At 37.7% G+C, this 71892-nt stretch overlaps 5 protein-coding genes across 7 annotated transcripts; 1 reads left to right on the top strand and 4 right to left on the bottom strand.

The window, feature by feature from the left end:
• Positions 1-9899: 9899 nt before the first annotated feature.
• On the bottom strand, positions 9900-15071 carry LOC113636371 (adhesion G protein-coupled receptor E1-like). The gene is made up of 7 exons (XM_027136451.2): positions 14902-15071; positions 14659-14817; positions 12815-13015; positions 11669-11901; positions 11375-11441; positions 11006-11278; positions 9900-10862 (listed from the first exon to the last, which is right to left on the bottom strand). Exons 1-7 carry the CDS (start codon positions 14989-14991, stop codon positions 10755-10757), a joined length of 1131 nt encoding a protein of 376 aa, XP_026992252.2. The 5' UTR covers positions 14992-15071; the 3' UTR covers positions 9900-10754.
• Positions 15072-15802: 731 nt separating this feature from the next.
• LOC113636406 (adhesion G protein-coupled receptor E3-like) lies at positions 15803-18195 on the bottom strand. Of its 2 annotated transcripts, XM_047803628.1 has the most exons (4): positions 18099-18195; positions 17666-17847; positions 16560-16718; positions 15803-16164 (listed from the first exon to the last, which is right to left on the bottom strand). In XM_047803628.1, exons 1-4 carry the CDS (start codon positions 18136-18138, stop codon positions 16012-16014), a joined length of 534 nt encoding a protein of 177 aa, XP_047659584.1. In that variant the 5' UTR covers positions 18139-18195; the 3' UTR covers positions 15803-16011. The 2 variants fall into 2 exon arrangements, with proteins under 2 accessions (XP_047659584.1, XP_047659585.1); XM_047803629.1 differs by lacking the exon at positions 15803-16164 and having other exon boundaries at positions 16286-16718.
• Positions 18196-18347: 152 nt separating this feature from the next.
• LOC125139448 (adhesion G protein-coupled receptor E4-like) lies at positions 18348-22306 on the bottom strand. Its single transcript, XM_047803630.1, has 4 exons — positions 21458-22306; positions 19886-20058; positions 19634-19786; positions 18348-18688 (listed from the first exon to the last, which is right to left on the bottom strand). The coding sequence occupies exons 2-4, from the start codon at positions 20048-20050 to the stop codon at positions 18521-18523; spliced, it is 486 nt and encodes a 161-aa protein (XP_047659586.1). The 5' UTR covers positions 20051-20058; positions 21458-22306; the 3' UTR covers positions 18348-18520.
• Positions 22307-25486: 3180 nt separating this feature from the next.
• Positions 25487-34244, bottom strand: LOC113636351 (adhesion G protein-coupled receptor E3-like). 2 transcript variants are annotated; one of them, XM_027136396.2, is made up of 16 exons: positions 34044-34244; positions 33882-33935; positions 33232-33522; positions 32734-32844; positions 32582-32607; positions 31774-31848; positions 31497-31674; positions 31276-31389; positions 29058-29239; positions 28684-28839; positions 28234-28461; positions 27256-27491; positions 27097-27157; positions 26637-26728; positions 26316-26478; positions 25487-26097 (listed from the first exon to the last, which is right to left on the bottom strand). In XM_027136396.2, exons 1-16 carry the CDS (start codon positions 34060-34062, stop codon positions 25993-25995), a joined length of 2091 nt encoding a protein of 696 aa, XP_026992197.2. In that variant the 5' UTR covers positions 34063-34244; the 3' UTR covers positions 25487-25992. The 2 variants fall into 2 exon arrangements, with proteins under 2 accessions (XP_026992197.2, XP_047659485.1); XM_047803529.1 differs by lacking the exon at positions 33882-33935.
• A 2214-nt stretch (positions 34245-36458) lies between these two features.
• On the top strand, positions 36459-59920 carry LOC113636359 (B-cell receptor CD22-like). The gene is made up of 11 exons (XM_047803532.1): positions 36459-36626; positions 49626-49694; positions 49823-50164; positions 56248-56499; positions 57258-57515; positions 57602-57859; positions 57946-58194; positions 58301-58385; positions 58470-58515; positions 58630-58743; positions 58995-59920. Exons 2-11 carry the CDS (start codon positions 49637-49639, stop codon positions 59043-59045), a joined length of 1713 nt encoding a protein of 570 aa, XP_047659488.1. The 5' UTR covers positions 36459-36626; positions 49626-49636; the 3' UTR covers positions 59046-59920.
• Positions 59921-71892: the final 11972 nt, after the last annotated feature.

A 71892-nucleotide genomic window follows, 5' to 3' on the forward strand; every position in this document is an offset into this window, starting at 1 on the left:
GTTACAGTTTTTAAGATATACTTGAGTCCAGTCCACAGACAAAAAAAATAATGGTAGCATGGCTAACAACATGGCTAGCAACCTCAAAGATGAATTCAAGATAACACAGGGACCACAAGTGAGTGTAACAGACCCACAGCCTGGAACGTCATTTATACCATGAAATTTCACTTGGGGTCTAAGGGGTATATAAGGGGTCTTGGTTATATATTTATTTATTTTTTTAATTTGTAGTTATATTTGCCTATGGAGCTGCACTTCAGTAAAAGGGAAATATGTTTTCGTTCTCTTCAAAATATTCTTAACTATGACACAAAATATAAACCTCCTCATATTGTGGATTGTGTCCCAAACCAATTGTTTATATTTAATAAGAATTACTACTGCACCTTGGTACGTTTCTAAAATCCCAGAGAGACTGATATCCAGAGATGCATTGCTTGTGATGAGTGTGAGGTTTTCGCCAGAGCTGACATTAGGTCCAATATTTACTTGAACTTCTGGAAAGATATAAAAAAGCCAACTGTGTTCTAACTTTATTCTTTAGCATATATAGTCTATCAAATTGCATTTAACTTAATCTCAAATATCTTGTAACAAGCAGCTTCCATACCTAAATATTGGAGAGAAATGCTTGCGTTCTTTTGTATGAGTCTTTGCACAAGCTTTCCACTGACTTCCAATACACTGTTTCCAAAGGATATTAAATCATTTTTTTCCATAACAACATCTTTCACACGTGCCATAAGGTTTCTTATTATGTTTATATAACGTTCTACAAGCTGTCCAAAGGCCAAAGAGATTTTCATGAGTACATATCAGAAAATATTTAACATTTAAAAAAAAAAAAAAAAAAAAAAAAAAAAAATTTTATTATTAGAAAACCATAAAAGATCTTTTACCTCCAGTTCCAAGCCTTGAGCAGTAAAGTACTTAATGTGTTCCAGGAAATTTTTTGCACACTGTGCTGTGAAATTTCCCTAGATAAATACATATATATCACAAATAGTTAATGTAATGTATATCTGTATATTCATTTACACACTTCACTACACCAGAACCAACAATAATGCAAATAGCTGTCTTAAAAATTAGAATCTTGAAGGATCACCAAAATACCTTATTTGCCCAATTCCACCAAAAATGACCAAGTTGCTGGGAGATGACATGGACCAAATATTTTGTTATCTATCCCAATATTTACTCATGGGTGTAAGATAACACAGTAAATATCAACAAGGTATTCATTACATTAAATACCAAAATTATATTAGATACCAACTACTATGAAGAGAAACAGGATGAGCTGAAAAGGATCAGGTATTTTTCATCAGTTTTTTTTGAAAGCCAGCTAATTACAATCTGAGAAATACTAAAGTGATAACCAAAAAAGAGAAGGAAAATAACATGTTCTGTTTTATCTAAATTTATAAAGTCCAACTAATAAAGCTTGTTTCTTTATTAATATTTCATTATTATGAATCATTTTCAGTGGAACTGTCACAATGATATTTTATTTATTATTCTTTAACCACTAATGTTATTAATGTCATATTAGACCATGTGTTAAACAATGAAAAATCCTTTAAATTGATACTCAATCTGAATTTTAATTGGTAAAATGCTATAATTTTATTTATCATATACTGAATTGAAACTTTCCCAAATTAATTCCTGATTAGCTTTAGCTTGACCTTTTTTTATCCTTAAAAAGTTCCCATTCATGAGGTTTATCCCAGTCAGTTGGGAAGATACTAATCTGCTTAATGTTGTGTATTGAGGGTTTCTTACCTTGCAGGATATAGTCAATGAATATAGAGCCAGAGCTCCCGAACAAGAGCTACAAGAACACACAGTGTGTGTGCTGTCGGTGTATGTGATAGTACAGAGATTAATTCCCCCCTTGTACCAATCCATCTGTGCACAGAGAAGAATGTCCTCAAGGTCTGGTTCCTTGCCCTGGTCAATGACAAAAAAAGGAAACTTGCTCATTAAAATTGAGGAACTCAATAACTTAAAAATAAAAATAAAAATCCAAAAATCAAATGGCTTACATTGATGTGCTTGAGGGTGAAGTTTGGTTTGGTGAGATACAAGTTAATACGGCCACATAGTGATGTCATCACAGGGGAAATGGTGGTTATATTTGTGTTATTAAATGTATAATAGATATTAGGGTCCAGGATGTCTGCAATGTTGGTGTAGCTCATGAGGGCCACAGAAAGTGATTCTGAAGTTACAATGAAACAGAACATACTTTTAATCTAATACAATGGGATTTTATTACTCACTTATTATGTCATTCATTTTTTTCGACTCTGGAAAAGGAACAGTTGTTTATAGCTGCTTGAATGTAAGTGATAACAGGAACAATTTCAATTTGTTGTTCCACAACAACTTGTCTGGCATAAAATCAATATTGTAATTGTTGGCTAATACTGTTATAAAAATATGTGTAGTAGAAGAGGAATAAAGCAATTCTTGGTGTGTGTTTATAGTAAAATAATCAACTTGATTTCAACTTTACATCACATGTTAATTTGCTATAACAATTCTACATGATTGGCCAGAAACATGTACCATTGTAGTGCTTTGAAATGCCAATGAGATCGATATCCAGAGAAGCATGGCTTGTGGTTACTAGTGGAGTTTCGATAAAGTTGGCAAAAGGTCCAACCATGAAAACTTGAACCTCTGGAAAAATAAACATCAACAGCTTCCTTAATTGCATCTTAAGTAAAAAACATATGGAAAATGTGCCAAAAAAAATTAACTAGATGTGTTAAGAATCTTTAATATTAATTATAAGATGTGTAAGTTTCATATATTTTCCAAAAGTATTGGAACAGCAATACTATTGTACAGAGCCCGCACCTTGGCTAAAAAGACTACATCTCTGTTATGCTAATTTCAGCATACAGACCACTGGTCAGACTCTAAACTGGCTCTGAGGCAGGTGAAAACCTGGCCAGCAAAAGACACCTCTGCTCTTCATTACTGCTTTGAGTGCACTGACTGGAACATCTTCAGGGAACCTGCAACCAACGGCGACTCCGTCAACTTGGAGGAGGACATGTCATCACTGGACAGCTACATCAGCAAGTGCATTAATGACATGACCGTTTCCAAGACCATCACTACACGCTCCAACCAGAAGTTGTGGATGACTGCTAACGTGTGCTGCAAGTCTAGAGACCTAGACTTCAGAGCAGGGGACACGGCAGCCCTAAGAACTGCAAGGGCCTCCAAGAACTCCAGAGCCATCAGAGGCAAAGCATGCACATGCCCAGACAATCCACAGCCACCTGCCTGTGATAGTGATGCCTTCCTCCCAGATGCACTGAACAACTTCTAGGCTTGGTTTGAGGTGCAGAACAACATAACAGCAAGGAAAAACATCCCTCCCCCAAATGATCAGGTACATCTTTCTATCCACTGCTGATGTGAGGAGAACACTATGCAGAGTTAACCCACAGAAGGTTGCTGGACCAGACAACATCTCAGGGAGGGTGCTCAGGGTGCTTCACTGACATCTTTAGCATTTCTCTGAGCATTGCTGTTCTCCTACATGCCTCAAGACAACCACTATTGTCCCAGTGTCAACGAAGTCTACAGTGTCCTGACACAATGACTATTGTCCCATTGCACTCACACCCATTGTAATGAAGTGCTTCAATACCCTCCACTGAAACAAACAACAACTGAAAGATGCTGCACAACACTCCTGGAAAAGCATCAGAAACAGTTTTCTGATATCAGTGGGACACCAGCACAAAGCAGTTGTTTGTAAGCAACCAAACATTAGGTGTTATTCACCTTAATTTACGTTAAGGCTGTTCCTGTACACCTAAAACATGGTTTAGGTTTTTAACACACCTACATGTAAATATCAGAAAATGAAAGTCTGTCCCAATACTTTTGGAGGGGACTGGAGGTGTAGTGTTATTGTTCACTAGTAGGCTCCATACCTAAAGTTTGGAGAGAGATGTTGGTGAAATCGTAGGTATCTGTTCTCTTTATCAGTTTAGACACTATTTTCCCATTTAAATACAGTAATAAAATGGGATCAAAATCTTTCACCGGTCCTGTTCTAACACGTTCTGTAAGGTTCATTGTTGTGATCAGATTCATTTTCACAATCTACAAAGAAACAAAGAGGATTGTGTAAATGCATATTCAAAGACTATCCTGTCCAAAAAAACCCCAAAACATTTGAATAAAAACAGGATGAAATATCTCACCTCTGGTGATAATTGATTTATGTAATATATGTAATCCAACATACGAGACAAGAAACCCACTTCACAGTATCCTGGAGGACTGACCTTCATAATATGAACATTATTACTCTTACTTCACACTTCCACACCAGTTTAAAACAAAATTTTTAAAACTAATTTCTTTTAAACAAATAATTATTTATATTGTTGAGATTTTTCATATCTACTGTACTAATAATGTAAGTTAAATATACATTTTACAAATGTCCAGGTGTCTTACCATGCATGGGTCAGTCTCACTGATGAGAGCAATTCTGATAGGAGAATTATGTGAGATTCTACAGTAACATGAGCAGACAGTGTGTGTGTTGTTGGTCATTGTGATGTAACACGTCGGCCAGTAGCTTAGCTCCCAGTCCATACAGGTCAGAATGGCCTTGGGGTCTAACTCCTAACAAACAGAGAGAAAAGAAAAATCCATTCTGTAAATGTATTAATATGATTATATACTCTACAGTAATTCAAATCGATAGATAAATAAAAACTATGAACATACTCTGGTGTGTTTTAGGGTGAAGTCGGTATGGAGTAACATTGAACCGTTGTTATGGGGATTTGAGAGCTGGACAACAGCAGACATCAGAGTTTTTGTTGAGTCGAAATATGTGTCAAAGAAACTAGGTTTAAAAATGTCGGTCATGTTGTTGTAGATCATAAAGGCTAAAGCTGGATAAAAAATAAAATAAATTAAAAAGTATCATAAAAGCTACCAATTGCTTACATACAGTGTGTATGAACTACAGACAGGTGAATAGGAATCATATGAAGAAGGAAAGGCTTTATCATACAGCATGAATTCTATTGTGCAAAAAGACTTCACTTCCACTTTATGTTTGTGATGATGTAGCGTCTGGTACAGATCATTTTAGATTTCATGTCCCAGGCACCCTAAGTTTCAACATCTACTCCTCAATTAACCGATGAGCAACCGAGTTTTACACACACCTGGCTCCAGAATGACTGGAGCCTACACAAAGAACAGATAACCCCATGCGGCTTCTCAGTTTGAACTCATAGGGGCCCTCAACTAGAATACACACACACACACACACACACACACACACACACACACACACACACACACACACACACACACACACACAACACAATGAGACATTCCTTTTACTAATAAAACCCGAAGATAAGGTACTCTAAGGTTCTCATTCTTATAACCCTTTTTGTAATGTGTTCTGCTTTTAAGGCTTGCCTGACCTAAAATTATTTGCTCCTTAATTTCCTGACAAGGGTGTATTTTATTCATGTGTCAGAAAACAACATTGTATTTTAAAATCAGTTATACTCTAATTACTGATCATGGCATGTTAATGTATACCAGTTCTAATGCTGTATGCCCCTTTAAGGTCTGATGTCAGAATGTATACGAAGCTATCATTTTCTTTTTATTTCCCTAATGAAATTGCATTTTATGTTTCATTTTTGTTTCTTTGCCTTTATAAGAACACAATAGCGTATTAACATCAGTTACCCTTTGATTACTGATCTGTGTATGTAATGTACCGCTGCCTTCATACCATCATTACCCTTCATGTTTAGTATCCAAATGACCACAAAATTATCGGTTATTAGTTTTTCAAACAATGGTGTATTTTATTTGAGCACGAAAGGCGCCATACCGTCTTAATACACCTTGGATAAAACTTTAAAGTCATCTAAGAGTTTGATAGCTAAACCACGCCCACAGACACCTGAAACAAAGGGAGTTTTTCCCTCCAAAATCTTGGCGTAGTATTGGCCATCTCCCCAAAGATGGGTGAAGTTCGTGACCTTTAAATTGTCACAAACACCACTAATCCATGGTCAGACTTTCGGAACAACTTGGAGACGATTCCATCTTCCTTCAAAGAAGTTCCAGCAAGCTTCACTTCCAAGAACGACAACTATTCTGATCTTCAGGAGAACTTGGAAGAACGTCTGACCCCATCCTAACTGACCTTTCAGAGATTTCTCTGTTGCATCCGGACTCTTGTGCAGTAAGCCAATGCAAGTAACCGTTTCCTTTACCAACCAATTTAGATGCATAATTTTAAGTAGGAATCTTTCATTGAATCATAAGGTGAATTTAAGTTTCTGTGACGATTTCCCAGGTAGGGTGTGATTAATTTTGAAGTTTACGCTTGCCATTCCTTTCCTTCCTTTCTCTAATTTCTTCTTTCCAGTTTCTTCCTCCCTTTCCCCAATTTTAATTTCTTTTTTTTAAATTTTATTTTCATTTTCGTTTTCCCTATTTCTTTTGTTTGTTTGTGCAGTTAGTTTTATGTTGTGTTTGTCTCATTCATTAAATGCCATATTTTTGTGCCAAATAAGTGATTAGTGATAAGTCTCTGAGTATCGCTCACAAATTAAGGTACCTGCAACATCTGGTCTGAACTACATGCTCTATTAAGTTAATTTAATTTAAATTATGGTATAAAGTAAAAGGGAAGCAAATCTTTCTTGGCCAAGAAGATACCGCGTTCAAAGAATTAATAAAGGTTACATGGCCTATTCGCCGGACGAACAGACCAAATAAGTGTAACGTTAATTCCATTACTGTTAATTTCAACTTAGGTTAAAATATTTAGAAGTCACTATAACACATTATAGTTACTTATAAATATTTACCTTGCTTCGCGAGCCAAAATCGCTACAATGATATACACTGTATTGTACATCTATTGTGAGAAATTGCTTTGAATATTTGGGAGATCTAAAAGTTTAAACCCTTATGTGTTCATTATAAAGTCACCAATCCTAAACCCATGTCACTGATACTATACCAATGTTGCTCTCTTTTATCCATCTGAAATCGATATTTAGAGAGGCGTTGCTTGTGATGAGTGCAGAAAATTTAGTCCAGTTGGTAAGTGAAAAATTGAGAACTTGAACATCTGTAAAGATTCATAAATAAATAAAAAGTATTTTATTGTGTGATTATCTTTAGTGCCAAACTTATTCTTTAGTGTATATGGCAGCTGACTGATTTATATTTGATATTGTCTAAAAGCAGATTTCTTACCTAAGTTTTGGACAGAGAAGATGTCTGTCTCATTCACAAGAGTGGACACCAGTTTCTCAGTTACATTCAGTAGATCATTTGCAAACCTTCTGAGAGTAGTTTGGTCCGGACCGTCGGTTGTAACACATGTTGTAAGATTCATTATTGTCTTCAAATACATTTTCACCTTCTACAAAACAACCAGAGATGCTCTAAAGTTTCCACATTCAAATGGTAATCCTGTCACTTAATGTGTTTATATTCACAATAAAGAAATCAGAGCACTAAATACATCTCACCTCCTTAGATAATGTAAAATTAGGCATCTGGGTTTGGTTCCAGATCTCCAGTGTTTTTGAGTCAGGCTACAGCAAGAAATTAAGATTTCAGATTCATTTCTCCTTCTGCCTTTTAATTCTTAGCTTTTTTTATCTGAACATTTAACATAAACTTGTAATTGGGTGGAATATGAAGGAATTAATGAATCAATCAAATGCTAAATATAAAATACAACAACATATGAAGGAATTGGACAATAAGTGTTTTAAAGGCTGCAGCTTATTTCTTCAGTCATACTTACATGGCATTTTTCAAGCAATGCCAATTCATCACCTAAAAAAAAAGGGTGAATTACTTAAGAATTAGAATCCACCCATGTACAGTCCGAGGGCAGATAAATAAGGCCATTTGTTTATTATATGTATACATCTAACAGCAGCAGTCTGTAGCAGCATTTAAAAATGGTGTAATGTAGAAAACTATGAATTATAACTTTCCTTTTTGACGATTCTTTTTTCTCAAGAAATATGAAAATAGATAAGAATAAAATGAAAATGCTTACATTTGTTTCTTTAGAAGAGTTATGACTAATTATTATTAACTTACTGGAAAGTGAAGAGTCACATGTTGTAAATAGTAACAGAACAGTGATACCTGGAGGAGAGACACAGGGATGAGTTTATTACTGATGGCCTTTACACACAAACCTTTACAGCATAAAGTGTACATTCTAAATTCGGTTCACGTAAGTTCACCTGATTATCAATAGCACACATTATTATAGACACCCGCAGCACCTGAGCTATTTATTCAGCTCTGTTCCTCAGCTGATACAACAAGACTTTGTTTCATGTTTGCTCTTTCTGATTTTGACCCAAGTTCACGATTATATCTTGTCCTCCATATACCTGTTTGAACCTCACCTGACCCACTGTGTGACTTTAGATTCTGTGATTAAAATTGTGTTCTTGATTGCTTTAAATAAAATCATCCACTGTAACTGTCGCTGTCTCTACTAGCTGACAGTAAGATAAGCTGTAAATTACAGGAATCCAGTGAAGAACCAAGCAAAGTAATAATAATAATAATAATAATAATAATAATAATAATAATAATAATAATAATAATCTAAACTATTGACATTGAACTGATCTGTATGTAAATAAAAACTCTTTCCTTCCTGTTACTGTATAATAGAAAGTGTGTGTACTTAGTGACGGAAAAACACAATGATGACTCTTTAAAATTTTCAAATCATTTTTTAACCTTCTAGTTGCTCTGTGATAAAGAAATAAACTTAACCTCCCATCAGTCTATCAGTAAAATACTCACCACTCCACAGAAGTATCATGCTGTAATGTTTGTTTGTTAAATCTTCACTCGTAGTCCAGGGGAATATTGCTGCAGAATAGAGTGAGTGAGTGAAGGTCCAAATAAAATGGGATCATTATTTTTGTCAGCATATCTGTAAATCTGTAAATCATTTGCATTGGGCATCTAAAATGTGATACTTCATTGTCAGAGTGGCAGCGAAGCAGCTTTTGCATATATACAGTTCTCTGAGTTCCAAAGAAGAGGAATGGTAAAGGCATGGATAATGGAAGAAGTGATGAACTCCTGGGAACTCACAGAGATATAATTCTACAGATTAAACGTGTTTTATGGTCCACAGTGTGAGGATATGTGTGTATTTACAAAAAAATCCAAAAAGCTCTAGCTTGGGATTTTGATCAATTTTGACATGTAAATGTTTGTTTTTTTTTTTTTTTTCAGCAGAAATGAGCTGCTAATCTGCATCTATATTTTGCTGAATGACGTGTGTTCTGATCGATGATGGAATTAAACAGGAAGAGAATTTAAATAGCTGGTGTATAAACAAAGTAAATATCTGTGTTCTTATTAAACAAACAAGAAATAAGCAATGCACAATCATGGCAATTATTATTATTATTACTATACTGTAGAAACATCCTGAGTCTGAAAGTTTGAGGTTCTGAGTGAGGGAATGTGTGCACCAGTAAGGACGACTGATCAGATCAATCATCGGACTGGACAGTGACAATAAAATGGAACGTTAACAGGTTTAGATGTGTATCTGGTTAATGACTGAATCTTTTAGCATGTTGATTTACATTTTGGGTAAATAATTCAGGATCTATCTGTGTGATCAGATGTCAACAACTGCCCCCTACCCAACCCTAGTTCCCCTCCATGGAGCAGCTCCATGTGTACAGGGCTGGTGTACTTTCATTCTGAGGTTCATAGATCAGAAGATAGACAGCTCTACAGTTTTTCACACTAATTACTGAAGTATAATTTTATTTTATTAAGGTGTTACAGGAATAGGGAATGAAATACAGGATACATTCATGCATTAAATGGCAAACAAAACAAGTAACTTAAATCTAAATAATTTTTTTTATGGTTATTCATACAATAAATACATGTCTACATATTTAATAATATATCAGGTTGATAGACAGACTTTAAGGACAATAGACCTTTAACCACTGAAAAGAAAAAAAAACAAAGGTTTTTTAAACATCTGTAAAACATCCCGTTACATGAAAAAGCCATTAGAATTAAAATCTATATTTTATGTATATATTCCACAGTGCTGTAGAATATTGCAAATTACAGCTTTATATTAATGCACTCATGTTAATCTGTTGTGGTTTCTATAGTAACATCTCATTCAAAGGGTCTCGTACACCAGACAGTCCACATAATTACATTAAACATTGTGTGTCATCTGTCACATGCTGAAGTTTCTGTAAGTAGATCATTATTATTTTTATTAATTCTTTAACAGTTGAACATGAGTCTAATCTGGAGATTAGTTATGAGTTTTAGTTCTCCTGCGACTTCTCAGGTTGTCCACTGACACTCGCGGAATTCCGTATCACGTTTCCGGGTTGTTGGAATAGCAAAAGGAAGACAGAAAATTTCTTAACATCTTTCTGACCTGGAAGTGGATTAAAGAAGTGAAAATAGTCCAATAAACAAAAACACATAAAAAAGAAATTTTACTCTACAGCAGGTCACATTCTGTTTTAAGGCTTCGTCTCCTTATAAATGTTATTTCATTGTACTAGTTTAGTTCAGACAGGCAAAGAGACATGGAGTCATTCAGACAAGTGGCTCTCTGTTGAGTGCTGACGCAACAGAAAATAAATGGAGTCACTATTACTCAGCCCTTATTAGTTGTCCTGTAAATCTTCTGCTTGTCCCCTGACACTCCTAGAGGTTTCTACTGGATTGTTGGAGAAGCACAAAACACACATAACATTCCTGTACTTCTGCCTGACCTGGAAATGGATGAAGAGAGACCAAAGTGTTTAAATTTGTGGCATCCTACAATGTAGGGTATCAAATGTAAAAAATTTGGAGGCTATAAACACACATTAGATAAAGAGTCATGTAAAGTAACAGGTTTAAGGCGAGGGCTGACCTCTTGGTTGAAGAGACAGTGGATGAGGAAGATGAAGGTACCCTGCTGGGAGTTGAGGAACCGGAAGGCGTGATATAAAGCTCCGTTCTTGCTGGGAATGTACAGGAATATCAAGTAGCAAACAAGAATGATAAACTGAGTCAGGCTCCTGAGCATCAGGCATATGATCAGGTTCTTCTCAGCAGAGGAACTCAGGTGCAAAATTTCATTCTTCAACTTCTTAAGAGTGAAGATCATGATGATAACAGTACTGAGGCAGGGGACCAGATTTAACTGAACAGGGAAAAGGAAATAGAGGCCACATGTAAAGAAAGATAGCAACTCATCTACATCAGACATTTGATAGTAGTTCTAATAAAAATGACTTACTGTAAAAGTGAAAACAACAGGAGCAGCAAAAATAAAGATCAGTTTTTCATCATCCACAAACCAGCATCTAGACAAAGAACAATACATTTGTTATTATTTAAATCATTTACATGGAGAAAAACTAATACAAGTGAACCAAATAGAACGAGTGCCTTTCTATAAATCTGTGATTTGCAGTTGTTCTGCTATTATTTCTGCTGTTCCAGAAAATGAGTCAACTTTTACTGACCAATCATAAGCTTGGTTTGAACTGTGCTGTACATCAGCTGTGTGATAAACTGAATTCAGACTCACTCTTCATCGATGTAACCCTTAGGAAAGCGAACACCAGACATGCCCAGTACTCCCAGTGGAATAAGATATCCAATCACAGTTAACCATTTCCAGCTAAACACTTGCTCTGAGATTGATGTGATATTAGAAAGGTTCTTCATAAAGTTGTAGAGCAGCACAGCTTCAATGAACATCCACACAAACACAGACATTAAAAAATACCAATGGAATCCAGCCAGGACTGCACGCAGTTTCTAGAGAGAGAGAGAGAGAGAGAGAGAGAGAGAGAGAGAGAGAGAGAGAGAGAGAGAGAGTGAGTGAGAGTGTGTGTGTGTGAGAGAGAGAGAGAGAGAGAGAGAGAGAGAGAGAGAGAGAGAGAGAGAGAGAGACAGACTTTTGACTTTTTCAACACTATCATTAAAATTCATGGCGACTTAATAAATAAATAAATAAATAAATAAATAAATAAATAAATAAATAAATAAATAAATAAATAAATAAATAAATAAAGGTGTTAAGATGGTTTCTACATTGCTTAAAATATGGGTGATTAGTTGAACTCTGGGGAAAAGTTCAGTTCCTCCACAGAGCACAAAGCATTTTCCCAACACCACACACATTTAAAACCATCAACATTGTTCCTACTTTTGTAAAAATTAAAATCAGAGAGAGAGAGAGAGACAGAGAGAGAGAGAGACAGAGAGAGGGACAGAGAGAGAGAGAGAGACAGACAGAGAGAGAGAGAGAGAGAGACAGACAGACAGAGAGAGAGTGAGACAGAGAGAGAGAGAGAGAGAGAGAGAGAGAGAGAGAGACACAGAAAGACAGAGAGAGAGAGAGAGAGAGAGAGAGAGAGAGAGAGAGAGAGAGAGAGAGAGAGAGAGAGAGAGAGAGAGATCATAACGGTCAGGGGATGCAAGGAACAAAACATTTTGTGTGTGCACTATTATAAGAAATAATTAATGACAGTCATGTGAAATTGTGAATGTGAAAGTGTTAATTGCAGCTCTATTCCCAAATGTCTTTTTTTTTTAGAATGTACCACTCTGTGTGTTTTATCCTTTTATAGTTACATTTATCATTTGTGAAACAAGGAAAGTCTTCTTATATTTTAACTTTAAATTTCCAGTCTTAGTTTTTCTTTCTCCTGAAAAAAAAAAAACTCACCAGAGATTGAATGTTGGCCAGGAAAAGAGTTTTGATCAGACTGAGAAAGTGAAACAGCAGAAGGTTTATGCATAGGTTTATCAGGGCTGCATTGGTCACTGGGTTCCGGGAATAAAGGGATAATGTCACTATAGACAAGCTCAGAAATACGAGTCCCACTATTATAGCCACTGCAATCAGCGTGTTTATGACACGATCACTCTGAAAATAAATAGACCAGTTAGCACCAGTCACACTGTTGACACTATGCCTATTCACACATACACACACACACACACACACACACACACACACACACACACACACGTATTATATAGTATTTGAACAATGGTGCATATATCCACTATAAATTTACATGTAATGTCTTTGATTTTGTGCTTAAAATGTTAAGATGTTTAAAATGCAAACTTAATATTTAAATTTATTCTGACTTTATTTTATTTTATATATACTGTTAGTTTTATATATATATATATATATATATATATATATATATATATATATATATATATATATATATATATATATATATAGAGAGAGAGAGAGAGAGAGAGAGAGAGAGAGAGAGAGAGAGAGACTCCAAAAGACCTCTGAACTTATGCTGCAAATCCCATTGATTTCTGAATTCAATTTCATGAACGAGTGAACTTGGTTTGCAGCAATGTTTAGGTAGGTGTTACGTGTCAAAGTAACATTCACATGAATGGCAGTACCAAAGGACTCGACTACTTCTCATATGCATCCTTGTGCCATCTCTACTTCAGGCAAGTTATGAACATACACCCAGAAATCCATGATGTAAATGTGAATAAATCATCCAGACACTTTACATTTACAGCATTTAGCAGACTTATCCACTTATCTCACTTTTATACAACTAAGCAATTGAGGGTTAAGGGCCTTGCTCAGGGGCCCAGCAGTGGCAGCTTGGTGGATGTAGGAACCAAACTCACAACATTCTGATTGGTAGCCCAACACCTTAACCACTAGGCTACCACATCCCACCTTCTTCCTCATGACAAGAAGACACCAGTGAAGCCAGTAGGCAGAGAGATGACAATGTGCTCAAAGCCAGAGGGTAAAGAAGAAGAACTACCTTTGGTGAAGCCAGGATACAGAGAGACCATGATGGTGGTAAAGCCAAGAGGTGAGAGACGAAGCTGGGGGATGTTGCAGCCTAGTGGCTAAGGTTTTGGATTATTGATTTTAAGTTTGCAAATCTCACATCCACCAAGGAACACATGGAACACATTAATTTGGAACACATGGTACACAATTTTTAACAATAGAAATATTTCCAAATTAAGCCCGAATTTGACCCAATGGTTGTCTTCTGCTGTTGTAGCTCATGTGCCTTAAGGCTCATTTTGAAGCCTGTAATGAGGGAATACACCCCGGATTGTATGCCAGTCAGTCATAGGACACTAATCGTTGTATACCTCAACGATTTTTTAACTGTAACAGTGTTATTCTTGGTTATTTTTTTTCTGATCTACATTCACTTTCCATTCAGTGCTTATCTTTTATCTCTACTCCTGTTTGTGGTTTCCACAGACAGAATATCAAGATACTAAATGGAGATCTAACCAGTATGGAGGTGGATAGTAGCTCAGAGTTAAAAAAAAATCTCTGATCTACCAAAATATCATGGGTTGTAAAAACCTCACTGAATTGGTTATAGAAACTAAGTTTGAGCTTCTCCATGTAACGGTAAAAAATACAAAGCTGTAACCTAAAATACATTTGATCTGATTTTCTGATATTTTTTTCCTGCATTTTCAAAACATGATATTTCTTTCATGGTTAATGTGTGGTTTAGTGTGTATGTGTAAAAGATCTCTTACACTGCATGGGTCGGTCTGCAGGATGAGAGCAACCGTAGCCATGTGATCACATGAGCACTCTGTGTGAGTGATGTTAAACTTTATGATGCTACAACCATCATTAAGCCATGTGTCCTTCTTCCAGTACACACAGGAGAGAATGTCTTTAGGCTGGAACTCCTAGCCAGTGGGTAAAAAGGTTAAACATACTAAAAATGATCATTATAAAACTCATGAGACAATGGATCAAGACAAATAACTTACGTAAAAATGATTGAAGGTGATTTTGAGTGGGTTGGTGAGGGTTGTGTTGTTAGTTTGGGGAAGAGAAGCAGACACCACAGTGGACATCATGGTCTTATTTGTTTTTATAATTGTCTTAAAGAAAGTAGGTCTCAGGGTTTTTTCCCAATTGGTGTAAGTTATGAGGGACACAGCAGCTGATCCTAAAGTTATAATAATGTTGAAGTTAAAATAAAAAAATGAAGATAAATACAGAAATTAATATTAAAGGATCACATTTATTACATAATTCTTAATAACATCGAAATCCTCTGTACAATCTTTTAAATCGATGCCTTCACTTATTTTCTTTCTTTATTTTTTTGTACAGAAAACAAAAGACTGTTACAGTTTTACCCCTTACTCCTTGCTGTTATTTGCCCTTACCCTTTGATTGTATCAGCTACTGATCTGAGAAATAATGCTTTTGCTTTGCAAAAAAAGAGATTCAGGTTCATAAAACCAGACATTTAAAAAAGTGAAAGTGAAACTAAATTCATTTTAATTATGATTATATTCAAATATTAATTAGTTAATTATAAAATGAAAGATAATACCACACCATTGTTGTTTGTTGAAATTTCAGCAAAATTGATATCCACAGAAGCATATGGTGTACAGAGTTGAAGAATTTCACTTGAGGAAATATTAGTTGCAACCACGATGGTAACGTCTAGAAGGATAGAAAGTCGGGGTAGATTTAGCTGTCATCAAATGGGAATATATTCAAAGCAAAATAAATAAATAAATAAATAAATAAATAAATAAATAAATAAATAAATAAATAAATAAATAAATTTAAAAATCTATCAAATAAAATAAATTGTCTGGTAGTTTATATTATGAAAAAAACTTTGTTAAAAAAGAGCTTTTGTACCTAAATCTTGGAGAGACAAGCTGATGGAAGGATTTGTTTTTCTCACCAGTGTAGACACCAGTTGCTCAGTTACATTCAATACAGCATCTCCATAGGATGCAAAAAAAAATTGATCAAAATCACTGTCTGTCATACGAGTCGTGAGATTCATTACGACGTTCAAATATTTTTTCACCATCTGTCCGACGGGTGGAGAGACATCCATGAATCCATATCTAAATTAAATTACCATGTGCTCCAAAAAGGGCCCGATATTTATAATCAAGGAAATAACAGCAAACATCTCTTACCTCTTGTGGTAATTCTGGATGAATTTCAAAAGGAATTTGATGCAGGAACCCCAGTGTGCATGATCTTGACAAATAATTCTAGATAAAAAAGTTTTTTTCTAATGCTATTAGAATCTAGAAAGAGCTTGCAATATTAAATCCTGAAAGTTCTTTACAATAAGAATTCAGAAACAAGTGTTTGTCATCCACACAGCACTCTTCCATCCTCAATCCTCACTCCTTCTCATGTTAATAAAGTTCTCTCTGGAGACTAAAATGCACCTATTAAAAGCCCCATGCTCCAACACATACAAACAATCACATACAGCACATTACACACTGAACTCTACTGTATGCCTAAATAATGCTGTAGGTAGTAACAGGTTCAAGGTTGCAAATACAGCTCATCTGATCTCTTCAATGTTCCTCATACTGCTGCTAATATTTCTATCCTGTTCATGTACTATTGCAATGTTCGGAGACAGTTGTCTTACCTCGCATGGATCAGACTGCACGATGATAGCAAAGGTCCCTAAGCGATTACATCTGCACACAGTGTGACTGCTATTGGTCTCTGTGATACTACAGCCTTCTGAAACCCATCTGTTTTCCTCCCAGTATACACAGGAGAGAATATGGTCAGGTGCCACCTCCTTTGCAACAGTCAAAGAAGAAAAAATAAACCATGGCAAAAGTTATTCATTCATTTGTTAATCTTTTAATCTAGCACTTTATAATAGTCAGGTTGTGATCCAGGGAACACACGGTGCCAAGCAGAAATACACCCTGCTTATTATATAATAGCTAATCCAACTCCCCCAAGATTTTGAACAGTGGGAGGAAACAAATCTGGAAGGAGAGAAGGTATGAAATACTGCACAGTTTGGGTTTGAAGCATGGGACAGGAATCTGTGGGCCTTTTTACACCTGGTCACTTCATGTGTCGTCTCTGATCTGATAGCTATCTGATTTGTTAAAACTGTTCCGTTTACTGTACATTAGGCCACATAAATGCATCTTGGCGAATCGGATATCGATCCGATCTTTCTATTGAAATGGAACACGCTTCGGTGTATGCCGTTTTCAGAATGCAATCAAAAAGAAGACGAAAAAACTTGTTACAATGGTTATGCTACAAAAAACAACCCTGCGTTTCGTCCATGTTATTTGTTTCTGGCCCGATACACAACTCGCGAGTCACCTGCGAGTGACGTAGTTCCGTTTGGGAGGAGTATAGCACTGACGTATGTGGCTCGAACAACCACATTCATTTACACCTGTCCAGTTTCATCTGAAATGCGTCCCAGACCACCTCCTGAAGGGGTTTGAGCCATCAGATTTATATCAGTCTCGAAAACGTTTCGGAGGGCATTTAGACCTGGTCTTTTTACCATCGGTTAGCTATCGGATCACAGAAAACGCATGAAATGACCAGGTGGAAAAAGCCCCTGAGAGACACCACCAGTGTGTGCTGTGCCACCTGGTTAGGGCATTATGTAAAATATATTCAAATATATATACATATATATATAGCCATTATTTAAAATATATTTTAAACATACAACAAAATAACAACACTTTTAAAGTACAAATAACTGACTCTGATGTGCTTCAGGGTGAAGTTGACAGGTTCAGGTGTGTTGGTGTCATTGGATTTGGGAAGTGTTGCTGACACCACCATGGATATAATGGTTTTCTTTGTGTCTGTAAATGTTTTGGTGAAGGTATGTTCTAATAAGTTTGCCATGCCAGTGTAGCTCATGAAGGCCACAGCAACTTGTCCTGTAGGTACAATGACACTGAAGTTTGGATTATATTAGAACGGCATTACAATTTTTATAGTCACTTTTTATAAATCTGCTTGCTGAAACCTTCTTGAAATAAATATTTTAGTGAGATAAAAAAAAAAAAAAACAAATAAACAAACACAGAAACAAAAAAAAAAAAAAAATCAACTGACAGGAATCAACTGACAGATCTGGAGAATCAGAGATATGCATATGATATTAAGCATTTAAAGTTCATTACGATACCTTTGTCTTTATTAAAATTTGCAATTAGATTGATATCCATAGAGGCATGACTTGTATTGAGACGGAGGTTTGTCGAGAAGTTTTCCGGTTCAACTGCGATAACCTGAAGCTCTGGAAAGATAGATGTCAACATAGAGCAATGTTCAGAAATGATAGAAATCAAAATTAAGTTTCATGTACCGTAAGTGTACACTGTAGGATATAGGTGTAGTGTTCGAAAATGTACAAACTGGTTTTTATACCTAAAGTGTGGAGAGAGATGCTGATGGTTTTGTTTTTTTTCACCAAGGCTGACGCCAATTTCTGAGTAACGTCCATTAAAATATTCCCGTAGGAATTGTTGGTTTTCATCTCATTAGAAGTAAGATTCATTATTATGGTCAAATACTTTTGTACATTCTAGCAGACAAACAGAAAGACTCTCATGTGCATGAGATGCATAAGATGAGCACACTGTCCATAAATACATTTTTGTTTACAATATGAAACTTACTGCACCAAACTCGTCTCACCTCCTGTGATAAGTCTTGAGGAATGTTATACTTAATTTGCTGCAGGAACTCCATTGCACACTGTACTGTCAAATTAGACTAAAGAGAAAAAGTGTTATTGTGTAGTAATTAAATATAAAATGTAAAGGTTTTCTGAATGTTTAACATATTTTAATGTAGCTTTACAACAATGAAGCATTAAATAATTCTTAGTACTTTACCCCAGAAGTTATTTGCTAGTAAAGTGTCCATGTATTGGCATGTTATCATTTGATATAATATGTCATAGCCAGAACACTATAATAAGTGAAAAAAGTGAAAGTGATGTGACATACGGCTAAGTACGGTGACCCATACTCAGAATTCGTTCTCTGCATTTAACCCATCCAAAGTGAACACACACACAGCAGTGAACACACACACAGCAGTGAACACACACCCGGAGCAGTGGGCAGCAATTTATGCTGTGGCGCCCGGGGAGCAGTTGGGGGGTTCGGTGCCTTGCTCAAGAGCACCTCAGTCATGGTATTGCCGGCCTGAGACTCGAACCCACAACCTTACGGTTAGGAGTCAAACTCTCTAACCATTAGGCCACGACTTGATAGTAGAATACTACACCAATTTACTAGTCATAGTAGTGATTATTTATAAAAATAAAAAAAAACTATTTGAAATAAAGTAAAAATAAACACATCTACACATAGATGCATCCAATACAGCAACCGGGACTATGGGTTAATCTGCTGACCCTGAAGCTGTAAAGCCAAAATGAGCCAGCCATTAAGTGTACAGTATATTCTACTTACCCATAGATATATGCCATATATATATTGGAAATCATGGCCTAATGGTTAGAGAGTTTGACTCCTAACCGTAAGGTTGTGGGTTCGAGTCTCGGGCCGGCAATACCACGACTCAGGTGTCCTGAGGTGTTCACTGCTGTGTGTGCACTTTGGATGTGTTAAATGCAAAGAACGAATTCCGAGTATGGGTCACCATACTTAGCTGTATGTCACTTTCACTATATACACACACAGCTCTTACCTTGCATGGGTCAGTCTGACTGATGACAGCTAAAGTCGTCACACTTTGACACGAGCACACGGTGTGAGTGTTGTTCGTTTGTATGATCGAACACATATCCCATGTGTTTGTCTTCCAGTTCATACAAGAAAGGATGGCCTGAGGGTCTAAATCCTAACCAAATGAGGGGAAAAAAAGATATTGTTAAAAACGACAGTTTAAAGCAAATATTTATTATTGTTTGTTCAAAGGGATTTTTCATGATGTAGTAACCATGATGTGTTCGAGGGTGAAGATGACTGGCTTGGTGAGGTATGTGTTGGTGGTTTGTTGAAGTATTGCTGACACCACATTGGATATCACTGTGGTTGTAGTTGCTCTGTTCAGTGTGTTGAAAAAGCTCTGTTGAAGGATGTCTGACATGTTGGTGTAGCTCATGAAGGATGCTGAAATTTGAAAAACATAGATTGTCTTAAATTCTACAGTAAGCTATGACATTTCATGACAAAATATACCATAATATATGGTTTAATTATCATCAGAGATCTAAAGCAACCATATGCTGGGTTAGAAAAAAATAAGAACTATATTACAACTTTTGAGTGACATTTTTCATTTTGCTGAATAGATACTTGGATACTGCCATTTTATTATTATTATTATTATTATTATTATTATTATTATTATTATTATTATTATTATTAGTAGTAGTAGTAGTAGTAGTAGTAGTAGTAGTAGTAGTAGTAGTAGTAGTAGTAGTAATGGCAGTATTGAGATTGCAGAAAAATGGAAATGTATATCATACAATGACAATATTATTTCTATTTTGCAGATTCTGGATATATTTTTTATGCAGTGTGAGCCCTGTTTGTGAATAGTGGGAGGAAACCAGGAGAAGCAATGTGTGATTCCAGGAATGTCCAAATGTCAGTTAACTGTCTGTTACTGATACACTAATCATATCCGGATATTAAAACATGCTCCTGATGGAGTGCAAATGTTGGTGGAAATATATGAGAAGCTGAAATTCTCATACTGTATATTCCTCCTTTCCATTTTTAATGTCCAAAGGTCCATTTTTAATGTCCAATTTTCCAAAGACAAACGTTAACGACACTGTAATCAGCGTAGATTTATGAAGATACTTTGAAACAGGTCCTTCGGAACTGCCTTAATCATGAGACTGAAGAAGCTATGGAACCGTGTGTGCCAGCTTTGCTGAGTCCATGTACAGTAAGCACCAGTACATACAATGCAAGCATATTTCCAGAGCATGTAACCGTCAGATCCTTTTAGATGATCGTTATTAAGAAGACAAAGAAGTCAAAGAAAACAACAATACTTCTATGAATGGCTATGCAACAATCAAGGCTAATGGAGGTGCAAATAAGGTGCCGGAACACTGGCAACCAGAAGAAGAGTCTTTGCCCACACTACAGCTGGTTTGGATTTGTTTGCTCTTGGTTCTGCAGACAAATCCTTCAAGATCATTTAAGCTGCCCATGGAGAATGACCGTTAATATCCAGTCACTACAAGTTCTACCAGTCGGACGCAAGACAATCGGTTTAATATTCCATCTGGAAAAATGGTCCGTGTTTGTCATGAGTCTGAATTGAATATGGTGCTTCAACCACAACCTCATGATGTTTGGCTCTGGCTCCTACCCTGCAGTACCTTTGTGATTGGGGTTGACCCCATGTGGGGCTTTTACATGTGACTTAAATCAGGTTGTATCCTAAACTAAAGTTTTTTCAAACTTTGAACTACAAAACTACAAAAATCTGAGTTGAATTTATCTTTAGTTGAATGCAACTTTAGAAGAGAAAAAAGCAACTGTACTGTACCAGCTTTAGATGTTGAAAGTCCAGTGAGATCAATAAGCACAGATGCAGTGTTTGTGTTGAGTTGCAAGATGTTGTTGCTGTTGACGTTACGCCTGAGTCTGAGTACTTGAACCTCTAGAGAGATATAGATATAGATCTGGGTCAGCTGTCTTTAAAACCTATATTGATAAAAAATAAATATTCACTTCCTCCCCTAATCTTGTGCATTTATTTTGGTATTTAGTTCAGCCTAATAAACATATTTATGTCATTGTACAGACACACAAAACACCACAGAATATGATTTATGGCCAATATAATACAAATAATGAAATCATTAATGTAATGGAGAAACACTTAAAGCAACCTGGAACTATAATATACGGTTAGGTAAAATAAAAAACAACTAAAAAGGGCACAGTGAATTAATGAGAGCACAAAAATCAGATCTTGCTGATTGGTTGATTTGGCCATATGCTAAAATAGTCCTTAATATGCAATACACATGCAGAAATGTAAAGGAATGATCCTCATCTAGGTGATGTGGCTTCAATGAAGATCATCTAGATGGCATTGTACTGTATATTGGTACATGATGGGAAATGCACCAGGTTTTTTCAGTATTCAGAGATTTGAGTTGAACCTCTGCACAGTGTGTACACAGTATGGGGTTGTCAGGAACTACTGGGACATTTCCCTGGCAGACCACCAGAGAGGGTGCTAACAAGTGTTTTGCTACAGCTTGTTTATACGTAATGAGGTTATGAGGTTATGTGTTTACCCACGTGTTGTGTCATGTCCCTCCTGTTGTTCTGTTTCCCACCTTGTCATCTGTTTCCCATTAGTCCTAATGTGTTGTCCTATTTATACCTGTCCTTTTGTGCCTGTCTTTGTCCAGTGTATGTTCATTTTCTGGTTTGGTTTTTATGCACTTTGTTACTGTTATTCATGTTGTGTTGTATTATTACACATGTTTTGTCTGTTTCATGTCATGTCTAAGTTACATCATGTTGTTAATAAAAGCAGGTACGTACTCTTTTACCCTGCACTTGGGTCTGATTTACAGCATTGTGGGTGGTTGAATTCTGTGGAAGTTCTGGGTTCAATCCCCACCTTCGGTGGCGCCTTCCAACCGTCATTTTTTATTTTTTTTGTGAATTGACAACTGAAATGCCTTTGTGGTGTTCTGAATACCTTATTTTTATTGTGTACCTATATTTTGGACAGATAATCTGATGGTCGTGAAGTTCTGAAGGGAATTCTCCATCAGCATAGACACCAATTCCTCGTTTTTGTTCAATATTTCCATTCCAAACAGTGCTAGATCATTTGGGTCGGGAGCATTTTGTTTCATACAAGCCGTAAGATTCATGATCTGCTTTAAATAGTTTTCCACATCCTACTCAAAATGTAAAGAGATTAATTACACATTAATTCCATACAAATACAACGACAATCCTGTTCATCAAAGCATTTAGAGTTGCACTTAGGAAATGTCTCACAGATTCAAATTCTATAGGTGTGATGTACTGAATAGTCAGTTTTCTGAATGCATCCATTGCATCATCCTAAATATAACAAAATAAGAATACATTAATTATGCAAAAAGTGGAAACTCATTTTAGTGACCCGTGTAAATATTATACATTCTTCTTATTGCTTTGTTTAATGCTAAAATTAATTAATGCTAAAATAAAACACAATCTCAAAGACTCGGTTAATTAAACTAAACACCACAGTCAGTGTATCTTCATGACCCATTCACACATACCGGACATGTTTCAGGAAATGGCTCTGTGATAGAAAGGAAGGAAAAAAAAACATTTTTACAGAATTATAATCCTGCAAACATTCTCCAAAGTCCTTCTAACAGTCAGACTATCACAGGTATACACCACATGAAGCAGGGAAACCACAGAACTCCATCTAATGCTCTCCTGAATCCTGTAGGCATCTAATAATAACAACCTTCAGTCCAGTTTACTGTAAAATGATTCCACTATGCAATAATATTTAACATATGGAAAAAAAAACAAAAAAAAACAAACAATGGAAACCATCAGTTTATTGTTTGACTTATTACACAGTTGTGTTGGTGCTGTTGCTTACTGAATTGTGAATTAGCAACAGTAATAAATGAGTTCAGGATCAGCGCAATGACAACTGTGGAGAGAAGAATCATAGGGATTTCATCAATTCACCAAAAAGAACTAATTTACTGACAAGTTTAAAATATTTTCTATAACACAGACGATTCTCTTTAATTGTTTTAGAAGATTAGATTGATTTATATTAAATAAGTCCACAATCCAATGGAGATATCGTTCCAGTCATTAGGGGAAAAAACAAGGAGGAATTCAATGAAACATTTCAAACCTTCTTTCAATCAAATGAGGAAAAGATCTCTAACACTCTTAAACTCTGGATTTTATTAGTGCCACTGTTTAATAGATTAATCACTAAAATTAAACTGAATACTGTGTCTGTGTTACACTACACTGTATGTCCCCTGCACTCAACACCACTACAACTACAACACCATCGTTCAACAACTATAAGACTCAGAAACCTGAATAGAAACAGTTCCTTTGCCAACCAGCCAGCGCTAATAATAATAATAATAATAATAATAATAATAATTGTCATCTCATTGTCATCATCATAATCTTCCTCCTCCTCCTCATCATCATCATCATCATCATCATCATCATCATCATCATCATCATCATCATATTTCCTTCACTAAACTAAAAACACACTTTTTGTACTATACATTTTTGTCTACAGGTGAAAAACAAAAAACTCATCAAACAGATTTTCTTATGAAATGTCCTGAATGGTTAAGATATATAACTCCCATTGCTAACACACGCACACACACACACACACACACACACACACACACACACACACACACACACACACACACACACACTTCTGTTTGTTAGTTATTTACTCACTTTTCAGTAAGAGAGTCATATTTGGGTTTAGTTGAAGTGTCCTTGTTCGTCCTATAGAGCGAGTTCTGTCATTAAAATTAAACTGGATGGTAAATACATGTTTGTTCCCATATCATCAAATCAGAATCATTTGCATTCGGTGCATAAAGTGTGACACGCATTGTTAGTGCTGCAAATATATTGTAAAAGGTTTTGCATGTTACGCTCCAGTTGGAACAATAACAGAAATAGTACAATGAACAAGAACAAGAATTTCATAAATATGGAGAGATAAAAGCAAAATAAACAAATGACAATCTGTTTCCTTTTCTATTGAACTAACCCGAAAGTTTACATGGAATATTTAGAAAGAAATCGAACCACATGGTACAGATGACTATCAGAGTGAATATGATATCTCACTGTATATGAGGAAGTCAGTAACAAACAATGATATGATAATAGCACATAGAGCTCTTATAATGTAATATAATATAATATAATATAATATACAATATCACTGAATGTTCAAGTAAAGTGTATTTGTTTGAATCTGCTATAAAAAAAAAAGCTCTAAAACTTTATTGTTAAAAATGTAATTCATTGCAGTTTTTTGAACAACATAATAGACACATACTGTATGTGGCATCTCTGGGGTTACAACAGTATCTTATTAATTAATTAAGTAATTATTTTTTAAATTTATTTATCATATTCTAATAACTCTGAAGGAAGTTGTTTTTAATATTTTTGAACTTTTTTTTAATTCACCGCCATCTCCTGTGTTCACACTGAAATCACAACATCATCATCATCAACAACAGCAACAACAACAACAACAACAACAAAGAACAGCAGAAGTTTAAATGTTACATTCATTGTTTTTATCTATTTATGGCATAAAGTATTACTAAAAAATTTCAGATAATTAATGATACTACTTTGCAAATTATTATTAAACATTCATTTAATGCAAATTTATGAAACTTCTTTATGAGTATTCTTCTTCTTCTCCTCCTCCTCCTCCTCCTTCTTCTTCTTCTTCTTCTTCTTCTTCTTCTTCTTCTTCTTCTTCTTCTTCGTATTATTATTATTATTAATACAGATTCAATTCATGAGACAAGAAGCATTTTTATTGTCATTTCTGCCCTATGCAGTGAATAGTGTACAGGAATAAACTGAGCAGAAAAATTACATTTTTCATATAAGTAAGTATTTAAAAATGATGACATGAAAATCTTTTAAACAAACTGCAGACTACTGAAATTTGGTCAGGATAAAGTCAACAACACAACAACACAGTTAGGATTTTAGTGTTCTGAGTTTCTTTATACTTCACGTGAATGTTTCTGCACTTCACTATGACATAGAGAAAATATTGTATTGAGTTTGCAAGTTATTTCGTATATAATCATGTGTTTTGTAGATTAATAACATGTTAACAACACTAACGGGTGGCTGGCTCTAGCTGTGAAACTCTAAGTTTTATACACAACCAGCTGGTAACTTTCAGCCATCCTATTAAAAATATGTCATATTTGTCTTCCTGAAATAATCCTCAGTCATGTGACATACTATGAAATTGTCCTTAAAAAAGACATTAATGTTGTTTTTATATTAATTTGAGTGTATATGTGAAGCTCTGGTCTGGTCTTCTGCCATGGACTTGTACTTGGAGCAGTGGCGTATGTCATCCCACCACTTCCTGTACTGCCGCCTGATCTAAAATCAAGTAAAACAGTGATTTGTGATTTCCTGAAATGTTTTCATTTTTTTTTTTTTTATGATGTTATCAGATATAAGTGCATATATAATGTGGTTATCCACATTATCCTCACTGTGTGTTTTTGTAATTCTATGCTAAACAAAAAAACAAGCAAACACAAAATGTAAGAAAAAATAAGTGTAATGTTTAAGTTCATGGAATCTTGAAATCTCACCTCTTGGTTGAGGACACAATGAACGATAAAAATAAAGGTTCCCTGCTGTGAATTTAAGCAGATGAAGGCTATGTGTATCGTTTGGTCTTTCATACTGAAGAAACCTAAAACCCAGGGACAGCCAAGAATGACAAACTGGAGCAGGGTTTTTAACACAAGAGTCCTACAGAGAGAGAGAGAGAGAGAGAGAGAGAGAGAGAGAGAGAGAGAGAGAGAGAGAGAGAGAGAGAGAGAGAGAGAGAGAGAGAGAGAGAGAGTATTTATGAATATCATATAATATCAGATAATCTTGTAATGATTCAGGAGTGTGATGTGTGTTACCGGGTGTGCTTTAGTTTGGAAACAGAACTATCCAGCTTTAACAAAGCGCGCCGGAGAATTACGAAGATCGCACAAGACAGGAGAAAGTTGATCTGTGAGTCAAGAGTATAATTTAATGTACAGTACATAACACTGTGACTAAGCAAAGATGTACATTTTAATTCCAAATTCAGATATTTAGAACACGATCCACAAATATATAGTGTTTATACTGTTGGTTAGTGTCATGTGATTCCGCTTTCAATGTGTTTCATGGCATGTTAAGTGTTTCGTGGCTTTTCTTTTTTCTTTCATTTTCTTATTCTTTTCGCTTTTTTCTTTTCTTTTCTTTCATTTTCTTTTCTATTCTTTTCTTTATATATATATATATATATATATATATATATATATATATATATATATATATATATATATATATATATATATATATATATACTTCATATACTTATTTAGGACTTACAGCAATGATGGCAATCACAGGACCGAGAAATCCCCAGATGGAACCAGTGTTAATCCAACACCTGCATGAAGATCAACCAGTGTTTTTTAAATGAATATTATGTTCTGTCTAGTATCAACAGATGCAATAGATAAACTGAAGCTTTAAACAGACTCTTACGTTTCAAAATTGTAGGGATTTGGAATCAGTCCAGAGAACAAGCCCACAAACACCAGGGGGATGACATATCCAATCACTATCATGTATTTCCAGTCAAGCAACTCTGTCTGCTTTGAGCCCAAATGTGAAAGGTTCTTCACAAAGATGTACAGCAACACTGCCTCAATGAGCATCCACACAAATGCTGATAAAAAAAAGAAGTGTATGACACCAGCCAACACTTCACACAGCAGCAGCTGAGTGAGAGAGAAAGTGAGAGAGAGAGAGAGAGAGTTAATGTAACTGTATGTTAATATTATTGCCAATTGCAAATATAAACAGATAAACCGTAGCATTCATACTGACGTCATCAAACTGACTGTCACTGACGTCAAATACACACATGGAACATGCCAGTAGGTGGCGCCAATGTACATGCACGGAATGCCGAACAGAGACAGAGGCATATCGGGTGAGACGTATGTAATTAAGTCATCACGTGATCTCAATATACTCAGAACAACTCAGTGTTTGTTAAGAGAAGATATTTAAACAAACAGCAGGAGAAATGAAAAATATTAAAGTAGTCCAAAAAAGATATTAAAAATCAACCAATTAGGTTTTGGTTAGTAAAAACAAACAAACAAACAATTAATAAATAAATAATAGTAAGAATAACAACAATATTTCACAGTGCTATGTTAATTTAATTTACTATAATAATTTACTTATTTAAACGTCTGAAGTAAATGACACCTCTGTGTCTCTGCTTAAAGGTAACTGACAACCAAAAGCCAGTGAGCAGGTAAAAGGTGGTTTAATTAGAGAAACAACATGAATTTATCCTGCTGTGTGTCGTCCCTTAAACCTTAGCCATGAACTTCTGAGAAACGTTTTATGCTATAGTGTGTTATTTAGATGGAGGGTGTTTATTTCAGGAGAATGGCTTAGTAAACAATGAAGGAGAAGCCAGCACAAAGACATAGGAACGAAACTTACCTCAAGCTTTATGTTCTTCAGGAATTGTTCTCTGAGCAGAAAAACCAAGTGAGCAGAAAATAAGCTTATGGACAGGTTAAGCAAAGCCACATTGGTCACTTTTTGGCCTCGCTGGCAAACAGCAAGAGTTAATACAGTCAGGAAGAGGAAGAATAGCCCCACGGACACAAGCACTTTATTAATGATCTCTATGAGATCATCAGATTCATCAGATTCATCACTACGTATCTGCAAATGAAACAATCATCATCTATCAATACATCTGACAAAAGAACAGCCTACCAGCAAATTTTGACCAAAAATCTAGTTGCTTATGCCAGCATGGCTGTACATGGAACTTTTACAGATAGATCTGAAGCATTCCATTAACTCTTCTGATGTAAAAAAAAATGTTTATTTCAGTTAAAAGAGTAGATGTTAAAACCATTTCTTTGTCTGCTGGTCACTTACCTGGTTTGGGTTGAACTGCATGATCAGAGCGAAGGTAGACAGGTGAGTACAGGTGCACACTGAGGAATACTCATTCTTTGTGATGCTACAACCATCTTCAACCCATACCGACTCCTTCCAGTACACACAGGAGAGATTTGCTGCCTGGACTAAATCCTGGACAACAAAAGAGTACTGTTACACCTTATATGTCAGTACTCTATAGACGATTTGCTAACCAATGAGGCTGAATAACTGTACTGTTCCCAGTGCTCTCTGATTTATAGCGTATCTATTTAACATCAACAATAAATATTTGAAGAGTGTCTACATTGGATAATCTAAATAGCTTCACCAATTAAACTCACCTGATATGATTAGTCAAAAGAACTTACTTGGGTATGATTAAAGGTGAAATTAATTGGTTTAGTGAAGTTTATGCTAATGATATTAGGAAGTGTTGCTGACACCACAGAGGACATCATGGTTTTATTTGTGCCGGAATTTGGTTCGAAGAAGGTAGGTTTCAGGATGTTGTCCATGTTGCTGTAGCTCACAAAGATCACAGCAGCTGATCCTGGAGAAAAAATAACAACAATAGCAATAATAATAATAATAATAATAATAATAATAATAATAATAATAATAATAATAATAATAATAATAATAATAATAATTTATAACAACTGTAACGTTTTGGAAAATTCCATTTTGCTGTGAATCAAATATTTTAGATTTCATGTTATAGACCCAATGCTGATGTTTTTTTTAGAAAAAGATCATTAATTACAAATACATAAGTACAGAGATAGATAGATAGATAGATAGATAGATAGATAGATAGATAGATAGATAGATAGATAGATAGATAGATAGATAGATAGATAGATAGATAGATAGATAGATAGATAGATAGATAGATAGAATATGAGATATAAGATATGAGATATAAGAGAAATGGGGTGATCAGGAAGAGCTTCCAGATGACTGGGAAACTACAGCAGAAGTGATCAGGGAGACAGGAAGTGGGATGTAGAAAGGACAGAAGAATATAGACAGGATTATAAGGAATCACAATGCAGAGTGAAGACAGACATGGCAAAGTCCAAACAGAAAGTGGTGTATGCCAAGTTAGACATGAGGGAAGGTGAGATGGACTTGTACAGATTAGTGAATCAGAGAGATGGAAATGGGAAGGATAAAGTTGATGCTGGAAGTTAGACTAGTGGAAGCTAAACTAGTGGATATTTGTGAGCAGCAGGATGGCTTATGTACAATGATGTAATGTTTGCTCTGAGAATGTTAATTGAGAGGTACAGAGATGGTCAGAAGGTGCTGCACTGTGTCTTTGTGGATTTAGAGAAATGTATGACAGGGTGATGAGAAGTACATCATTGTAGTTCAGGATATGTATGGGCGGAGTGTGACAGAAGTGAGATGTGCTGTAGGTTAGACAGAGTTGATTAAGGTGGAGGTGGGGCTACATCAAGGATCGGCTTTGAGTCCCTACTTGTTTGCTATGGTGATGGACAGGTTGACAGATGAAGTCAGACAGGAATCTTCATGGACAATGATGTTTGTGGATGACATTGTGATCTGTAGTGAGAGTAGGGAGCTACATGTATATGAATGTGAGGAAGGGAAGTAGAGCAGTGAGGTTACAGGGGGCTGAGGTCAAGTAGGGGCAGGAGTTTAAGTATTTTGGGTCAACCATCCAGTGTGACGGGGAGTGTGGAAAAGAGGTGAAGAGGCGAATTGCAGGCAGGTGGGAGTAGGTGGAAAAAGTGTCAGGAGTGTTGTGTGTGTGACAGAAGGGTGTCAGCAAGAATGAAAAGAAGGTGTAGAAGACAGTAGTGAGAGCAGCTTTGCTGTATGGGTTAGAGACTGTAGCAGCGAGGAAAAGACATGAAGCAGAGATGGAGGTAGCAGAGATGAGGATGATGAGGTTCTCTTTAGCAGTGACGAGGATGGACAGGGTTAGGAACGAGCACATCATTGGGAGCTCAGGTTGGCTGTTTTGGGGACAAGGACATAGAAACTAGATTGAGATGGTTTGGACATGTACAGAGGAGGGAGGTGGTTATATTGGAGAGATGGAGCTGCAGGTGAGATGTCAAGAGGAATGACAAAGAGAAGATATATGGATGTGTTAAATGAGGACATGACGTTAATTGGTGCAAGAGTAGAGGATGCTGATGGTAAAGTTAAGTGTAAACAGATGATTCGCTGTGGTGACCATAGTAGACTAGTAGAGTGGATTTTTGTGTTAATGAGCTATAAAGTTTCAGCTGAAGCCACCAGCATGCCAAAATGATGCATTTCTTTGGTATTATCGGTTGGTTAAAAAAAAAGGTTGGTCTGCAGTCTTAAAACATCACGCAGATTACTTTGCTGAACTATATTTACCTTTTATATCTGAAATTGTTTATTTGAAGCCATGTGGATATTCAAAATAGTTGTAGCCATCTACATATTATCATATTAAAATAAAGTAACATATTAGCCACTGGCTAAAATATCATCATATTAATATAAATATAATATAATATAACATAATATAATCATGTAAATATATAAAATTTAAGATTAAACTTAAAAAAATAGCTACTGTACCGTTGTTTTGCTTGGAAATCCCAATGAGATCAATATCCAGAGAAGAATTGCTGGTGTTGAGACGGGGGATTTCAAGCAAGTTAGTATAATTTCCAACTGTATATATTTGGCCCTCTGAAAATATCCAAAAATGTAATTAGTAGATCTTGTACAGTAACTCGTAGTATAAGCTTCAGAAAATGTTCAGTGTTTTAAAGCAATTTTGAAAGCAGGTTCTATACCCATATTGCTGAGAGTAATGGTTGTGCTGTTCTGGGTCTCCGTTGGTGTCACTAGTGACACCAACAGTTTCTCAGTAACAGACAGTACTTTATTTCCGAGGGAGATTAGCTGTGTGTCAGTAGAATTTCCAGTGATGGATGAAACATTCATTATTGCGTTCAAATAATGTTCCACAGTCTGTCAACAATAAGAGAAACATTCAGTCATGACACATGCACTTGCGCTGATAATCTGGAAATTCAGGAAACAGATTGTTACATCATAAACATGTCTTACCTTCTGTTCTAGTGGACCTGAATTGTTTAGGAGTTTTTCAAGATTGTCAAGAAAATTACTTGCACATATTGCATTCTAGAACAACAACAACAAAATTACTTTTTTAGTGAAATTCAAGTGGCATGTAATTTCTATTTATTTCTTAATGTTGTAAGTGTTTTAAAAAGCAACTGGGCAAATAGCTAAAATGTTGGCCATTAGAATTGTTTTATGAGAAAATGGATATAAAGATAATATTATCAGTTAGCACAAAGAAATTTTGTACAGTGTTTCTGTGCAGAAAAACTAGCTAGCTAAATATTTTCAGAAAATAACCATTAAATGTAAAGGAGTGCAGTCTCTCATAATTTTTTTTTTTTTTTTTACAGTAAAGTTATCTGAATTTTACTGAGACTGGTTCAAGAACAGAAAAGCATCTTCCCTGTACAAAGTAAGTACATTTTTATTTTGTGCAAAAAATATTACTGTAAAAAAATTACTGTCTGGCTTGAGTTTTCTCAGTTTGATAAAGAAGCTCTAGTGTCTTCTTGTAGCTTCATCACAAATGTAAGGCTAAATCCACACAAATAAGTGCATTCAGTGAAATTCAGCAGAATTTGCATGAAATCCCCATGTATAAATCCCCATTTGTATAAATGCCAGAATGCTCTGCTGATTGATGCATTGATTGTAAAAAAATTTTTTAAAAAGTAGTGTGTGTGGTTTTCTGCTACCAAAGACGGTGAAGAAACTAGACAAAATATTTAGAATTCACTTTAAAAATATCACAAAGCCAAAAAGTTACAGAACCCTTTTCATTCAATCTTACCTTGCATTCTGCAGACACTTGGATAACTAAAAAAGATAATTTAACAAGCTGTGAAAAATTATCATCTTTTCCTTATACACTACCTCATCCTAATTTCAGTCATATAATAATATATCCACTAAAGATTTTTTCAGGGTTTTAAATCCTCATACCCATGCATCCATTTTTTGAGCATTCGTAGCCAGGATTACACACGCAGCTGCCATAAACAGTACCGCAGTAAGCATTCGGTCCACAAGAACTATTATTGCAGGATGAATGGCCTGTGGATGGCAGAGTAAAATCAAAATCATTTATGATTCTTTAAAATCAAACCAATTATTTTAGATTCATTACAGATTCAAATTCTTTTTTATGTTTGTTTTGTTACAGTGAAGTGGGAATTTTAATTTCTAGGGATTTTAGAACCGCAGTAACTATAAGAAATAAAAACTTAACATACCAACTTAATAAAAATGTGTTGATTATTTTGTTCAAATGTACACTGCTTGCTAACAATTCTGTACAGACTTGATTGTATCTTAATAACAAAACAAATGCTAACAATCGTAATCATAAAATGAGAAGAAATGGCCAGAAAGAACTGATGACAGTATACAACAAATATCAAAATCACAGATCTTTCTTTAGCACAATGTAAGTTTACTTACGTGTAGAATAAATTCCTTTGATAGGTCGGAGATAGTAGAGAGTTAATCCACCGCAACTTGTAACATTGGTGGGGTTGTTGCTTGAATTACATGTGAATAAGTTGTAATTTGTGACAGATCCTTTGGTGATATTTTGGGCAGGTGCGCAGGAAGGGACTACTTGGTCCCCACTTAGACCACTAAAGATGTACCAACCCTCTATCAGCTCACTGTCACTCATATTATTAATGCTGGAGCAAAATCCAACATTGCGGCATGGATCAGAAAGTGTTTTATATTCTTTACAAGACTCTGAGGATAAGAGATATATATTAAGGTTAAATTAATGTGGCTACATGATAAGTGATATATTTTTTTTTTATTTGAGATTAAGATGAAGTAAATTTAAACCAGAATGTTTTATGCTATCAGTTCTATAGTTAAAGCTCATTTACTTGTACAGCTCCACATAAAAACATTTATAAAATCACTGATCCTGTATTATCTGTTTCTTAATAACCCATAATAACTTCATTCAACCCAGTGATAGGAACTGTACAAATGTTTCATTAATTTTAATTTCAAATACAGTTGATTGTTAATATATATGTTTAGTCAAATTAGTTTTTTGTAATTGTCACTTTACATTAGAATTTTACATATGAGCTTACGGGATGTAGCAGTGCCGATATTTGAGAACATAGTCAGAAGGAACATAGCAAGACCTGTTGAAGTAGTACAAACAAAATCCAGATATATTACTCAGTTAAGTTTTATCCTGGGTCTATTCTATGTAGAGATTTAGTTTAGAAGAATAAAGAGTAAACACTCACATGGACTAAAAAAGATCATCGCTCCCCCTTCTGCTCCGTGCTGATGTATGGTGAAACTGTAGTGGTGGAGAAGCTACGGTTTGTCCAACTGAACAGCAGTGACGACATCATCAACACAAGAACCACTAAGAGAACAGCCGTAGCTTGGGTGTGGCTTCTTTTCCAACATTGCGTCTCATCCTTGGCTTTAGAGAGATACTTTAAAGTGAAAACGGCATCGATATTAAAGTCTATTCCTGTACCATAAACGTTTTTGAGTTTCCATGGCAATGTCCTATCACCAACTTTTTCACTGAAACAGCTAGACAAAGGCTCTTCTCTTTAGCCAGTGCTGTTTGGAAGAAATCTGCATATATTCCAGGAAAGGCAAACCATAGTCAAATGTTATGACCCTGAAGCCGAGCCTCTTTAATGCTTTGTCTTATGATTAACAATTTTATCTCTATGTAGTCAAATATAAGCCTATACACAGAGCATACTTATCTAAATTTTGTTTTTTAGCATTCAATTCAATAAAATTTTATTTGTATGCGACTTTTAACAATGGATATAAAGCAGCTTTACAGAACAAACGTTTATTATACGTAGAAAAATATTATACAAAAGACCAAGATTAACATTAGACTTATATTTAAATGTGATTTTATATATCAATGTTTGTATTTATCCCTAATGAACAAGTCTGAGGTGACTGAGGTGACTGTGGTGAGGAAAAACTCCCTTAGATGGAAGAGGAAGAAACCTTGTGAGGAACCAGACACATAAGTGAACCTCATCCTCATTTGGGTGACACTGGAGGATGTGATTATAAACTGTTATAAACACCAGATTGTTTTATAAATAATTTCCTTTCTACAGTCAGATACAGTCTGACAATTGTTTATTGATTAGGAGGATGTTGCCATCAAAGATCACATGTAGATGGCATCTCCTCTTTGAATGTCTGAAATCTTCATGAAGTGGAAGAAATTATTAGCATAGCTGCTGTTCATAATATCAACAAGCACTAGATGATAATGTGCATTTGGTCAGATGTATTAGAGCACAATATTATGGGATGTATTATGTGTAGAAAAATAAAATATTAAAAATATTTTAGAAATTATAGACACACACACACACACACCTGTTGTCAGACTCTCTCATGTTAGTGTTCCTCTTTCTGTTGCAAGGTTATCTCATATATATCAGGAAACTCAAACTTGTTAGAAAACCTACATGTCCCTATGACGGAATAGGTTACAAAACATGCTTGTTTACATTTGCATTTGAGATGCCAATCACACTTATCTTTCTGATCATGTGCTAATGCTCATCTTAACATTTAGAGCAGAATTGGTAGAGAATGTGAAAGTCACATATGTCACAAAATCATCCCAGCTGTCGACCTAATAAAGCTTTGTAATGTGCTTTAAATATAAGTTACTCCTTTACTATTTTCAACAAAATTCTGTGTGTGTGTGTGTGTGTGTGTGTGTGTGTGTGTGTGTGTGTGTGTGTGTGTGTGTGTGTGTGTGTGTGTGAGTGTATTTCATGGTTATGATATGGATCACTACCTAGCACAAGGTACTGCATGGAGACCGGATTGCTTTTATTGCAGCCCCCAAAGCAGATGAAAGCAGATGCTCAAGCATGCAGTAATCTTCAGGTGCTTTTTACTTTTTAAATCATCTAATTTTCTTCATTATATTGTAGTGATCTAGGATGTTTTACTGTATTTCTGTAGCAGCTTTGTTTCATACTTTTAAGTAACAGACCTTCTTAAAGTAAGAGTGCAGTAAATATATTAGTTTATTAGTAAATATACATATGTCACTTTTTTTAGATCGATAAAACCTCAATGCTACATTGCCCTCTAAAGGAAGGCCTCCGTAACTGCACACACACTCGACTACACTCACTCTCTCACTCATTTTCTACCGCTTATCTGAACTACCTCAGGTCACGGGGAGCCTTTGCCTATCTCAGGCATCATCAGGCATCGAGGCAGGATACACCCTGGACGGAGTGCCAACCCATCACAGGGCACACACACACTCTCATTCACTCACACACTCACACACTACAGACAATTTTCCAGAGATGCCAATCAACCTACCATGCATGTCTTTGGACAGGGGGAGGAAACTGGGGTACCCTGAGGAAACGCCCGAGGCACGGGGAGAACATGCAAACTCCACACACACAAGGCGGAGGCGGGAATCGAACCCCCAACCCTGGAGGTGTGAGGCAAACGTGCCAACCACTAAACCACCATGCCCCCCATCACTCGACTACAAAAAAGCTTACACATATAAAAGCTGAACATTTGTACATTTCTTCTCACCTATTTTTACAGTAAACTGAACAAACACGTAAATGTTACAACCTGAATTTAATGTAACCTTTTAAGTAGTTTAGTAGCCTTCATAGACATAAAGATTTTGAGGACATTTTACAATCAATACAACTGTGCATAGTGTTTATAACATTTTATTTATCTATGTCTTCAGCTACAACAGGAAACAATGACATATGTGCTACATATGACACCAGCAGCACATCTTAACCACACTCTCAGTTGGCAGTTTGCTTGAAGAAACGGTAAGAAAATATTTTTCATTTAACTTTTTAGCTACTAAATTCACTCATTTATGTAATGTCTACATTTAACGAACACAGTGAAGCTCAAAGTCATTTCTTTTACTAACTTTCCTGTATGTACTAACTTTCCTGTATTTTTTATTTTAAAAATTGTACTGCTCATTCACTGCGGGGGAAATAGAGATAATATCAATATCATGATAAATTATGCATAAGCTATTGCGGCATTGTTTTTTTACACAATAACAAACTGTGATTAGAACCAAAAGATTAGATGTTAAACTATTTTTAATTTGTAGAATTAATATATTAATTAATACATCACACACACACACACACACACACACACACACACACACACACACACACACACACACACACACACACACACACACAAGCTATGTTGCTGTCACGGAGTCACCAGGTCCTTCACTCACTCACCAGCATTCACGTTCCCCTGAGTACTAATCAGCACCACCTGCTCTGCATTAATCAATCAACACACACCCTATTTAAGCTACTCTCAGTCACTCAGTTGTTGTCTGGTCTCGTATTTTCTAACGTGATTTTCCCCCGCGGTCATTCAAGCTCCAGACTCCCGTTTGTTTCTCGACAATCGGCTCTACTTCCTTCTCCCTCGCCTTCGGGGCAACAGGATTATTACTAGCTCCAGTCTGGGATCCTGTCTCTCCTTTCACTGTGTTCCCCCCAGTGTGTGCGTGCGTGCTGCAACTTGGGTGTGCTTCGTTCAGCTCAAATACGATACATTTGTTCACGGACTTGAATAAACTTCACTTTGTTTTTGCTTACCCTAGCTCGTGGCGTGCGTATCATTACAGTTGCACATGTTATTCTAGACAAGATTGATATTTATCCCAATTTCCCCCTGAGGATCAATAAATATTTCTGATTGTAATTCTGTATTTCCCTACCGGCTATGATCTGTATAATTACCAAAGGAAATTATCTTAAATCAAAGGAAATTATTTACGTTATGTGGTCATTTGATGCATTAAATATTCATGTAATTGGGTGTAGCTATGCATGGCCAGAGTAGTTGTAGAAGTTTTATTATCTAACTATACAACTGTTTGTAAACAGGTGTGACCAGTGATGTAGTTTGTATGGACAATTTTTACACACAAAACTAAAAACTGTTGCTACAATGCTACACTGCTAAACCCATTTAAATGTTATAACCTGAACTTAATGTAACATTTTAAGTAGTTTAGTAGCCTTCATATACCTAAAGATTTTGAGATTTTAAAATCAATACAACTGTGCATACTGTTTGTAGCATTTTATTTATTTATTAATTTATTTACATTTACAGCATTTGGAAGAAACCCTAATCCAGAGCGATATACAACAGTGCTTTTCTTGCTCTCTATTGATGAATACATTAACACTGGTTCACTAGGTTACAGACTAAGGATACCATCAACCTAAAAATTTGTTCAGGGTGTGTTCTAGAGGAAGTTCTTTCCACCACCTCGGTGCCAGAACAATAAAGAGTCTTGCTGTATAAGTACCTTTTACCCTGAGAGATGCTGGGAACAGTCAAGCAGTGCTGGTAGATCTGAGGGTCAGAGGTCACGGGTACATTTTTGGCTTGTAGGCAACCATCAATATTTTGAATCTGATACATTCAGCTACCCGGAAGCCAGTGAGGGGCGCAGCAGTGGGGTGGTGTGTAGTTCAGGGCAGGTTCCAAACAAGCCATGTAGCTGCATTTCTGATTATTTGCAGAGGACAAATTTAGTTCTTATGTATACCTGACAGAGAGAGCTGCAGTAGTCCAGTGTTGAAATGGCAAGAGACTGAACAAGTATCAGCAGCCTATGTGGTTATTACAGTGAACAGTGTATAAATTGTGGGTAGACGATGAGACATTTTTTCTAGTTACATGTACTTAATAGAATTATAGGCCCAAGCACACACACAAATAGTCAGTGGACACACATTAACACATTTTCCTGCAGGTCACAACCCCAGGAAACCCCTCCAACCCTGTCAATGTGAGGTGTAGAAAGACCATCAATACTGTCCTACAGGACCATTCAACACTAACACTTCCTTTCAAAATTAATGTTAAAAAGGACAGGAAGACACATTAGAATATCTATACAAAATGTTAGATAGTATAAAATTGGCAAAGTCAAGAAGAAGACAAAAATGTTCATTCTTATTTAAAATTTACAATTTACAAGTGCACACTGCATATGTGTTGTGGTTTGGGGTGAAGATGATGGTGGTGTGTTTCACTTCCTACTTTTTTCATAGAAAACTCTGTTACCGGATATTTTTTTAAATATTTATTTAGAGAGCCTTAGGATGATTTCTTCAGCGACAACAGGAAACAATGACATATGTGCTACATATGACACCAGCAACACGTCTTAACCACACTCTCAGTTGGCAGTTTGCTTGTTAGATAAAAATATCAGTAGAAACAGTAAGAAAATATTTTTCATTACATTTTTTAAGCTACTAAATTCACTTATTTAACTAATGCCTACATTTAATGAACACAGTGAAGCTCAAAGTCATTTCTTTTACTAACTTTCCTGTATGTAGTGATTTTTTTATTTTTTTTATTTTACAAATTTTACTGATCACTCAGTGCAGGAAAAACAGAGATCATATCAACATCATGATAAATTATGCTTGAGATATTGTGGCATTGTTTTTTACACAATAACAAATTCTGATTAAAACCAAAAAAATAAAAAAAATAGATGTTAAACAATTTGTTTATATGTAGAATTAATATACAGTGATCCCTCGTTTATTGTGGTTAATGGTGACGGAACCCCTCGCAATAGGTGAAAATCCGCGAAGTAGGCCCTAAGTTTGTAGGTATTGGCCCTAAGTTTGACCTTTTCACTGATGGTCATCATCTTCCTCTTCCTCTTGGGCTCACTAGAGGAATCTTTCACAGGGGCATGGCACTTAGGAGGCATTGTAAGGGCTTAACCACTTGGGTGCTATCTTAGCAGAGAATTTATTTGAGGCCGAAGAGAGTGGGTGTGTTTTAATCCAGACTAGATCACCCGGCTGGAACTGCGCATCCTTCCATTGAGCATTATAGTATCTAGCATGTCTAGATTGTTGTGCTGCCACTCTATGCTTTACCTCCTCTGCCATGATGGTTTGCCTTTCAATCATGTTGTAGGCGGCTTGGTCGGATGAAGGTGGTTTATGGATAAGCCGTTCCAGCGGACCTTGTAATTGCTGGCCAATCATGAGCTCTACTGGTGTTTTGCTGGTGGTCTCTTGATGGGCTGTATTAAGGGCGAAGCGAAACTCAGGTAACCACTGGTCCCAGTTTTGGTGGTATATTTCAACATAGGAGGCAATCGTGGTTTTTAATGTCCGGTTTATCCTCTCTGTTAGATTTGTTTGTGGGTGATAGCTGGTGGTGAGTTTCTGGATGCTTCCCCAGGCCTTAAAGAGATCTGAGAGGACACAGGAGGTGAATCGAGGGCCTCAATCTGATACCAGATATTTGGGAACCCCCCAACGGGTAAATATTTCTTCCCTGAGGATTTTGGTTAATTTCTGGGTTTTACCATCTCTAAGGGGAAACATCTATACCCACTTAGTGAAATAGTCCACTATTACCAGGAGGTAGGTGCTCTGGTTTTTGCTCACTGGGAAGGGCCCCATTAAATCCATCCCCCAGCATGTGGCCTGGTTCTTGGACCTGGGTGCTTTGCAGCAAGTCGCTGGGTTTTGAGTTTTCTGGCTTGTATTTCTGACACACCTCACAGCCCTTGACATACTGCCAGATATCTTTATGGACAGAAGGCCACCAAGCTACATCCACTAACTGGAACTTCTCCCCCTGGTTCTTCAAAGGAATCCGGCAGTATAACACCCCCTGGTGGACCTCAAAGGTGATTTGCTTATCCTGAACCTTTCTGTCTTTGCTATCTGCTTGCAGGTGAGTGATGTTACTGTCGCTACCTTGTGAAGTAGCTAGTACTTGGGAGGTGACACGACGAGACAGGGTACCTCTTTAGCCTTTTCAGGTAGGTAAGCTCTGGACAATGTGTCTGGCCCTAGATTAAGACAGACCTTCCTGTGGTGTACCTGGAAGCAGAACTGTTGTAGGCGGAGCGTCCAGCGGGTCAGCCGTGAAGAGGTTTTGGGGCAGTTGAAGGCCCAAGCCAGAGCTGCGTATCTGTAAAAATGTTGAACTGCCTTCGTTACAGGTAATGTCTCCATTTTTCTATGGCCCAGACCACGGCTAAACACTCTTTTTCTGAGGCGGAGTATTTCAACTCTTCTCCTCTTAGGGTCCTCGAGGCATAGGCTACCACCTTCTCTCCTTCAGCTGACCTCTGGCTAAGTATAACTCACAGGCCGACGTCGCTGGCATCTGTATGGACTTGGAATGGCTGGTTGAGATCAGGCTGCACCAGAACGGGTGGGTTTTGTAAGGCCTGTTTCAGGTCATCCATAGCTTTCTGGCAAGTGGGGTCCATTCCCACTTCACTCCTTTCTTTTTTAGTTGATTCAATGGAGCGGTGATGTCTGCAAAGCGAGGGATGAATTTATGGTACCAACCAGCCAAACCCAGAAAACGTTTAAGTGCCTTGAGATCAGCAGGAGGTGGATATTGTGCAACGGCCTGCGTTTTTTTCTGGGTCCTCTCCTCTCTCAGAGACGATATGGCCCAGAAATTTCAGCTGTCATTTGAAGAAATGACATTTCTTCATATTAATGTAAGGTTGGCCTGACTCAGTCTTTGTAATATGGCATTTAGATGTTGGGAATGGTGTTTGAAGGATGGTGAGTATACTATGATGTCGTCAATGTATGCGAAGCAGATCTTCCCCCTCAGATCAGCCAGGACTTTCTCCATGAGCCTCTGGAATGTAGCAGCAGCGTTCTTAAGACCAAATGGCATAGAGTGGAATTGGTATAGCCCCTTGGTGGTGATAAAGGAAGTTTTTCCTTTGCTCTCTTTCTCCATCTCCACTTGCCAGTAACCTGATTGCAAATCCAACATGCTGAACCAGGAGGCGCCTTCCATGGATTCCAAGATGTCATGGATGAGTGGCATTGGATAGGCATCAGAAATGGTCTTGCTGTTAAGCCGACGATAGTCCACACAGAACCTGTAGGAGCCATCAGGTTTGGGAACGAGGACCACTGGGGACGACCATAGAGAGAAAGACGGCTCGATAATGTGGTCTTTGAGCATCTGGTCGACTTGGTCTTCAATGATCTGTTTCTTGAAGGGAGAGACTCTGTATGCTCTGGATTTGATGGGGATGTTGTCTGTCATGAGAATGTTGTGTTGAACCACTGCTGTATTTCCCAGGTTACCGGAAAAGGTGTGAGGCCAGTTGGACATCAACCTTTGTAGCTCCTCCTGATTACCAGTGTCCCAGGTAGGGTTAATAACAGGAGGCAGGGGAGCTAGTGCTGGGTGGATCAATGTGGGGGGTAAGGCATAGTTCAGACAGTAAAATCTGCATCAGGAATGGCATTAGTAGTTTTCTGTTCATTAACAGGAGTGTTAATAGCACCAACCACATCAGCATCTATAACAGTGGGTTGTGTGGTCTGTTTTGAATCCATAGTAATAATAATAATAATAATAATAATAATAATAATAATAACAGTAATAATAAACAAAAATTACAAAAAAATGCAAAATAAATGGACCGCTATGTAACGGTCCACGTGTATGTAACACCTAAACCGTACACTATTAATTGGGGCACCACTCCCTAATACAAGAATTATACCAGGAAACAGACAGACACAGCAATATAAACAAACCAAAGTGTATTGTACAAAATTAATATTTACAAATATATCCAAAAAAATACCCCAAAGCGTGAAATGTGTGTGTGTGTGTGTGTGTGTGTGTAGTGTCCTTTAAGTCCTCGGTGAGTATAAACATCCTTATATGGCACAATCTCACCGGATGTAGCGACGTGATAGGAAGTCTGGCTTATGGAGGGGTGTAATAGCATCCTGACCAGTGAATAATCCAATCGAATTGTCGAATATTCTACAGTGAGTCTTTCATGCCAACAAACACCACTAATAATCCACACAAACGGCAAACACTCCATACAGTATCAGCTGGTGCACCAATCACCATTAAACTTGCCACACTGAACGCTGTCGGCCCGCTTCCTTATATGGGGGGAAAACCCGGAAGTGAAGCGATTTTGGCACGTTCTCGCATTTAGGCATTTAGACATCCCACTAAGGAATGTGTCCTAGATTGCACGGGTTAGTCTAGAATGCACACACAATGTAATTCAAGACAAGCTTTTATACATTTTGTAACATTGTTATTGCAAGTTGGATTTTGCTGTCGAGTGTGGCCCACCTTGGGCTTTTTCGACAGCCAACATCAAATTTCGTCCTCCAAACATTTCTTGTCTGTGACCTTCAGAGTGCTACTCATATTTGTTCCTCATCTGTAAGGTTAACAATTCTATATATGGTTATATGGTTATATGGTTGCAGTTAACTCCATGAAGCTGCCAAGCTGTGATTACATACGAATTTTCGACAGCGAGCGTTGAAACACTTCATTTGCAGATTTCACCCGCGAATGCACAGTGGGCTTTTAAGATTTCACTGCAAGAAACATAATCGTCTAAATTTACAGTCAAAATAAGCCATATCAATCTTATAAATTCTATTATAGGAGAATACATGAACATAAGAAAAAGGAAAGCAATTCAGAGTTCTCCTGAACTTCTGAAAATAAAACTTAATCCATTATAATCTTCATTTCTTTTGGAATCTTCTTCCAGCTGTCTAGGTCCAGCATCTGATCCCTCGTTGAATTATAGTCACAAGCACACACACATATAGCCAGTGGACACACATTAACACATTTGCCTGCAGGTCACAACCCCATGACATTTTTTCGACTATTTTTGGGACGATTTCTTCAGCTACAACAGGAAACAATGACATATGTGCTACATATCACACCAGCAACACATCTTATCTACACTCTTAGTTGGCAGTTTGCTTGTTAGATAAAAATATCAAGTTGAAACGGTAAGAAAATATTTTTCATTTAATTTTTTAAGCTATTAAATTCACTAATTATATAATGTCTACATTTAATGAACACAGTGAAGCTCAAAGTCATTTCTTTTACTAACTTTCCTGTATGTAGTGATTTTTAAAAAAATTTTATTTTACAAATTTTAATGATCACTCACTGCAGGGAAAATAGAGATCATATCAATATCATGATAAATTATGCATGAGATATTGTGGCATTGATTTTTACACAATAACAAATTCTGATTAAAACCAAACAATTAGATGTTAAACTATTTGTTTATCTGTAGAATTAACATATTAATTGTACATTATTAACACATTATGCACACACACACACACACACACACACACACACACACACACACACACACACACACACACACACACACACATATGTCCGTAGCCAGCCTATTGAAAGGGGGGTTCTTTTTTCAAAAAGTGGACCTTTTTGCAGTTTTTCTCCTCCCTTTGCATTTAATTATGAGGTTCAAATACTTCATTTTGGTCGTTCGAACCACCCAAACTTCCCCTGCCTATGGGCTTGCACACACACACACACACACACACACACACACACACACACACACACACACACACACACACACACACACACACACACACACACACACACGCAGTGTTGTGGTTTGTATGGACAATTTTTGAACACAAAATTTAAACCGTTCTTTTATAATTTTTTATAAATGAGACTCCTTGTACGAGCAAATGAGAATGTCTTATCTGCCAACCCAGTCTCACGGCAGTTTGTCACATAGGTTACGAAATGTAATCTATTTGATTCGTGTTCGCGGAGACGGAGCTCCCTTTTTTAACGTTTCAAAAAGCACGGACTTTCGATCTAATGTATTTCAATAGGAAGCAACTTTCGTGTCTGCACCACGTTTTTCTTTTCTATCTATTTGGTGTGTCAAATCGGACAGTAAGTGTTCAAATTACTGTAGTATTTAGTTTACTGTCCGATTCGACACACCAAATAGATGGAAAAACGGCATTTCTCAGAAAAAACCATAGCACAATGGTTAGTACCCTACAGAATATAAAGCAATAAAAACAAGGATACAATCTCCTGGTTAAATGTTGAGTAATGTAGTGCTTAAAGTTTAAAAATAAGTAACAAATGAGCAAAATTGCTTCCGAGTGGCGGAAAGAAAACCGTGGTGCAGACAATAAATATAAAATGTCCCATGAGCAATTTTTGTAGGGGGACACAAATAATACAGTCAAATTGTACTTATAATGATATGTCCCCACAGTTAAAAACTTTGTTTTTATCATTATTATTCTAGCATATAGACTGTGTCATTATGGTTATTGTCAAAGTCCAATGACTAAGCAGATTTTTCTTCAAAACTATTTATTGCATTGTTTGTGTTATTTACAGTTAAGCCACCAACATACAATAAAATATAAACATGACTGTTAATGTGAAAAATATATATATAATAAGTAATGTTTTGTAACAAAATCAATTATTAAATAATCAATTTACAGTAACTGCTCTATGTATAAAAACAACAAAACGTCTTTGGCGTGTTAGTTGCAATGCACTATGCAACAAGCTATTCTGAACAAGCTAACGTTAACTAGATAAGTAATATTTTAATCGCTAATATAGCAGATTCATGGAAAATTACATCGGTAATCAGCATTTTTGCTGCAACTAATTTATGAATGAGTCTGCATCAACTACATTAAAGAGAATTGCTTTATTTAAAGTGAATAATATCCCCTACTTAATGGAGTTCAACATTATTTGAGCTGCAGCCACACACCTAAGTCGTGTGTGCAGAGTAGGTGAGATGTACTGGGAAAGCAGGCAGTGGGTCAAACCACTGTGAGGAAGGGGAGGGGGGGACTCTACTGTTTCTAAATGCATTTTTTTGCGTTTTTTTTTCTACTTACACAATTATTTAGGTATACATACATATATACATAACCCCCATAATATACAGTACAGACCAAAAGTTTGGACACACCTTCTCATTCAAAGAGTTTTCTTTATTTTCATGACTATGAAAATTGTAGATTCACACTGAAGGCATCAAAACTATTAACAAAAAAGTGTGAAAAAACTGAAAATATGTCATATTCTAGGTTCTTCAAAGTAGCCACCTTTTGCTTTGATTACTGCTTTGCACACTCTTGGCATTCTCTTGATGAGCTTCTGAAATGGTCTTCCAAGATTCTTGAAGGAGTTCCCAGAGATGCTTAGCACTTGTTGGCCCTTTTGCCTTCACTCTGCGGTTCGGCTCACCCCAAAACATCTCGATCGGGTTCAGGTCCGGTGACTGTGGAGGCCAGGTCATCTGGCACAGCACCCCATCACTCTCCTTCATGGTCAAATAGCCCTTACACAGCCTGGAGGTGTGTTTGGGGTCATTGTCCTGTTGAAAAGGGGGTGTGTCCAAACTTTTGGAAGGTGTGTCCAAACTTTTAGTCTGTACTGTACATGGTGTGGACTCCTCCTGCATGGCACTGAAACACTGCTCACCAACTGTTGAACTTGAAACGGAATTATTATCTGGCACATGATACCTATGCTCCGTTGTATACTCCGGCGTAAGCGCTACTTACATCGCTCCTCAAGGCACAGTTTTACGCAATCATCTGATGCTGTTTCCTATCCTACATTTTTTGAAAACCCCACAGTTTGGTGTATAACCCTGCTGGGATTAACTATAACAATCTGTCTGTGCTCACATATAAAGAACATACACGTGTTTTCTAAATCTAAATCTACATTTGTGTTTTCTAAATGTTGAAATCGGTGTTTTTTAATTCTCGCACTTTCAACAACAAAGCTGTGACTATATCCGACATCATCTTGGAAGAAAAACTTGACTTTTTAAGTCTAGTCGAAACATGGCACAAACAATCAGACGGTCTTCTCTTTAATGTACTTACTCCTGCCGGTTATGGGTTATTTGATCTTCCGCGATCCACTGGTAGAGGTGGCGTTATTGTATCGTATAACCAACAATACAAATTAAGATGCGTAACTGTTCCTCTGTTTTCTTCATTTGAATATCTTGTTTTGTCAGTTTCCGAGTGTCACTCAACTGCTATAGCTACAGTCTGCCGGCCTCCTAAAGCAAACAACAACTTTTTATCTGAGTTTGCGGATCTGCTGTCATATCTGTGCCCCAAATTTGAGAGAACTCTTTTTTGGGGGGATTTTAATATCCAGTTGTACAAAAAGGAGTCTGTTTTAACAAAGGATTTCTTGGCTTTGCTGGAGTGCTTTGGATTGTATCAGTCAGTTGACTGTACGACACATAACAAAGCACATATATTAGACCTTGTGATATCAAATGGATCTTTTGTGTCTCAGTTGTCTACTATTGATTTAGGGTTGTCTGATCATCTGGCAGTCTTTTTTGATATGCACATACCTGTTGCCAACACTGCCTCCTCTCATATCTTGACATACCGGAAATGAACGTCAATTGACCCTACGGACTTTTCTGTTTTCATAGACGCTTCACTAAGTAGTTTCTCTCCATCTGATTCTCTAGAGACAAGGATTTCCATGTTAAATGCTGCTCTCTTATCTGGCCTGGACTTATTTGCTCCTCTAAAGTCATGCTCTGTTTCATTTATATACCCTGCTCCTTGGTATAATGAAGATTTGCGTATGATAAAGACATTTTGCCGTAAAATGGAGCGTAGATGGAGTCTCTCAGGTCTGACTGTACATCATCAAATTTGGAAAGACTGCCTACAAGAATATAAGGCTAGTATTGTTTCTGCCAGATCTGATTATTTTTCTAATATGATTAACGACAATCAAGGAAATTCAAGACAACTTTTCAATTCTCTTAACAAATTGCTAAATCATAAAACTGTCTCTCATGTTACTGCTTCTGATCATCTCTGTAATAAGTTCCTGCATTTCTTTGGCACAAAGGTAGATAATGTTCGTTGAGGTTTTTGTGCTTCTTCTTCATTGTCTTCTTCTGTTGTTTTCACTCCTTGTTATTCTGGTTCTATGTTTTCAACATTTTTGACACTTGACACGCATTTTCTATTTGTAGAGGTTTCTAAAATGAAAGCAGCCACTTCTTTACTAGATCCCATACCCGCTGGTTTGTTTCAGTCATGTTTTACTTCTCTGGGTCCCATTGTTTTGAGCATTATAAATGACTCTCTGTGTACCGGGGTTGTCCCAACAGCTTTTAAAATGGCTGCGATTACCTCAGTATCTAAAAAGACAAATATAGTCTATAAGAACCTTGCTAATTTCCGTCCCATATCTAATCTCTCTTTTCTTGCTATGCTTTTGGAGCGAGTTGTTGCTACTCTACCAATGACTTATTAACTGCCTCAGATTTAGGATGTCTTTCAGTTTTGATCCTTCTTGATCATTCAGTTTTAATTACTCGTCTTGAAACTGTTTTTGGTGTCTCTGATACTGTTTTAAATTAGTTTAAGTCCTACTTCAATGATCGGAAGCAGTTTGTTGCCATGGGTGGATTTAGATCTGAGGTTAACGTTGTTCAATCGGGGGTGCCTCAGGGTTCAATCTTGGGCCCTCTGCTTTTTAATATTTACGTTTTCCCTCTTGGCCAGCTTTTGAGATCACTTGGTCTAAAATTTCATTTTTATCCAGATGATACTCAGATCTATATTTATTTTAAACCTAATGAAACTGTGCCTGTTGATTTTCTTTCTGAATGTATTTCTAAGATGAAAGAATGGATGACAGAAAATTTTCTTTGTCTTAACAGTGAAAAGACTGAGATTATGCTTGTTGGCTCACCACACCAACTACGCAAAGCCAGGTCAGTCACGCTAACTCTTGATGGTTTAAATGTTGCGTTTCAAACAAAATTGAGAAATCTAGGGGTAATTTTCTATGCCAATTTAACGTTTGAGCCACATATCCAAAATACGGTTAAAACTGCATTCTTCCATCTCAGAAATATTTCTAGATTACGTCCAATGCTGTCATTTTCTGTTGCTGAGAGACTGATCAACTCTTTTTTGTTTTACCGTGTTGATTACTGCAATGCCTTGTTGGCTGGGGTGTCTAAAGCTACCTTAAACAAATTACAGGTAGTGCAAAATTCAGCGGTTAGAATACTTACTAGAACAAAGTTAAAAGATCACATTACTCCCGTTTTGAACTTCTTGCACTGGCTCCCCGTTAGGTTTAGGGTTGATTTTAAGATTCTGATGCTTACCTACAAGGCCTTACATGGGTTAGCTCCTCAATATTTGGCTGATCTTTTAATTCCTTATATTCCATCTCGCAACCTTTGTTCTTCTGAAACTGGTCTTTTAACTGTTTTAACTCGTTTAAAATCGATGGGAGATAGGGCCTTCTCTTCACTAGTTCCAAAATTGTGGAATTCATTACCAACTGAGATAAGGCAAGTAACATCTCTTGACACTTTTAAATCTCAACTCAAAACTAATTTTTTTAGGGTAGCTTTTAATTTGACTAACTGAAATTTCACATAGTGCTTATTTTATAGTCTATTTTTGTTGCTTTAATTTTAATCTTTATATCATGTGTATATTTTTTGTTGTTTTTATTTTGCTTTTGTAAAGTGCTTTGAGATTTTCTTTTAAAGGCGCTATAGAAAATAAAGGTTATTATTATTACTTGTAAATAAATGTAAATAGTAACTGTACATGTTTAATTAAATATTATTTCTATAACATTTTTAACAGTGGACATTGTCTCAAAGCAGCTCTTCAGAACATGAGAAATATAGAACAAAAAGATTAATATTAGACTTGTATTATTTATCCCTAACAAACAAACCTGAGTTGACTGGCAAGGAAAAATCCTCTTAGTAGATGGTATGAGGAGAAAACAAAACTGAACCCACACTCATTTGGGTGATAATTGATTTTTTGATCACTACATTGATAGAATTTATTCTAAGAATTCCCCCCCATTTATTTAATTTTATATAGAATCGTTAGCAATGCCGACCTTCAAAATGGTGCTGCCACTTTGCCTGATCTTTCTCCTGATGATCTCAGGTGAGTCACCCATTTATGTCTTTCTTTACACCCAGAGGAGAAAATTGAAGCTGTGAGCAAACTGAGTGTTTGATGGGGTTCAGGATAATGATCTCTAATCACCTCTTTTATGTATCATGTTTCAGCAGCACTTGGGAATATATGGAGTGTGGAATACAGCCAAATTAAGCTCTGTGCTTTAAACAGATCTACAGTGATTATGAACGTCACTTACACACACCCACCAGGCCTTACAGTGACAAAGAGGTTTTGGGCAATAAACAAAGTTCAGGGTAAAGATTCACATGATCTGTATAATGAACCAGGTTACTCAGGCAGAGTGATGTATATAACAGATGTACAGAATCACTTCCCCCTCAAACTGAGTGATGTGAAGAAAACAGATGAACAGATGTACTACTTCAGAATCAGAACAAATGAAGAGAAAGAAAGATACCTGGGCAAACCTGGAGTTACACTCAGTGTTACAGGTAAATAAAATCATCTTATTTTTTACATAGAGCTGGCCCAAAAAATCAGGATCCTTAAGTCACATTTTCAGTCTTAACATTTTTTTATATAATTTGAAATTTTGACTTAACTAGAAAACATATCAAAACAAAATGTCATTAATTTTAAAGAAATATGCTTTCTCAAGCTCAAGTGTTTTTAAGCAACACAATTTCCCTAAAATTTGATTATGTTGAAGGCAAAGAATTTACTTAAAGCACAAAGGAAACACTAAATCATGATACAAAAACTAAGGAAAACAATAGCATTATGAATACACAAACACCAGGCTTTCAACATTGTCAGTAACAGAAACTAAACAAAGACACAATGAAACAAAGGAGCTTAATAAATAAGTTGAATAATGACATAACACAAAACATATGAGCATGGAAAACAGCGTAAATGGGGAACACAACAGAAGAATTGTTCAAACATACACACATGGTTGCCCTCTGGTAGTCTGAGGCATTGTCTAAAGTAGCCATGACAGAAGTATGTGGACGCTCAAAAGTGCAGAACTTCTTGACCATGTCTGGGCCTTAAATCAGCCAGTTCCTGACTGTAAATTGTGTTTTAGTTTCCTCCACTTAATCTTCAAACTTCAAGCTGGTCCCAAGCAGGTAAAAATATGTAGTTACCTTATTTTATCTAAGTGTCACTAGCTGAATAACACATGGTGTAGTTCATCATATTAACTATGGATTAACTGTAACAACTAGAATATTGGTTCAAAAGTAAAAAACGAGTATCCGGCACGGATAAAGCACTTCTGCCGAGTACGAGGATTATATGAGTAATAGGAGTCAATATCTGTGCTCGGATTGAATGATAATCATCATTGGGTATCTGATTGTGTCAGCGTTCTGTGATAGACTAGTCACAGCGCCCCTCCCCCACACACATACACATGTATTGTGTTGTTGTGTCTCGCTCTGCTCACTCACAGTCACACACACAACAGCTCTCTGTCTCCCTCAGTCACTCGGGTTCGCGGGACTTTTCCGTTAACGTTTAGGGTTTCTTCAGCTTTTTACTTCGGGTTGTAACGTTAATAATACTTACTTACTAACCAGTAGAGTTCTGGTAAACGGGGGTTCGTTCAAACGTGGTGCTTGTTGGTAGAATGCGACTCGCATTGCGTGATTTTTTTTCTTTTTTAACCTTCAGCTGTCTCTAACCTGTGACCAGACACTGAGTGTCTGACACGTTTTTGCTGTATTTCATAAAAACATGAAGGTAGTAAGCTAGTGTTATAAATATTATAAATTAATTATTAAGCTACACACACACACAGTACACACACACTCTCTCTCTCTGCCCCTCGGTAGAGTTTTTTTTTAAGTCAGCTGGCTCTAGCCATTTTTTTTACTTGACGAACTGGATGCTGCTAAGGGCTCACATTCATCTTCCTCTTCACCAATACTCACTGCATTTGCAGCAAAGCAGCCATTCTCAGCAAACCATCCCCCGTCAAAACAAATTACAGGGATGATTGGTAAAATTATCTGCAATGATCTTGAACCTTTCTCTGTTGTGGAGAGGAGAGGCTTCAAGCAACTTGTTGGCTTTTTAGAGCCCAAGTATAAGATCCCATCGAGGCACTATTTCAGTTGAACTGTAGTGCAGAGAGAGGAATTGGTCCAGTCACTAAAGGCAGCTGAAGGAGATGTCATCAACCTCACTACAGATCTCTGGACCAGCAATCACAATGCACATGCATAACGTGTAGGGGAAGCTTCAGTACAGAGGAAAGCAGGGCTGCTAAATGTTGGTGTGCTGGACATTGAGCACACATCAAACAACATTCTGTGCTGCCTTAAGGAAAAGATGAGAGAGTGGGAAGAGTCTGTTGGTCAGTCTGTCACAGGTTTGTTGTTTCAGATAATGCAGCCAACATGGTGAAAGCTTTGACTGAATATGGACACAATTGTTGCGTGTCCCATACGCTTCACTTGGTGGTGATCAAAGCACTGGAGAAGAACAGGGTTGTGACATCCCTTCTCTCCAAAGTCAGGAGCATATCTGGCCATGTTCATCGCTCAAGCAAAGCCAGCAACAGACTACATGAGCTGCAAACACAATTGAACCTCCCCCAGCACATGCTCAAAACAGATATAAAAACAAGGTGGAACTATACGTTCTACATGCTCCAGTGGCTGGTGGAGCAGTGCAGGGCTGTTCAGATTATTACACAGGAGTTTAACATGGGTAGAGCTCCAACATTCATCTATCCAAATGAGTGGGGGTTAGCATCAGGCATGCTCACTGTTCTTAGTCCTTTTGAGAAGGTCACATGGGCACTCTCAAAACACAGCGCCTCCATCTCTTAGGTCATCCCCCTCCTGCATGGGCTCTGCATCATCATCAGGTCACTGCATGTGGGAGGTCTTGCAGCTGGTGAGGCATCTGAGGATGAATCTGATCAGTTCATGGCTGGTGATGATGATCAGGATGCCACAGTGGGGCTGGGCCAAAATGTTGCAGCTGAGTCCAGGGAAAAGTTAGGCACAGCAGCAAGGAAACTGGCAGCCAGTCTGAGCAAAGAATTAGAATGGCGTTTTGAACCAATTGTTGCAAACTCCACATTTCTTCTTGCCACTCTCCTTGACCCCAGATATAAGGTCAGCTGTTTTCCAAACAATGTTGATGTGGAGGCACTGAAGAGGACATTTCTCCTCAGGATGGAGCTCTGTGACCCTGTGGCTACACCTGCATAAAACACAGAAGAGACACCTGCCACCAGCAGCACTTCAGTCTTGTCTTTCCTGCAGAAAAAGAAATCGGCTATGCCAATGAGGACACATTTACCATCAGGTGATATGGAGGCCTACCTGACAGATGGGGACAACAGCCTTACCGATGACCCAGTGAAATACTCGTCAGACAAGCTTCAGTGCTGGCCCAATCTTGCACGCTTTGCACTGCAGCATCTCAGTTGTCCACCTACAAGTGTCCAGTCTGAGTGTGTTTTTAGCACAGCTGGAAATGTGGTCAGTCCAAAGCTTGCAAACTTAGACCCTAGCCATGTGGAACAACTGGTCTTCATTAAAGTCAGTGCAGATCTGAAAAACAGCATCGGACTATTTGATCCGTAGAATACAGTCCCCCCGCTTTCTCTCTCTATCTCTCTCGCTCTCTCTCTTACTCACTCTATATCTCTCTCACCAGTGTTGTATAATGTACTAGAAAGCAATACTTGAGTAAAAGTACAAGTATCGTACTAGAAAAAGACTTTGGTAGAAGTGAAAGTCACCTTTTAGAATATTACTCAAGTAAAAGTCTTAAAGTATCTGATATTTACTGTACTTAAGTATCAAAAGTAATTTTCTGATATCTAACTTTTGGCTTACTATGTAGTCATATAATATATAATATAAAATGACTACATAATAGTAAGCCAAAAGTTATGGTATTATTAAATGGCAAAAGTGGACACCAAAATTTTATGCATGATGTAATGATGCCAGTCTTGAATCAAATCAGTTCATGTATGTGTGCATTCTCTACAAACAGTGTGTCCAATGAATGCAGTCATTAATAAACAAATATTCACAAGACAAAGAGCAAATCAATAAATGTTATTTTTATTTAGTATTGATATTGCATTGATATTTTATTGTGCTATCAACTCTGGTAATGAGAATAGTGACATTTCACTGCTTTTGGTTGCCGCCGTTATAGTTAAATGCCTCCAGGTCTGACTGCGCGTACACGCTGCGCGTGCCTGTGCTTCTCCGTAGAGCGTGCGGAGCACGTAATGCAATCTAGGAACAGTGATTCGCCAAACCTCCCTTATTGCAGTCGCACATTTCTTCTGATTTTATTTTGTAGTAACGAGTAACGAAGATGCTTATTGGAAATATAGCGGAGTAAAAGTATACATTTTAGCTAGGAAATGTAGTGGAGTAAAAGTGAAAGTTGACATAAATTTAAATAGCGAAGTAAAGTACAGATACGTGAAATGTTTACTTAAGTATGGTAACGAAGTATTTTTACTTCGTTACATTACAACACTGTCTCTCTCACACACACACACACACACACACACACACACACACACACACACACACACACACACACACACACCTGGTGTGGAAATAAAAAAATAAAAAAGAAACAAAAAAATAAAAAAAATCACACTGATCATAAAAAAAATTAAAGTTAAAAAAGAAAGTTATTTGTTCATTACATTTTACTTCATAATTGCACTGCATTGTTTTATTTTCATTGTTGCAAAACATGTTCCGTGATATAGTTTGTTTGCTATCGTGATCAAAACCATTGATCTGAATCTCAATCCTGATGCTGTCCTGTAAATATTTTTCTAATCAGCAATAAATATAACAATTTCTGATCAACTCATATCAATTGCATGCTTAAAATAACCTACCGCTTAAAGCCCCGCCCATTTCAAGACGGGTTAGGCCCCACCCACTCCGAGTACAGATATAGATACAGATAATTCATATGGTTAACAGATACAGATACAGATAATGCTGTACTCGCTCAGCCCTAGTTTAAACTGTTGTATTCTAATGCAGTGAAATCCATGTTTTTAGTGTAGCTTATTCGGGTACTTCACAGGGCCACTGTATGTCACTCAGGTCATAATTTCTCTTTACACACAGGAGTGTCAGAGTTTTACAGCAGAATAATGCAGATAACATGCTATACTAAAAAAAAAAGGTTTCAGAGGTTTGTACCTGATTATTAAGTCCCTGAATCATTCATACTGCTGCTTGTCAAGGTTTTTCTGTCAAAGTACAAACTGTTTTCTCTGATTGAACTGATCATTATGTATCTTGTTAAAAGTGACTAGACTACGAAGTTGAGAAGGTTAAAAACCCTGTAAATATTACTGAAAGAATCTCATTAGATAGAAAACTACACCAGGAATTTCATTCTGCATCAGGGCTGATGCTATGGGAATGCATCTTAAAGGAAGTCTGTGTGCACATGCCAATTTAATGGTTCGGGAAGGACATGTAACGAAGCAATTACACGCCAGCAAGTCCATATAAAGGCATTTATGTCAGCATCTATTTGTCTGAAGAAAGTCAAGTCTAGAATCAGAGCCATATTCAGGGTCAGAAACATCTCAGAGGCTGACTCCGTGGACTTAAAGTGACTTCCAGCAGCCCCTCCAGAACCACAGAGAGGTCCCAGGAAGGAAGGCGTGGTCTTCAGGAAGGTCTCAGCTGAAACATCGCACTGGCAAATGCTAACCAAGGGTACAGATCTGTGCAAACAAGAGAAGTGGGCACAGATCATACTGCTCCCACTTAAAGTAATGGAAGCCATACTGAAAAGGATGCTCCTAGGAACCTAAGCCTTTGGGCAACAGGATTCCTTCTTAACCCGCTTGGCTGAGTTGATGGACTTATGGTCCCCTCTTGCCTGACAGGTCCATTGAATGGCTTATGGAGCAGGTCGTCTGTTTCATGGCACTGAGTTTGAGATCCTTGGCACGGTGGAGCTCAGCTACCACCTGGGGGTCTTATCCCTCACCAGCATCAAGCTCTTTCAGCAGGTCAGACTGGTAGGCCTGCAAAACTGCCATGGTGTGCAGGGCCACACCTGCTGGGCCTGCTGCCATTTAGGCCTTAACCACAAGGGCTGGTGTAGCTCTACAAGGCTTGGATGGAAGTGTAGGCTTCCTCCAAGTATCTATTCAATCCAAGGCATTGCCCCATACCCCTATAATGAGTGAAAAGTCAGACATGGTCAGAAAAAAAAAATGCACTGAAAAGGATTTCCCCAAGATATGGACACCTTGGCATGGAGGATCTGGGAAAAATGGCAACCGCCTGTGTGGAGGTGTCCTGCTGCCTGAAGTCAGAAAGCTTAGAACAAATGACACTTACCTCTTCTTCAGGCCAATCTAAATTTAGACACACCAAAACCGAGCAAACTATATCAGGGGAGAGGGCAAAAGAAAGGGAAAGAAAAGGGTTTTGCATTTCCTGGAGAGGGAACCACTTTGAGAGCATAATTTTAGAAGTAGACGCTCTACTGGCTTCAGGACGACTTTCATGATTTAACTTTTCTCTCGTTGTTTAAGATCTTGATCTTCAGATCGCTCCTGCAGAAGTGACAGAAGGACAATCAGTCGTTCTGACCTGTAAAACCACCTGCAATCTGACTGATCCAACATTCATCTGGTATAAAAACAGCAGAAATTTAACCACAAAGACCAACAAGAGCAATGAAGTCCGTCTGCAGTCGGTCAGCAGTGAGGATGCAGGCAGTTATTGCTGTGCTGTAAGAGGATATGAACATCTCCACTCTCCTGTTCAAACCCTCAGAGTCAGATGTGAGCTTTATTTACCTTCTTATATATACTTTATAACCTGATAGTTAATAAAGGAAAACAAAATAAAGTACTGGTGTAAGTAAAGAAAACACAAAATGACATTGACTGACATTCATAGCTTGAAGCCTGAGATCAGATGACAGTCCCATAGATTTGATTTAAAACGTTATCATAATGTTTTATAAAAAACCTGTGGAGTCCATGCCAACTCGAGTGCAAACTGTCATTAAAGCAAAATGGGGAAGACCCAAATCCTCTATTTAAATACATATTTAAAATTCTATTTGTTGTCAATATTAGTACTTACAATAAAAATTCTTGTATTATTGTTGTATTAACTGAATCTATTAATTAATTAGGGAAGCAATTTCATATTTGTGTTTTGGAGGTACCTTCACTGGTCATTTTTTTATTTCCTCTGTAATTCTAAAATACTGAGCAGGAACTCAACCTGTGTGATTTGCACCTTGAAGTTTTAATTTTAGTTTTAGTTCTAAGAATGACAGGAAAGTAGATAAAAACTCTATTGAATCCCATTCTGACACCGAAGTAAAGAAATACAGCCATTTACAGAAACGTGTCCTTGATTTATCCCAATAAAAAAGATTAAAATAAAATATAGAGCCAAAAGTAATAATGAAAAAAGAAGCAGAAAAAAATAGTTAAAATCTGCATTCAATTATTGAAGAAAGACAGAAAAAAAATAATTAATTATGACCATGAACTGCTTTCCTCACTCTGGTCATGGAACTCTCTAGATCGTCCAAAGGATGTCTCAGTGTCCGTCAGTCCCTCTGGTGAGATAGTGGAGGGCAGTTCAGTGACTCTGACCTGCAGCAGTGATGCTAACCCACCTGTACAGAGCTACGACTGGTTTACGGGGAAGACATCAGTAGGAAAGGAAAAGACCTACAACATCTCCAAGATCAGCTCTGAGGACAGTGGAGAGTACAAGTGCAGGAGCAGTAATAAAGTTGGACGTCAGTACTCTAACGGTGTGACTCTGAATGTCCTGTGTAAGTTAAAGCTGAAGATTTTCTCACAGACAGAGATAAAACTATTACGGATTTACTTTAAAGTGTTATCATTCTGTCCATTTTAGATCCTCCAAAGAACGTTTCAGTGTCCGTCAGTCCCTCTGGTGAGATAGTGGAGGGCAGTTCAGTGACTCTGACCTGCAGCAGTGATGCTAACCCACCTGTACAGAGCTACGACTGGTTTACGGGGAAGACATCAGTAGGAAAGGAAAAGACATACAACATCTCCAAGATCAGCTCTGAGGACAGTGGAGAGTACAAGTGCAGGAGCAGTAATAAAGTTGGACGTCAGTACTCTAACGGTGTGACTCTGAATGTCCTGTGTAAGTTAAAGCTGAAGATTTTCTCACACACAGAGATAAAACTATTACGGATTTACTTTAAAGTGTTATCATTCTGTCCATTTTAGATCCTCCAAAGAACGTTTCAGTGTCCGTCAGTCCCTCTGGTGAGATAGTGGAGGGCAGTTCAGTGACTCTGACCTGCAGCAGTGATGCTAACCCACCTGTACAGAACTACACCTGGTTTAAGGAGAAAGAATCATCACCTGTAGGATCTGGACAGAGTTACAGAGCTGTACAGAGTGGACAGTATTGCTGTGAGGCTCAGAATAAACACGGCTCTGAGAGATCAGCTGCAGTGTCTGTCACTATTAATGGTGAGGTGATGATTTTTCATTGCTGTGTGATCACTGCTCTGTTCTACATTATGCACTGTGGGTGAGATTTTGAATGAAATCTGTGTTTGTGTGTTTGTAACAACAGGTACTGTGATTGTGATTGTGTATGTGACTGTTGGACTCGGACTTTTTGGGCTTGCAGCTCTTTTCTCTGCACTTTTCTGGCTGAGGTGAGAATATTTGTGCTGATAAATTTATCACTAATGACTCTGAAGATGCTGATGGTGGGTAAATATTTGACTTTGTGTGAGCAGAAGCAAGAGACAGAAGAAGAAGAAGGCAGATAAAGGTGACAATCAGGTAAGTTATTCCAGAAATGTCCATCAGGTGGCTGCTTTGTTCATAATAATTTAGGCTACTTACTGTAAATCTTCAGTAGAACCTGCTTATGTTCTCCACTCCTCCTCTCTGTAGAACACTGGGTCGAGTGCTAAAGACAACACTTACCAAAATCCTGAGTTGTCACAGATTTCTCATCCGGGTCCTCGTGCTGACATGCCCACATCCTCTGACTATGAGAATATTGCAGTGAGTTTGAGCATTTTGATCCCAAACCACCACTAGATTAAATACTAATTTGATAATAAATGTTTTATATGAAGATGTGCTACAATACTCCAAAAATACTTTTATATTTATTTATTATTTAATATTTATTTAATGTTCATATATCAGAGTGTGTGTGGTGATGACAGATGTAAATAAATGTTAGTAAAAAGCTTTACCACACATTTCTGATGTTTCTGTTTTTTTTTTCTTTACATTTTTTTTGCTTTCAGCTGTTTAGAAACATCTATGAAACAATGAATCCTGTCACAGATAATGAATAAAGAGATCGTCACTGAAGTGGGAAACTCAGCAACATCAGCATCTTAGAATATAACTGACGTTATGGGAAGAATTATTACGGAAGCGGAATCTGAAGATATATATAAAACATATAGGGTCTTCTCTTCTTTATCATGGCATGTGCTCACCTCTCGAGCTGACAGTATGCATTGTGAGAGATTCCTCTTCACAATCTTTTGCTTGGCTGCATTCCAAGCCCCTGTGCCTTGTGGCTTGATTCCCGCATCTGTGGCCTGGCCTGGTTATCGTTGTCTGCACTAAGCTTGATGACTGCTCCCTAACTTCACTCCACCTTCCACCTCCACCTCCATGCTGGAGTCTCCAATTTTTCTCAGACCTCCACATGCTGCACTCAGTGGCACTTTTGCAGGCATACCAACCTTATGTTTTAAAGTTGATCATCTGTGGTGAATTGCTCACCAATGAGGTCTGAACTCCTCCAAGCCACATAATTTAGCACCCAAAGCAGATGGCCTACGTTATCGTGTGACAATATGCGAAAAATTATACAAATATATTTAACAGCTGCATTGGTTGCCCCAGAGAAGCAATCTGATGGTTCTTCCCTTGCTGCAGTGATGGGCTAGGGCTAACATGTGCTAGCATTGTAGCCAGGGTCCCCCGTGTAATATCTGAGCGGCTGCCAGCAGCAGCAGTAATGTCCGCTGGGCGGCCCAGAAACGAACCCTACGCCCGAGTAGTACTGTTTCTAGGGATGTCCACATTCATGACCTCTGGCACATTGTGGCCTAATGGTTAGAGAGTCTGACTCGTAATCCTAAGGTTGTGGGTTCTAGTCTCAGGCCCGCCACGACTGAGGTGCCCTTGAGCAAGGCACCGAACCCCCCAACCGCTCCCTGGGTGCCGCAGCATAAATGGCTGCCCACTGCTCCGGGTGTGTGTTCACGGTGTGTGTGTGTGTTTTCACTGCTGTGTGTGTACACTTTGGATGGGTCAAATGCAGAGAACGTATGGGTCGCCATATGTCATGTCACTTTTTTCACAGACATCTCTAGTTGTGTGGCAGCACTGGTATTGTCATTCACATAGCATCAGCCGTGACGCAGCACATAGTTCCCTTGAAAAGGAATTATACTATGGATATGTAACCCAGATCCCTGAGAATGGAGTGACGCGCTCTGTTGCTTGCCACACTCTGGGCATCCACTCATTATTCCTTTAGACTAGAAGAAGCTGGAGTAATGTGATGCAAAAGCCCTCATATAGACTTGCTGGTGTGCTCCGCTTCATTGCATGACCTCCTTAGCCAATAGATTGCCATGATTTCTGCTTCCGCAAGAAGTGTTCCAATAGCATCCATGATACAGCGTCTCGTTCCCTTCTCAGGTACCTGGGGTATTTATGTAAACTGCTGTAGCTTCCACTTATTGTCAATATTTCAACCTGAACTGAAGTCCTGAATGTACATTTTCATCAGAGAATGTGTATTTAGTAAGAACAAAATGTCTGTGTCTGTGTGTGTGTGTGTGCGCTGTCAATTAATGATTATTATTTTCTCATAAAAGCATGTCCATATGTATTTTATTCCCCCTACACTGCTTTATGAAAGTGTATTTTTTAACAACCATTTTGTCAGCTAAGTTTATTGATCATGAATATATAATGTATCACGTGTTGATGGTGTGAGTGGCCATGCTAACCATGTTGGTCTGAAGTCATATGATAAACTCTGGGATGACGAATCCCTCCTGACTCTCTGAGTAGGAATTATGAGTTGAGGTGCCAGTTTTCTTTGTTTTTCCTCTGAGTTCTGAGCTTTAGTCAAACACAGCATGACGTCCTGATTGGCACACAGTGATCCTGGAATAGACTCCTGACTCACTGTGACTCTGACCAGGATGAAGCACATGTATATATCACAGTACAGCTACTTTAACCAGCCAAAAGTTACTCAAATACATTGTTTTATTTTGTCTCACTGCAAATTAAATCATATGATGTCACTTTGGATATGAAGAACTTGTGTAAGTATTTAAATATATTTACTCTGTGTGTGAATTCTGTAACCACATGACTGTTATTGTGAATAAAGGACAAACTTCTGCTGCAACATAACAGTCTTGAAATTTGTTTATTCACACTTTCTGTCAGAATTTCTGCTTGGAACTTCTCTGCCGGAACATTAGGGTGCGTTCTGGCAGTGTGTCTTGTAATCCTCTGCATTGCGGTTAGCTTTGCGGTGTCCTCATTTTCTGTCGGCTTCTGTGTTTTGGAAAAAAATCTCTGTTTTTATCTTATTATCCCTGCATTTCGGCCTTTTTATCTGTGAAAACACTCTTGTTCTCTGACAGAAATAAATACACATAATAATTAAACCAATTACAACCAGGTGAGTATTACAAGACACGTGACAGAAAACACACTGCCAGAACGCCCCCTATTGTTCCAGCAGAGAATGTCCAGGTCCACTTTCATACACATCGTTCATACACATCGTTTCTCTCACACAAGGAAGAGACAGTAATTAATCTATAAATACATTTAACGCATGACAGTTCTGCAGTGAAAGCTCTACTGTGTACTTTATAACAGTGTTAATAGTCCTGTACAGTCATAGTGGTTCTCCTGCTGTGACTCCTTTGTCCTGAAGGAAGAGCTGTTGAGTTCATTTATCACAGTCACATGGATAGAACAGTTTTACACACATGTAATCTCTCTAAACTTTTATTTTATAAAACACCCTTTCATTAGTAAATAAAAATCTGTTGTCAGAAATTATGGACATTTTCCTGTTGTGTCATTTTACAATGTAACAATATAAAGTGTTATATAAATTCACCTTAACACATTATATTTAATACCACAGTATTGTATTTTGTATTATATCATTATATTCAGAATTGCAGTATTGTAGTATTATATTCCGTATTACAATAGCATATTAGGCATTATAAAATTCTAATTACAGTATATTATACAGTAGCATAATACTACAGTAGTATAATACTCAGTATTCTAATATAGTAAAGAGTATTGTGTTTTGCTGTTTTTTATTCTTTTCCCTCTTTTTTCTGTTCTGTGCCCCAGAATGCTTCATTCCTCGATGATCTTTTTTTTATCAATTGACTATGACAGACTTATGTCGGTTTCTTCACATAAATCTTTTAATAGATTTCAAATGCTAAAGTTGTTTCCCTTCATTATTTGTATGACGTTCTTTACTAAATAATCTTTTTTCTAAATGATTTTGGCACGATGGTGCCCCCGTGTGCCGGCCCAAAGTACTGCATATACTGCATACCCCATCTTGCACCCCTGAGCAGAGGATCTGCCCCTCTAACTACTTGCTCTGGTTCCAAGCTACAGAAGAGATAAAACATATAGATTATACATCATGAAAGAATGTCTGCAGTTCTAACACACCTCTGGTGACAGGCTGCTTGATTCCACTGATGTAAATAAATGTTAGAAAAGTGTTGTGCTTTAACACACTGTGTTTTTCTCTCAGACTTTGAAGAACATGATGAATTAAATTAATCTTGACACAGAACGATGAATAAAAGATCTTCACTGAAAATCTCAGTAACATCATCAACTTATTTTCTACTGGCAGGAAATTAGGAATAAGAGAGAGTGTGTGTGTGTGTGTGTGTGTGTGTGTGTGTGTGTGTGTGTGTGTGTGTGTGTGTGTGTTTGTGTGTGTTGATGTAATTATACTGACATACGTGTCCCTTAGTGAAACATATTTTCAGATTGCGTAGGAAACCCTTCCACTCTAACACTAAAGGAATGTGTCCTAGTTTGCACGGGTTAGTGTTGAAAACACAAGATCAACTATCAGAGTTGGTGTTACCTTGAACGCAGGTGTCCTACAAAGTCCCCTCTGTCTTCTAACAAAGGATCCTCTTCAAGTTCTTCTATCTAATCTATTGTTTGAATCTTTAAATGAAGGAGGCAGACTTAGACCTTTTTGTCTTTTCAGGATCCTCACAATGGGAGGCCTTATTTTTATTAAAAGTAGTGTAATACAAATAAATGTTTGTAATATATGTTAAATAAAAAGAAAATTACAAATAAAAACTTCTTCAAATAATCAACCAGTATTAGAATAAGTAAAAGTTATTAAGATGCAAAGATTATAACAAACCAAGAAACACTCTCCAAGTGTAAGCTTGCATTTGTTCTATGATGCACTCACAATCACATGCACTGGGCTTGTTTACGCTAGAATGCACACACAATGCAATTCAAGGCGGGCTTTTATACATTCCGTAACATTACTGTTGCCAGTTGGATTTGGCTGTCGGGTTTGGTCCCCTTTGAGCCTTCTCGATGGCCAACATCTCGTCCCCCATCCACTTCTTATCTCCCAAACATTTCTCATCGGTGACTCCATGTGCTACTAATGTCATTTTTTTCTCTATTCTCAAGGTTAACACCTCTATACAGTATATGGTTATATGGTTGCAGTTTGCTTCCCACAACTTGTCAGGCTGTGATTATATAGGACTGAAGCTTTCTCTCGCCGTAGAATTCGACAGCAAGCATTAAAACACTTGGTGTGCAGATTACTCCAAGCGAATACACAGTAGGCTTAATAAGCTTTCACTACAAGAAACAGCTTTCATCTAAGTTTACAGTCAAAATAAGCAAAATTAATCTAATCAATTCTATTACAGAAGAGTACATGATCATAAGAAAAAGAAAAGCAATTCAGAGGTCTCCTGAACTTCTGAAAATAAAACATAAAACAATGCATTATAATCTTTTCTTTTGGAAGCTTCTTCCAGCTGTCTGGGTACAGCGTCTGAACCCTCTTTGTCTTCTTCTAAACACTCATATTCAAATCTTTCAACTCTTCAACCTTTTATATTTTTAAATCAATTTTCCTTTGTTTATTTACCTTACATTTATCTTTTCTTTCCCTATGTTTCCTTCTCTTTGTATTATCTATGTCCGTCTGTCTACTGACACATAAGTTAATAATTGGTTGTGGTGTGCCTTTATGTAGCCAGATGCTGAAATATATGTCATTGTAGTGTTTTAAAAAAGGGTCATGACTCCTTTAAGAGACGCACTTTCTTACTTTTTCAATAAAGTTTGCAAGTTTTGAAGCTGTGGGCTAAGTTGGAGAAGCCATCTTTTTCACGTAGTGAGAGAAGTTTTTCTTGTGGTCGTTGCGGATTGGTGATTGTTTTGGACACATTTGGATCTAATGTGCCTGTGAGAGTGAATCTCGTGGTAATTTAACGGATTAGGTATGTAAACTTCATTATTTTCATATGTAAAAAGTTTAATTACCAAGTTTATATTTTAAGCATGAATGTTTATGTAAAACGTAATTTTTGTTTTTTGAAAAATACGGTAGTGGTGGGTACGTAAGCTGCAGGGGCCTGGAGTGGAGGTGTCAACCGTGCTATGAGTTTCCAGTGTGACGAAGTCGGCTCAAGGTTCGTGGCGATGGGCCTGGATCGCTGGATAAAGAGGGGCTATCACTGTCCGGCGTCGAAGCTCAAGGGCGTACTGTCTACTAGAAGACTGCTGCGTGTGTCCTACAGGAAGCAGAAGCAGTGTTAAACAGACCTTCTCAGTCATATATCCTTGAAACTGAAAAAAGGGGACATTTGAAAGACTTTGTACTGTTGAAAAGACGTTTTAATTTAATTTAACATGTCACTCACACACAGAAAATTACATCACACTGCTATAAAATGATTAAAACTGCTTTAAATGCCTGTAAGTTGATGATGTTACTGAGATTTTCAGTGAAGATCTTTTATTCATCGTTCTGTGTCAAGATTCATTTAATTCATCATGTTCTTCAAAGTCTGAAAGAAAAACACAGTGTGTTAAAGCACAACACTTTTCTAACATTTATTTACATCAGTGGAATCAAGCAGCTTGTCACCAGAGGTGTGTTAGAACTGCAGACATTCTTTCATGATGTATAATCTATACGTTTTATCTCTTCTGTAGCTTGGAACCAGAACAAGTAGTTAGAGGGGCAGATCCTCCGCTCAGGGGTGCAAGATGGGGTATGCAGTATATGCAGTACTCTGGGCCGGCACACGGGGGCACCATCGTGCCAAAATCATTTAGAACAAAGATTATTTAGTAAAGAATGTCATACATAATGAAAAGCTTATTTGTTACAAATAATGAAGGGAAACAACTTTAGCATTTGAAATCTATTAAAAGATTTATGTGAAGAAACTGACATAAGTCTGTCATAGTCAAATGATAAAAAAAAAGATCATCGAGGAATGAAGTATTCTGGGGCACAGAACAGAAAAAAGAGGGAAAAGAATAAAAAACAGCAAAACACAATACTCTTTACTATATTAGAATACTGAGTATTATACTACTGTAGTATTATGCTACTGTATAATATACTGTAATTATAAATTTATAATGCCTAATATGCTATTGTAAAACGGAATATAATACTACAATACTGCAATTCTGAATATAATGATATAATACAAAATGCAATACTGTAATATTAAATATAATGTGTTAAGGTGAATTTATATAACACTTTATATTGCTACATTGTAAAATGACATAACAGGAAAATGTCCATAATTTCTGACAACAGATTTTTATTTACTAATTGTGAGACTAATTCTATAAAACAATCTTTTCTGGTAATGAGACTTTCTATATAGAGCACATTGTTCTTTCTCTCTCACACACACACTCTCCCCCACACCCACACATAAACATTCCTTCTCTATCTTACACATACACACAGATGCCTTGACCTTAGTTTAAGGTCCCTCCCCACCATAGTGGGATCCCCTGCTTTGCACCTATCGCACTTGCAAGCAGGTGTAAGAAACATGATACTTTGGCTGGTAGGTTCCTACATTGAGATAACGGCCAAGGCTGCTTTTGTGGACACCAGCATTAAGCTTTACACACACACACATTACACCATCCTTCTTCTTGTATGACTATATATTCCTGCTTTTCCTAATAAACTTTGGAACTTCTCTTTGAAAGACTGACTTGTGTGTGTTTCATTGAGACTTCCCCAAGGCCTTGTGGAGAACAGAAACCGAGCAGAGGAACGAGAGGCTGAATTTTAAAAGAGGGTTACCCTGTCCAAGCGATGCATGAGAATTCCTTACAGTTTTGTGGGCTCCTCCAGGATACCAGTATTCGGGTAAGTGCTGATTTGGTATCTTGTCATACCAGGTAAAGTGTAGGCACTTACCTCGTGTACTGGTATTTTTATTGGGGATATCAGAAGGACGGGCAAGTGCTGACTGGTATCTAGTCATACCGTTCAAAGTGCAGGCACTACTGTGCTGATATCCATACCCATGTATAGAATGTATGCACGATGTGTAAGGGAATTTGTCACTGGTTATTGAACCAGTGAAATAGCGCGCACAACGTTTCTAAGGTTAGAGGCTATAAATTTATTTGATCGCCCTCTCTGTCTCGATCGCTGGTCTCCAATTGTGTTGTTTGTGTTGTGTCAATTGTGTTGTGTTGATTGTGTGTAATAATATTGGTTGTACCTATAGTTGGACATGAGTAATTCAAGAACACAATATCCTAAGCCAGACGACGAGGAAACTATTTGGCATCTGTCCTGATTGGGATTATCAGTACATGACAGAGAGTTATTAGAAATGGCTAGAAATTAAACTGATCTGGTATAAATATGACTCTATTCCAAACTCAAAAAAAAAAAAAAAGAAAGAAAAAAAGGATCAAAATCTCTGCCAAAGTTTGAGCCTCAAATTAAACCGAAATCGCTAATCCATTGTTCCTCACAACCTTCATGCATGATTGTAGATTTGAGGTGCAGAAGGTTCTTAAATATCAGCTCACAGATCATGGCAATATGATAGTTAAAACTCTAGGAGAGAGAGTGCACACCATGGAAGGTGATGGTATTTTAGAAAGTAGATAAGTAGTATGCCTCGCTGTGGCTGAAGGCAATGTATACAATGGTGACTCGGCCCGAGGGAGGGGCCAAGGGAGAGGCCGAGTAAGAGGAGGAAGTAATTCATACTCCCGAAGCCCCGGCGCCTGTTTTTATTGTGGTAGGAATGGGCATTGGATTAATGTATGTAGGAAAAGACTTAGAGAGATGGGAGATGTTCCCATAGGTTCCCTTCCAGCACCGCCTCCCCAACCGCCCTTTCACTGGGATGCAGGCAAATCCCTATCACGCACAGGGATGCCAACAGAGCGTGACCCCAACCATGCTACATTGTACATATGAATCACCTCAGGTAAATTAAATGCCTTTTCTTGAGTTATGTATAAGTGGCACAGTATATTCTTTCCTCTTTTATACAGGAGCTGCAATGTCAGTAATGAGGAAGCAATATAAAGGTCCTCTCTCAGGGGGATCCATTAGCTCTGTGGGAAAAGAAGGGGTCACAAAAGAAACCGATTTCACCGATTTGTTTACATGTCAGAGTGTCCTTTTAATCTTTTTGGGGAGGGATCTCATGAGCAGGCTACACGTTTCTATTAGCTTCTCTGGCTCTAAACTTGTCGTTTCTGTTCCTGAGTCTGCTCCACTGTCACATTTATCTGATATGATGTTTAACGACTGTTTTCTCTCTACCACACAGAAATCACCATCCCCAATTTTTGCTATACTAGACACTCTACCGCCCTCATTGTGGGCTGATCATAAGAATGATGTGGGTCTCGTGCAGTGTACACCCTATGAGGCTAAGTTAAAACATTTAGACCCTGTGTTTGTTAAACAATATCCTTTGTCTGAAGCTAAATTGCAGGGCGTGGATGGAGTTTTACAATCTCTTCTACAACAGCGGGTAGTCAAACCATGTGTAAGTTCATGCAACACTCCTGTCAATCCGGTCCCTAAACTGGATGGTTCCTGACACTTCACACAAGATTTGAGGAAAATAAATGACATCATCATCCCTGTGGCACCTGTTGTGCTAGATGTGGCCTTAATTCTCACCGCAATTCCATGTGAACATGCTTTCTTTTCTGTTATTGACTTATGTTCTGCCTTTTTCAGTGTTCCTGTCGAAGAGCAGACGTAGCCTCTCTTTGCCTTCACACACAGGGGGCGGCAGTATATGTGGACACGACTACCACAAGGGTATATTGATTCTCTGGCAGTGTTTTCTGCCGTTGTAAGGGATGCATTATATGATCTTGTTCTCCCACTGGTTCTGCTGTCTTACAGTATGCAGATGACCTCTTAGTCTCTGAAACCTCTGAAAAACTCTGTGAGCAAGCCTCCCTCTGCCTCCTGCGCCATCTAGCTTCAAAAGGCTTCAAGGTTTCAAAACCCAAGTTGCAGTTGTGTCTTCCCAAGGTGAAGTATCTGGGGTTTGAACTCTCACAAGGCAGAAAAAACTCTCTCAAGACTGTATACAGGTAATCCTCAACACATGGCATCCTGACACAAAATACGCTCTCATGGCTTTCCTGGGGCTGATAAACTACTGCTGTCGATGGATACCTGACTGTTCTTACAATGACAAATGCCTCCGGTCCGCAATCGCCCACAAGGACCCAATGCAACGTCTGCTAATGTGGACTCCTGAAATGCTCGAAGCGTATTAGGCTCTGCTCCTGCTCGGGGGCTCCCGAACTATGCAAAAGAGTTCCATCTCTATGCCTGCAAACATGAAGGCACTGCCTCTGCTGTCTTGGCCCAGGAGCATGGGGGGGCATGAAAAAATGTGCATTCCTGTCTAAAACACTTGATACTGTTGCCCAGGGCTTACCAGCATGTCTCTGGGTGTGGCCGCCTGTGCTGTGATGGTACAAGATGCTGAGAAAATTGTCCTGTCTCATCCCCTGATCTTACATTCACCACATCCGGTAAAACAGGTCCTTCAGAACTTACAGACTCAACACATGATGGCACGAAGGAGGTCAGGTTATGAAACTATCTTATGTTCAACCAGTAATCTAGAAATTAAAGCATCCTCCTCATTAGATAATTTAGGTCACGCTCTTGCACGTCTATTTAGAACCCAGGATGCCACACTGCATGACACTCCGCATGATTGCTGTGCTGAAATCATTTACTCTACTAGCATTCACCCTGATTTAGATTCCACTTCATTAAATACAGGCGATTTGCTATTTGTTGATGACATGATGGTCACTTTCTGTGTGGGTATTCTGTGTGTGTGCTCTGCCTGATGTTGTTGTTGAAGCTTTACCTTTTATGTCTGCTCAGGCAGCTGAACTTTTTGCCCTAGCTCGTGCGTGTATTCTCTCTGAGGGTAAGGATGTAACAATCTACACTGAATCACTTTATGCTTTTGGCGTCGCCCATGATTTCGGACGAATTTGGCAAACATGTGGCTTTTGCTTTGCAGAGGAGAAACATATTTCCCACTCTTCACTGGTGCAGGTCGTGTGCGAGTTTCACAGTGTTACACATCGTGCCCGAAGAGGGTATGGGAAGATATGAATCTTTTGTGTAGCTAATTTCAAAGGTACAATAGACTTAATCCTATCTAGATGTCTGACCTGTGCTCAAAATAATCCTACTAAAAGCACAGCTAAAAATGAAAATCTTCCAATACCAACTGCACCATTTTCTGAATGACGAATTGATTTTACACATATGCCACCACAGGGGCCTTTCAAATATCTCCTCTTGAAGGTAGATAAGTTCTCAAGGTGGGTTGAGGCTTTCTCCCTTTTTACCTTACATGTATTCTGGCCAAAGAAATCTTGTCGAGGTATGGTGTCCCACACGCTATTGACTCAGATAAAGGAACGCCATTTACTTCAAAATAACACGAGATCTGTGTAAGTACCTGTCTCTGTCATGGCACTTCCATATTCCTTTTCATCCCCAATCCTCAGGGATAGTGGAAAGAACTAATTGAACAGTTAAGGATAAGTTGACTAAAACTATGCAGGCAATTTTCTAACCCCGCCCATCAGCTGATCTGATTCCTAAGCGCGCTATTGGTCCATTTCAAACAGGGCGCCCTATTTAAATGCTTTTTTCAGTCTGTCTGCTTGGCTGTTTCCTCTGCATTGCTGCAACTGCGATTTAAACTCGGTGGCTATTTGGAGTTTAAACCGCAAGCTATCTTCTTTTGTGGGGCTGCTGCCTCTGCTATGCTGCTGCAATTCAAACTTGACGGCTAATTAGAGTTTAAACCAAGTCTCCTTTTGGTTTCGTGAAATGTGACTATAAGAGGTTGTGATTACTATTAGTAGACTTGAGCCCGAAAAGGAGGTTTGATGACGCTTTGACCTTACGGTAAATCGATATGGCGCGCATGTTCGTGTACAGTATAATAGTGCGTTTGTTGAGCCGGAAGGGCTGGCGTGTTGTACAGTCTTTTAGGCTATGCTTCGATATGCTATGCATGTTATGCTATGCTAGGTTATATTATTGTATGTTACGCTATGTTATAAGATGGGGTTATGCTATGCTTTTGCTATGCATGTCACAATGGGTCATGCCATGCTTGCTTTGCTAGGCTAGATTACCTCATGCTAGGTAATGCTATGCCTCGATATGCTCTGCTATGCCAGCTCGTTATGTTATGGGGCTGGTTCCTCTGCATTGTTGCTGCTGCGAGTTAAATTCGGCGGCTATTAGAGATTAAACCGCAAGTTCTCCTTTTGTGTTCACGATATGGCACTATAAGAGGTCGTGATTACTATTAGTATACTCGAGCCGAAGGGGACGTTTTGAAAACGCTTTGAACTTACGGTAAATCAATAATCAATATGGCACGCATGTTCGTGTCTAATGGTGCGTTTGTTGAGCCGGAAGCGACCGGGCTGGCGTGTTGTACAGTCTGTTATGCTAGGTAGGCTACGCCTTGCTAGGCTATGTTGCATTTTGCTAGCCTAGGCCAGGTTAGGTTACATTACGCTATGTTATGACTCGCTAGGCTGTTATGATGCGTTATGCTATGCCTCACTAGGCTATGTTAGGTGAAAGTGAAAGTGACGTGACATACGGCTAAGTATGGTGAACCATACTCAGAATTCGTTCTCTGCATTTGACCCATCCAAAGTGCACACACACAGAAGTGAACACACACACCGTGAACACACACCCGGAGCAGTGGGCAGCCATTAATGCTGCGGCGCCCGGGGAGCATTTGGGGGGGTCGGTGCCTTGCTCAAGGGCACCTCAATCGTGACCGGACCGAGACACAAACCCACAACCTTAGGATTACAAGTCAGACTCTCTAACCATTAGGCCACGACTTGTTATGCTATGCCTCACTAGGCTATGTTAGGTTACATTATGCTATGCCCTGTTAAGCTATGTTAGGTTATGCTATGTCTCGCTAGGCTATGTTGGGTTACGTTATGCTATCCCCTGCTAGGCTGTGTTACATTATGCTATACCTCGCTAGGCCAGGTTAGGTTACGTTGCCCTATGTTATGCCTTGCTAGGCTGTTATGATACGTTATGCTCTGCCTCACTAGGCTATGTTACGTTACGTTATGCTATGCCTCGCTAGTCTATGTAAAGTTATGTTATGCTATGTCTCACTGGGCTATGTTAGGTTACGTTATGTTATCCCTTGTTAGGCTTTGTTATGTTATGTTATGCTATGCCTTGCTAGGCTATGTTAGGTTACTTTATGCTTTGCACTGCTAGGCTATGTTACATTATGCTATGCCTCACCAGGCTATGTTAGGTTTCGTTATGCTATGCCCTGCTAAGCTATGGTAGGTTACGTTTTGCTATGCCCTGCTATGTTAGGTTCCGTTGTGCTATGCCCTGCCAAGATATGTTAGGTTCCGTTATGCTATGCCCTGCCAAGCTATGTTAGGTTCTGTTATGCTATGCCCTGCGAAGCTATGTTAGGTTCCGTTTTGCTATGCCCTGCTATGTTAGGTTCCGTTATGCTATGCCCT

This window comes from Tachysurus fulvidraco, chromosome 18 (assembly GCF_022655615.1).
Source record: "Tachysurus fulvidraco isolate hzauxx_2018 chromosome 18, HZAU_PFXX_2.0, whole genome shotgun sequence".
NCBI classification, from domain to species: Eukaryota; Metazoa; Chordata; class Actinopteri; order Siluriformes; family Bagridae; genus Tachysurus; species Tachysurus fulvidraco.

Bases quoted from the DNA above. Each gene is read 5' to 3' on its own strand.
- LOC113636359 (XM_047803532.1), top strand. From the start codon at position 49,637: ATGCCGACCTTCAAAATGGTGCTGCCACTTTGCCTGATCTTTCTCCTG. The intron at 50,165-56,247 runs GTAAATAAAATC...TCGTTGTTTAAG, and splicing joins AGTTACACTCAGTGTTACAG to ATCTTGATCTTCAGATCGCT. The intron at 56,500-57,257 runs GTGAGCTTTATT...GGAACTCTCTAG, and splicing joins TCAAACCCTCAGAGTCAGAT to ATCGTCCAAAGGATGTCTCA.
- LOC125139448 (XM_047803630.1), bottom strand. From the start codon at position 20,050: ATGAGCTACACCAACATGTCAGACATCCTTCAACAGAGCTTTTTCAAC. The intron at 19,787-19,885 runs GTTACTACATCA...TCATTTGGTTAG, and splicing joins TCACCCTCGAACACATCATG to GATTTAGACCCTCAGGCCAT. The intron at 18,689-19,633 runs GTAAGAGCTGTG...TTTTCTCTTTAG, and splicing joins GTCAGACTGACCCATGCAAG to TCTAATTTGACAGTACAGTG.
- LOC113636371 (XM_027136451.2), bottom strand. From the start codon at position 14,991: ATGATGTCCACTGTGGTGTCTGCTTCTCTTCCCCAAACTAACAACACA. The intron at 14,818-14,901 runs GTAAGTTATTTG...CCCACTGGCTAG, and splicing joins TCACCTTCAATCATTTTTAC to GAGTTCCAGCCTAAAGACAT. The intron at 11,442-11,668 runs GTGAGTCTGAAT...TTCTTTGTCTAG, and splicing joins AAGGGTTACATCGATGAAGA to ATGCTGGTTTGTGGATGATG.
- LOC113636351 (XM_027136396.2), bottom strand. The intron at 32,845-33,231 runs GTAAGTAAACTT...TGCCATCCACAG, and splicing joins CAAAGGAATTTATTCTACAC to GCCATTCATCCTGCAATAAT. The intron at 26,098-26,315 runs GTGAGATTTCAA...ACTTGATTTTAG, and splicing joins ATTGTGTCCTCAACCAAGAG to ATCAGGCGGCAGTACAGGAA.
- LOC113636406 (XM_047803628.1), bottom strand. From the start codon at position 18,138: ATGGATATCAATCTAATTGCAAATTTTAATAAAGACAAAG. The intron at 17,848-18,098 runs GTATCGTAATGA...TTGTACCTACAG, and splicing joins AAATTTTAATAAAGACAAAG to GACAAGTTGCTGTGGCCTTC. The intron at 16,165-16,559 runs GTAAGACAACTG...TTTTTTATCTAG, and splicing joins TGCAGTCTGATCCATGCGAG to AATTATTTGTCAAGATCATG.